The 72089-nt window shown below is 35.2% G+C and overlaps 2 long non-coding RNA genes across 2 annotated transcripts; one reads left to right on the top strand and one right to left on the bottom strand.

Moving 5' to 3' along the window:
• Positions 1–3333: 3333 nt before the first annotated feature.
• LOC143144484 (uncharacterized) lies at positions 3334–5918 on the bottom strand. Its single transcript, XR_012991433.1, has 2 exons — positions 5475–5918; positions 3334–4505 (listed from the first exon to the last, which is right to left on the bottom strand). It is a non-coding gene; the product is annotated as an uncharacterized LOC143144484 (long non-coding RNA).
• A 9857-nt stretch (positions 5919–15775) lies between these two features.
• LOC143144900 (uncharacterized) lies at positions 15776–38700 on the top strand. The gene is made up of 2 exons (XR_012991555.1): positions 15776–15922; positions 38636–38700. It is a non-coding gene; the product is annotated as an uncharacterized LOC143144900 (long non-coding RNA).
• Positions 38701–72089: the final 33389 nt, after the last annotated feature.

Raw genomic sequence — 72089 nt, 5'->3', positions numbered from 1 at the left:
AAATTGATATATAAAATAAGACTAATTAATTTGTATTTGAAAAATAATATACCAGTCTTTATCGCTTTTATTATTTCAGATGATTTAAAATGTTAAATAATAATACCTATAGACAATGCTCGAACCTATTCCATCACCTATTAAGCATTACCTACTCTCTGCATTTTATCAACAAGCATGGATTTAAATCCAAAGTTATTTAACATTTTGAATTTATTCTGCTCAATTTACTTGAAACGTATGCCGCGTTAAACGAAAAAGTAACTCTATTTAAGACAAAGATCCTTAAATATATCAATTAAGTATCGTCGATAGTCGGTAGTCAAGATTGCACTTTACTTCGATCAGTACCGAATTAAGTACATAGTTCATCGAAGTAACAATTGCGTTGAATTTAGAAAACTAATTTCGTCTCGCGAAAAGTCTAACGGTACTTAAATACAAAGAATCAAACTTCTTCGCTTAAACTTCTTTCCGTATAGCTGTATATTTTCAACATGTATACGCGCGTGTGTCGTTTGATAATTATTTGTGTCGTTGTATAGAACCGTTGAATTGCGCGTAGGCACGCGTAATTAGCTTACACGGCGAGTATAATTTTCATTTGCATTGTACTCTCAGACAGTGCAAGACAAGTCCGTTAAGCCGAAACTCGCGAACGATGAAATTTGTGTAACTTTCCGCAACGTTACGTAAAACTTTCCAGCGAGCGTAATACAACGCGAGCGAAAAAATGTAATCTGTTTGGGTGAATAAATCAGCACGGGTGAGGAACCGAAGAAACGTAAGGGAACCTGAACAGCTATCTCGCTCTATAATGTTTCAATCTCGGGAGTTCACCAAACGGTAACAATTGATCCCGCTTCTAGGCCATTTGCTACGCGCACGATCATCGTAAAGCCTTGGGAAAGAAGCAGCGCAGTGGAACGATGCGCGTTCAAAAACATGTCCACTTTCACGGAACACGAAAACGGGCTCGAAAACTACTCGGAGATCGGTGTACCGCGCAGTAAGTAGCGGCCATGATCCGGGTGTATGCGCATGGCGTTGTAAGTTCGCTTGCAAACGACCGAATTATTCAAATGTTCGCGGTTGCAAGTGGTTCTGCGTTACCGTGACGACGACAACTGCCGCGTTTGCGGAGTCATCCGCGGATGGCTTGCCGCAACTTTCGAGTATCCCACGGCGATAAATTGGCGCCGATATCGCGGCCAATTTCCTGAATACGTTTAAGATGTAACTGCGCTAGCGACGCACTCTTTACTCGACAGTTTCCGAAACTCCTTTCGTACACTATCTTTACGATACTCGCTAATTCACGGTGAAACTTCGATCTTAGAGAGGAGCAGAAGATGCAAGAAAATGTGGACACATACGCATTGCTGACGAATGGAGTGAAGCGATTTTAATAACGAAATAGAGAAGTGGTCCGATAGTGATGAGTTGCTCGATATGTTTTGTCGTTTGGTAAGAAATAGAGCTATTAGGATCGGCGTTTTATTTTTCTAAAGACGGTACTACTGTTCGACGAACATGTGTGAAGTTTTGGGTAGATCCGTTGACTCGTTCGTGTATTTACAGTTGCTCAAAGTTGAAGTGTCCATAGTATTTTTTCACAATAGAAAAAACGACAAAACTTATTGAATAACCTAGTATTTACGTTTGAAATTGGTACTCTATCAAACCGTTCTAAAGAATGTCTCTAAACCTAAAACAAAAATTACTCAAATATTGATTATTTGAACATTCAAATATTATTATTATTTTTTTATTAGTTGTAAACACAGTGACTAGAGAAAGATACTGTTCGTAATTGAAAACTGTGAACACATTGGTTTTTCTTCACCGAAATATAAAAGTTGTACGCAAAATCGTTAATCAAATGGAAATCGAATTTAAAAATGAACGATACGATTAAAAAACTTGGTTCATAATCTACGTCACACAGTTCAATTGCATACCATGAATACAAATCACAAGTCTGTGGTTATACGAGCATTTAATTCAATTTTTTATTCGTCAACGTTTCGACGTGTTAGGCTTTATAGGTATTCTCGTGCATAAAAAATTATTACATTGAAATATAATGAATAGGAACCCTTTCAAATTTTGTAAGTAAGACAAAAGTCTTGCACAGTGTCTTACAATGTTCACTTCTGTGTATGGAAGTATTAAGAGACAGAAAATATCCGGAAATACTTTCTTGCAAGCGGAAAAGTGATTACGCGACGTTACACTTAAAATTAACATCCTACATTTTACAAATATATACAGTTGAATAAGAATCTGAACAGAAAATAAAACGGAACAAATAAAATATATACCTCCGAGCAGGCCAAATGTTTACGTTACACAATCGATTAACATTTAAAAGTAAACGTAGACAATTCGATGGCAGAGATTAGATCAATATCGTTGCGCAATATTACTTATTTCGCGCTCAATATATCGGTAGAAATTTCTAATGAGAATATTCACGCATTTTCCAACTTTTACGCGGAAGATATTAAGTTGTTCAATAAGCTTTGTCGTTTAATAAAACGGTATAGTACTAAGTTGTTCAATAAATTTTGTCGTTCGATAAAACTTATCGAACTGTACTACATTCAACAGTACCGTTCAATAAATTTTAACGAACGACAAAACTTATCGAACAACCTATCATATTGGTCTAATTTCAAAGTGAAAGATTGCGCAAATAAATGCAAGGGGTTAGAAAAAATGACGAAGAAGAGTCGAATATTAGGAATTAGGAGAATAGCAGTGATTTACCGAGACATGTCGTACGCCACATTACCCTGCAACCCTTACAACACGAGCCACCTAGCCACCTAGCCCCCAGCGGAAAGTTAAGGGAGAAACCGACACTTACGGCCGCCCACATCGCAATAAACGAGCCAATTAATATTACTTCCCTCTTGTACTTGCTACTGCCCTTGACGCCTTGCCGGATCATCCCTGCACATGGATGAATAATTGGAGGAACGCCTAGACGAAGGATTGTGGTTACCCGTCATTACCAGCTGTGCAAACTCAGAAATGATTGCTAGAAATTTATCAAAATCGAATGAACTCGTAAGTATTTCTACAACTACGAATTCGACTTTTCATTAACGCGTACAAATTACTTCAACGAAAGATAAATATTGAAAAAATTCTCGACAAATGTTGACAGATCCAGTAATCGAATTTCTTGCAGTCTGCTTATAATTTCTGCGACAAGTTGGCTCGTTTTTTGCACGAATCTAAAAGTAAAACTACAGCTAAAAGAAACTGTCGTAATGCCGAAATTTAAATCAAGAGAATTCAAATTTTCAAATTTGAATTTAACTGTTCTCTAAAGGAACAAAGTTTATTCGTTTCGTTTCGTTACAAATCATAGTTCTTTCTGTTTATTTACGTAATTAACATTTCAAGAGTCGAAAAAGTTTGCGTGAAAGTTGATATTAAAATTCCTTAACGATTGAACCAAAGATTGTTTCTCTAATTAAAAAAGACCATCATTTTCGCAATTCTTCAAAACTCTCCCCTCAAATGGACAGAAATGATTAACGAGCAAATCCACCCTCTTCCATTTTCACGCTGTTAATTCTCTTCCTCGATATTTACGAACTATGCTTTTAATATATGAGCATTCGGTTTATAGATCGCTAGAGTTACGATCTCGGGTGTCGTTTCACATATGGAAGTTCAAATACAGTGATAGATATTTCTGAGATATATCGAAACGTAATCTGTAGTTCGTTACTCTTCAACTTGAACAAAAACGTTGCTCGTATTTTCGGCTAAATTGTTGCAACGCACGAGAAAAGCCATTTTCGTACCGTTAAATTTACATCATATTTTTGATAACGTCGAGCAACGGAATATCTAAACGTTAATTACATCGATACTAAAATTCGCGTCAATTAAGCGGAACAAAAGTTTGTATCGCTTCGTGATACAAACTAGCTTTAAATCCGATAGGAAAATTGTTTCTTGACGCAGCGAATGGAAACGATAGCTTTGGAGAAAAAAAAACAAAGGTTTCCATTTGAAAAACGAGAATATCGTTGCACGAATTTGCATGTATCGATCGAAAAATGTAATTATACCGACATTTGTCAAATTCTGTATTACGCGGTGGTGAAACTAGTAGATACGGTGATGTTAGCAACCTCCATCACTTGCGGCATTGTTTTAATGCTCTGCGTGATCCTGTGCCGGCCTGCGTGATGAGGCTTCCTAATAACCAGTCGCTCACACGTCTGGTTTTACCTCTCTCATCCTCCCGGAGCCCTCCGACGTCACCCCATACTGCCGACATCACCAACATCAACCGACCCCTTCTCGCGAGCTGCGAAACTGTGGCATGTCGGCTTCGCATCAATCTTGTTAAATTACCCGCCCGGCCAGAAGTCGTTCTCTCGCTTGTGGATTGATAAATTGCCCGATCCCGTCTTCTCCAGACACGTAACGCTCGACGTCGCGACTTCGAACATAGGGAAATGGCGGAGCTTGCAGCCCTGAAATGCACCAAAGAAAGTCAAATTAACGTGTGTGGCACTCGGCTTTCTAACGCCGCGCATCTCCTAAACGATTTACGTCTCGAGTTTCGAAAGGAAGCCAAACGATATCGAAGAGTTCAATTACACGTTTCGAAATACATTTTCATTAATTATAATTACAAATTCCACACCTGGGGATACAATTGAACGGGCACCGACGATTCTTAGAAAACAGTAACTTCTACACGATTTAAAGATCCTACGTAGCTCTTAGATATCTTAATTCGTGATAATAAAATAATATGGAACCTTTCTTTGGTAATATCCATCGAAAGGTGTATGTTGTTAGAATGGTTGTTTATTCGATCAACGTTTCAGTTACTAAGTTGTTAAGTGATCCTTTTCAGAAAAGTATGCAACCCTTAATGGTAGATGCAAAATACGATAATGGAAATTGCAAGTGAGGAAAAGCGATGGGAAAATTGATAATTCTCATTGTTAACCTTAATACGAAGTCGATAGAGGGAAATTGATAAATTAAATATAGCAATGCGTAATCGATTATCGCATCGATCTATAAGGAAGGACGCATTGTACATTAGGTTATTCTACTTATTAACCTACTTAGAGGTTAATCCGAGGTAAATTATGTGACGGGAAGAAAAATAGAAAAAGTAGAAAACAAAATTATTTCCATAATCCTTGACTTTTAATATCGGTTAAAAAACATTCAATCCAATTTTCAATTCCCTTAAAACTTTCTCCGATTAGTTTCACCAATAACGAATACATCGTTGAAAATATCGAGAAGTAAAATTTCCAAGAATACGAGGTGCTCCGAGAATTAGAAGTTAAACAATGTCAAATGGACGGAATCGTTTCGAAAGTACCAAGAAAACCGGATTTTCGAAAAGTTCTTCATAACGAACGGCAGATCGTGCAAAGAATTCGCTATTACTTTGATTCTTCTCCGTTATGCCATCTTACCTTGCCTTGAGAGTAATCTACCTATCCCCATTCGGACCTGTCCTATCGCTTTCAACCCGGTGCGATGAAGATAACTATCAGCTCGTTACATCTTTCGGGCAGCGCAGTGAGCGTGTTGTAACTACGACCGAGTACCACCTAGTCGGATCACGGGATGAGATAGAAAGAAAGCCAACTAAGCCAATGCTGATAGCGTCTCTAAGCTTGCGGGCCTGGCTACCCAGTGCGCGCCAGTGGCTAATGGCTAGTCCGCGGCTTTAGCGCGACAACGCGACCATGTTGAGTTGGACCAACGTAATCCTTACATATGACCAGATTCCGTAGGATTAGGAAGGCGCGAACCCATTGCGCTTGTTCCGTCTCTCTGTTGACTATCCTCTCAATATTTAGTATAAGCTGCTACTTTTATAAAACGATGCGTGGAATATTCACTTTGCTGCTCCAACAACGTGGAATCTTCCATTTACACGGGACCCGAACAGCTTCGAAATCTTTCGTCTTTTAGAAATTCAGCAACATTCACTTTCAGATATTCGTATTTTTCATCGAATATTTCGATTCAACGTACTACGTCTAAAGTATCGAGCATCGTCAACGTCGATCTTAAGTGTTGTCTCGAAGATCGAGCGAGTACCGAATAAAATGACGTTAAGTAGAATAATTAGAATAACGTTAACTAACCGTTCTATTTATAATGGTTTACAGTTACGAAGTTTCAAGTAAAATATTTTCCGTAAGATGGACGATAAACAACGATCAAAATACTTGGTGCGTCGAACGAAAAAAGACTTACTTTTATAGTTTTAGAGAACGGTACTCCGCCAGCTGTTAAAACACAAATGAGTTTCAGTAGACTGGTTAATGAATCGGTTAGATTGTCTTAGAGATGAATTCAACATTGGATGTTCCATTGAAGAACTCGACTGCATGCGCCGCCACCAGAAGGCGCTTAGAAGAGTAGTCGACGTATCATCGTTACGAGTGCTCATTATTCAAACTTACCGCGTTCCATTTATCTCAGTTTTACATCGCGGGAAGATGTGAGCTGCGTGACGATGTCGGCGGCTCAAGATCTCTCGACATGCATTATTCACAGTTTCATATTGAAATTGCACGAGGCACCGCTGCCCGTGCAAGAAAATGGAAATGCACTTTATCTATCGCCTCCTTGACAACCCGTCAAAGATGTACATATACTATGAAGAGCATTCTTGCACCAAACTCTTCGTATAAAGTATCTGTATCCTGGACGGTCATTGTCGAGTCGGTTTAAGAAAGCGCAGTTCCAAGAAACGTAGAATACATTATTTGATTACAATACGAACAATCCGATACTTAAAACAAAATAAAACTACGTATAATAAATTAAAGATATCAACACTTGTTCGAAACGAGACAAACTCTCTTTCGTTTTGATCGCGTACAGTATTGCTTCGATAAACGTTTACACGAGTAAGTATCGTCGTTGATTGTTCTTAAACGAAGGTTGAGCCGAATTTTGATCGATTACGGTTAATTACGGGAGATATCGATCTTGTCTCGAAAAGTGTAACAGCAAGTAACGCGCGCCTACTTATAATGGAACGTAAGCTTTCGGTACACGTAACATCCGAGTTGATGCAACTTTTCGCTAATGCGCACATTTTATGTGCATTCTTCTACACTGATCTGTACGTTTAATCGACATTTATCAAGGCAGGAATCGTCAAGTATCTAGGTTACTGATTACAGAGATCGAGAGACGATAATTTCCCTGGACACGTGACGCGTCCCGTTTCTGCAACGCAGGGCAATTTAATAGATAAAACAGTGCAATCGTGCAAATCCTTCCAAGTGTATGGTATTAAAATAATTAGCGAGTGGAAGAAACGTAATGACATTAAATCGACAGTATTTCGTCGATACACGTTACGGAACATAAAATTCGTTCGCGCAACGAAGACGCGCGAGGCTATTATGCCCTTGCAGAATCTTTCTCACAGTGTCGGCTTGACGCGCGATTGAGTAATATTATTGACCATTCTCCAGGTAGAATGACGTATACCCATTAACTGGTCTAGTGTCTCCTACTGACGTAATGCCAAGGTGCGTCCCCATACCTGTTTCGAATAATGCACGCGGCGAACAATGACGTGTGGTGATGTATGTGGGTTACGGGTCGAGCAGCTGTTGCTCTCGACAACTGGTTCCTCACACTCCTGTGGGCGCTCACAATGTCACAATGACGTGTGAGCACTTGTGACAGCATCGTGTGGGTACTACATACTACATCGAAGTTTGTATTACAAGCGCTTGGCTGCACGCAAGGGTGGCGCGACTCTTGACGCTCCAAGTACAACGCACACCGTACGCGCATTTCCAAAATGCTACCACCCGGCAATCGTATCAATTTTCTACCCCGTTTCGTACATCGTTGCAATTTTAACGCGTAGAGAATACTTAATTGCAATATCGTTCGAGTAGCCGTTTCACGTTCAGGAACAATTGAACGCGATGCGAATTATCCGTAAAATCTCAGTTCGTGGACTCGGGTCTTCGAATTGTTATGCAAAAGACGTTGCGTCGGGTTAATTTCATTATGCATCTCCAAGTTTATAATCCGAAATCTATATTAACCTTGGCGTACAGTCCACCTTGATTACTACGTGCAGCAAGCAGTTCAATTTAGGAAGATACGTCACGTAGACCTATCTACGTCAATTTTAGCGCAGTATGCTTTGTAAAGCCTCGGCAGCTTTGCCCTTCTCGACACCATGCACAAGGCTGCTGCAGGGCTGTATTTGCTGGCTATCGAGTCTGGATCACGTCACGTCGTGTCGGATCGCGTTACGCTCTCGACACTGATCGGAGATTAGCACCGCTAACCCCTCCACCCAACAATCCCGTACTTTTCCCCTCTCCCTTTGCTCTGGCGACCGTACGGCATCCCTCCGATTGCATTCAAATCACGCACAAAGAGCTCAACTTGAGAGCTTCTCCCGTAACCGCACACTAGAGCCGCGCCTATCTGACAGCCGTATCTAACGGATTTTTAACGACCTTTTGTTAGCCAAAAAATGTATATAAGCCCCCGATAGTCGAGTACTGTCCCGCGAAGGAGACAGCGCGCGGAAACGATGATCAGATATCGCACGGTCGGAACGTACCTTTTCGAATATCCCTCTTTAAATCGTTGCCCTTTCAAAGAAAACCTGACCCTCTTTTGTTTGTCTCGCTGTGAAAGCAGATTTTAAAATAAGAGCACCGGACACAGAAATTATGACTCGGGGGAACGCGCTCTCGAGGAACATCCATAACTTTACCAGCCACGATCGGTGCTGTACGCGAGTACGTCAATGTCTTGAAATGAATTCCTCCGTGTTTCTTCGAGTAAAATAATTCGTAATGCAACCTCCGACAAGCAGGTTCTAAACTAGATTATTTTTGTACGCTTTCAAACGAACATAACCTCGAACCTCTTGGCAAAATTTTGCTTTTACAGAATTCCGTGACGCCGGGATACCGACATTCAAGGGCCGCTGAGAGGCCCGTACTCCTTCAATATACCAGATAATAAATGATTTCTGCGCCGTACCTTCTCGTTAGCTCCTCGTTACGAAGTTCCCCGTTCAAGCGCAGTTCGTTTAACGTCACGTTGAGTTCTCAAGATGGCGCTCCGAGCACAGGAGAACGATTTTGCTAGAGTCGTTAACACGATTCGGAGCCACGCCTCCTTCGACGAGGTTGCCTCCTTTTCCGTTCAAACACGTCGTGCTCCACAAAGAACTGAAAGGCACTCGAGACGAAACCAGTCGTGCTCGAAAGATCCAAAAAGCAAGAGATAATCACCCCATTATCAAGACTTTAACGAGGCTTCGCTTATTACCGAGTGTCGTTTACCTGCCGACTTGTTGGGCAATATTCGATGTTGACGAGCCAGGCCCCAATGAAAACTGTAAAATTCGTTTTCTGTCGCTTTTATCGCTTTCTTATAGACCTATTTCTTCCTGGATTTTTTACTCGAACACCACTCGTTCACAGTTTTTTTTCTTTCAATTTTACATACTTATTTGCACACATTTCAAAGAAACATAGTTACATTGGTTTCCATAACAGAATTTTCCTCGATGAAAAAATGTACGTCTCTAGTATCAGTAATTATATTAACTCTATCGATTCGAAATTAAAAAATGGCACATTTTTCCAGTACGATTACAATTGATATCACGGAGAAACAAATATTGAAAATTGTTGAAACGACGCGGCGTCAGTTTAAAACAAAATAGCAAAATTTTATATAAAAAAATGACACGCTTTTAAAATTGTACTTTTCGTGGGTTAAAATTTCACGAAGACTGGTTCGTTGATGGTGAATTTTTTAAGAATAAGTAGTTTAGTGACTTTCAGTGACTAGTATAATTACATCGGAACTTTTGTTAATGCGTATACAAGTACTAAGTATTAAATTGAGTCATCGTTGTGTTGAACCATTAAGACAAGTACAGTAATGCCCGCTTAAATTTCAATAGAGAGTTGTTTCGCCTAAATTCCAATTACCCATTCTCATCGTTTCCCCACTACTCTTAAGTGTCTTAAGCTAAGCGTAATCGGATCCTATGAATAAAGACAATGAATAGACGTAGCAGCAGTAAAGAAGAAAGAAATGATGTACGGATCAGTGATGATCAAGTGCAAGCACTTCAAAAAAATGTCGTACACATTAAGATGAATTTTAATTTCTACATGTTTTATTTTACTTTTACAATATCTGCGTCAACAGATTATTAAGGTTCTCTCGATCAAAATGAATATAAACATGGCACAAATTGAAGAAATTTTACTACTATTTCGTTATTTTTGCTATCTGGGATATTTAAATTCATTATGAATATAGTTCATTCGATTTACGTCGTGTTTGGACTCATTTTAATCGGGTAAACCTCACCAATCAATTGATATAGTTACCATAAAGATGAAGTTAAGGAATGAAAAATTTTCATTTCATAATTAGATGATTTATCGTAGTGCGTGCATCGAAAAAAAAATTAAATTTCCTTTCTTCTTAATATCAAATGGCTCCAAATGGCGTTCAGATTTTTAATTGTGTTAACAATCAACATTAACAGTGAAAGAATTTCACAAAATAGAAAACCTTCAATGCTTTATCGACCCTTCATGATTTAAGAAGTAAAATTTGTAAGTTTACATTGAGTTTCTACTCCGAATTCCAGTCTAAAACACGAGTTGGCTCAATTCACTTAAAAAAAAAGAAAATGTCTCGATAATTCATTTTATCCGTTGTTAAAAAGATTCTCAACAAAATAGTTGTAAGAAGATTCTTAACGACTAGAAATTTAGTTATTTTCTGTAGAGATTTGCTTACGTTTATTATCTTAATCGGTTTGCATTTAGTCGCAAAGTTTTTTGTATTATACAAATGTATGAACTCACCAAACATCGTATTCAAATTTCATTAAGTCTTTTGAATCCTCATACATATTTCACGAATATTGATAAAAAATTATGGCAACTAATAAGAACTTGTAATTTAATATCAAGGGTTTTGAAAAAAAGTTTAGACGAGCACTAATAAGTCATCGATACCGACTAAACTGAATTTTCAGTCAATCTTTTAACTTATATCAGACACCATTCTGGGTGTCACGTAATAAAAAACGAGTTTGAATTTCGATAGAAACGGGTCAAGTCGGAGTATAGATATAGATAGGTTGGTAGGCAAGCATAGTAAGATGATAGAATGGGCCTATGCATTCGTCCGGTAAATAGCGTGATTGATCGATATTATATTCATAACAGGCAACGACTTGCCATCAATCATAGCCCGTCGCACATAACTGCGGTTCTCTGTAATATACCTGCCTAGTTGGTATAATACATTACGCTTCTAGTCCGTATTCAGTACACCGTGCGCACTAAAATTATTTGATTGTGAATATTGCAAAAGTTACTACCTTGGTGATATTAATAATAATAAGAATTCATAATTACAAAGTCGTAAAAAGTACGTTATGTATGAGGGTCATAAATATATATATCGTAACGCTGGTAGGCTACTAATAATTCCATCGTGCAGGGGACTTTTTGCGTTTAGCAAGTATGCGTATGTAAGAAGAATCCAACTCAATTAACCCAAACCAAGGAATGCAATTCACAGGTTAAGTTACCGAAGAACATGCCACTCCTGAGATAAAAGTTACATACGTATGCAATTAAAGTATTCATAATATATATTGACTGCATATTATATGCAACATAAATGTTATGTTCTACACTATATGAAGCTGTTCAGTATACATAACATATCTATACATATATAAGTAAACATTATATGTTACGATATATATTATATATAAGATTGTATTTTAGTATATTTGATCAGTATTGCGCAAAAAATTTTGAAAATTTCCTGAAAAGCAAAGTAATTTTCAAAGGAAATTTTAAATAATTATACAAGAAAACTCTTGTATTTGACACCTACACGATATAATTTAAAAAAAAAACTATTTTTAGTACTCACAATGGGTGTTTATGAAATATGAGAGAAAAATTGATATGCATCTAGGGAAGATCTAGTGAAGATGTAACCTTCTTTTTTAATTCCTTTTTCCAATTTAAATAATGTAATTAATTTTGAAACGACAAAATTTTATCCGCAACCGTGTATTTGCCCATACTCTAACATTGTTTCCAACTATCAACTAGCAGTGGGTTCAAGAAATTAATACATTAAACATAAATCACTGTACGATAGAAAGAAGAAACTGTAACAACACTTGATTTATCAATACTTTCTTAAATGTATTAATCCACGTATGAATACATACATACCTAAAAATGTAAGTACAGTAAGAGGAACAAGTAAAGATTGCAATAGCTCCTCTAATGTATATTACATTTAACATGTAGCACGATATTTTGAAGTAGATCAAAATATCTTATTTCCTACCATAAATCATTTTTACATTGACACCTATAATCGCAACAAATGAATTGCACGCATGCATTACAAATGAAAATCACGCAGAAACTCAAAACATCGAATTTTTAGACTTAAGTTTTGTTTGCGTTAAAACTGAATTCTACCTTGAAACGTAAACATCATCATCGTATAGGTAGAATGTACGAGAAATGTCGCCATGTTTACGATTCGTGAAGCAAGATTAATAGAAAACAATGGTAGAATAAGAAAGTGTCAAAGGTCAAGATGATTGTCTTTCAATTATGTGTTAGTGGGCTCACACATGGTCCCACGTATTGATATTGTAGCCCGATGGGTTGACGCGTGACTATGAGTTCAGTGCTGACAACGGTAGCCTTCCTTCCTTGCCACTCAAAGCCTCTCAGGTAATACGATCCCGGCAGCCTAAATAAACAGGTTAGAATAAATAAGAGCTATTCTAAACGTCAGTTCAGTGTTTGCCTAGCTGTCAGGGAAGTGAAGGGCACTCTCAGTCTCGAATGGATATCGAATCGGCCGTTTACAGTCCTCTTCCTGTGCATGTACCATCGTTCATCGGTGGCATTTCAGTAATATTTTTATCAATGGATCACCGTCATTCATGAATGTTAGAAAGGTAAACATGTTGGTCCAAGTTCTCTCGTGTTCGACTTTTATGATTGTAAGTTTCATTTCGATAGAAATTAATTTTTTATCAGGAAAAAAAAAGCATTCGTATATAACAGATTGATCAATGCATCAGGTCTAGGTTAGATTTTATAAAGTCAGCTGCTGCTAAAAGTTGGACTCAAGAATCTCTCTATGATCTCGTTGTACCATAGTAACGTTACATAGTAATTACGTCAAACAGTGTAAAGATAGTATTGTATAAAGAAATCCACGAATAAGCTTGAAAATGTATTATCTAAATTATAATAATCCATTTATGAAAAATTCTATGATAATACGCACAGTTCCAACATATGGACACAATGGAACTATCAGATTTGTAGATCTTAACCAATGGTACTCGAGTCGTATAGAGATGACTTTAAAACCGATGAAAAATTGATTGCTGTCAGAGCAGACTGACTCCTTGGTAAAATTAATTTCAAGAGACTAACTTTAACTATCTTGCACAAGAATTGCACTAAGGTTTTAACTATCTGACTATTGTACAAATGATTAATATTAAAGACAAGATTACGCTAATTCGGCTAAAGTATGAAACCTTTGAAATGTAGCATCAGGTTCAGAAAGTACATCGCATCTTCTTTTCTGTTAGAAATAAATTTTTGATGATTACTCATAGTTGTTTCAACTAACGAACTGCGTTGATCCAAATGTAATACATTGAAAATACGTGAATATTTTTAATTCAATTCGAATCTCAAGTTTTTTTCGCTCTATAAATGAATGTTACTTCGAGACGTTAAACGTTGAAGTTGTATGAGTTGTATGACCTTACGTTTAAGTTTGGTGGTGGAAAACAGTTTGAAAAATATACTGACCCGAAATAAACGTATAATCGTGCAGAAACGATCGAACGGAGAGAGCTCGATTAGCTACGATGTTCCATTCGTTGAAATTATAAACGTACATAGTTTGCAAAGCAAAATAGGAAACTATTGTAATAACAAACATTTGTGCAAACGCAGTTTCTTCGTGTCGGATAATCCTTTATTATGTTTTTCAGCGTAATTTTCGCGGCCAATGCACACTAAATTAAAGTTATCACGCGTTTCAAAGCACAGTAAAAAAAACCGTACAATATAGAAATACTAAAGCTGAAGAAGAAAAAAATACATACTTATTAATACAAGTATAATTTGTACAATCCAATGTGAAGAAGAATTGGAAAATATAGAAAAAACGGAGTAACTATGGAAATGAATGGAGCACCAGCGGAGGAAGCAAATAAAATTGAAAGTTGACGTCTGTCTGCGTGATCCTCTCACTCGTAGTCTTTCCGTAGTCTGTCAGCATGACACCGAGCGACGCCTTCTTTATTATACATTCAATTATTAGGCGCTGCGCATGACAAGCACTATTGCATATTTATATCTACCATCCGAGACGAGTTCAGCCGGATAAGGGGGTTTCTGACAACCCGTCACGAACATACGTTAACATTCTTAATAACGCACTCCTCTATATGCATACATATCCAAACGTATATATATATATATAGAATTTATACACAGATACACAGGCCAAGAGAGTGCCACATACGCGGGGATATAAAACACACGTATCCATAGTGGCAGAATACGCGCAGAAACCATACCACTGCAGTATAATTTCAATACACGAGGAAGCTATCAGCCTTTATAACCTGTTTATTACGATAATACCGTAAATTTGCATCGCGTGTTCCCCATAATCGCTTGCCGTGGCGGATGTCATATTACGTTAACTACAGTAGTTAAATAGGCATCCCGGGAATAGGCCCAAACTGGTATACCGTGGAATTTGTGTTCGTCCTATATTTACGTATGTATGTATACGAATATCGATTTCAGGACGGTTTAATGAATTTTTGAGCATCTTCTTTGCGCCAGTCATTCCAATGACAATGCATATTAAATAGCTGACCGTGAAGATACATTATCGGACTCTTTATTATACCACTATCTTTACAATACCCTGGGCAATGGGTATACAGGAGTTTCTGTATTCCTCTGACGGTTGAACGTCATAAACGGATAGTTATCCGGTGCAACGTACACGTATATTTTCATAAACAATTAATAGTAACTACGCTACGTGAAACCTGTGGATGCAAACTGTTTTGCAATATATATATATATATATATATATATATATATATATATATATATTTCGCGCGTTTAATTGCAAACCATTTTGTAAAATATATTTTGCACACGTAATTGCAAACTGTTTTGCGGAATAAAATGTTACGCGTGTAACGCAAACTGTTTTGCAAAATAACATAATATTTACGTTATTCGTATTCGCAGCAGAAAAATCCGAGCCAAGGTAGTAGCTTTTTCGTCAACAAAATGCTGAACTCCGATCGTATATCAGACACCGCCCACGGCGACCGTAGCTCCATAAAAAGAACAAAAACTTTCTTATTTTCCCTGGCCATGGCCGCCTGCTTTGATATACGATACGTTTGTACCGTGTCGGCCAAAGCCTTCGAAAGCCGACCATCTACCGTAACAGCATTTTTATGCTAAACTGAACGGTGCAACTGACAAGAATTGACAGAGTTCGAAAAACAGCTGACAGTTCGCCATGGGACCACTCCTCTATCCGACAGCGGTAAATTTTGAACTGTCTCCCGGTCACTTTTTTCCCCTCCCTTGCAAAATAAATGTTCATTCACTTCCACCATTACATGCGTGACTTTTGTTATTGTGCATGTGCTAATACGACGCTCGGACGAAAAGCGCGCAGATTTCGCGACTCGTTCGTTATCGAAGCCAGCAGGAATATTGCTGTAAATGAACCACGTACACGAAGACTACGTTCGTTTATAAAAATGGTCAGTATAATATTCTACTGCTCAATATCACGCTGCTCAAAGTGTACTGCTCCGAGAACGGCTTAATCGACTTTCTTTCACGTTCAGTAATACGTTCGATACTTTAAATTTAATTCTTTGATTTGGAAGTGGTGCTGTGAGTGTAATAAGTATTCTTGCAGTGATTAATTTCGTTGGAAAGATCGTATGATAATAGGTTTTACAATAAATATTATAGAACGACAAAACTTATTTACAACCTAGGACCATACTGTTCAATAAGTTTTATCGAACGACAGAACTTATTGAACAACCTAGTATGTTTATTTAAAAAGAAATTACGAAATCAATAGTTTGTAAATATATATTGTTTCGAGTTCATAGAAAAAATACAAAAATTGATCTGTCTCTGAACTAATAAGTAGATTTACATATGTATTAAAAATAATGGAATCTTGGAATAATAATGCAATACTGTTCTGATATTAAACTCTATTTTTTCAAATAGAGATCAAGAAACTTGATGGTTTGTTTGAATATTTAAAAATCATAAACAATGGTAAATTTTAGGAGAGAGAAGAATATTCGGATATTAAGGTGTTTAGTTACAGAGGGATCTACTGTACTTGAAATTTTTTGATTAAAACAGAATATCTATTAAATAGTAGAGTGCTCTTTTGATTTTATGATTCTTTTAGGCATTGATCTAACAAGATCAATCTTCTAGAAAATATTTCTTTAGATAAACTGTGATGTCTTCAAATTCTACCTTTTAGATGATATCATAAGTGATTAACATTTGAAGATAGCAGATGTATTTTGAAGCTTCAATTTTAACTATTCTAGTGTGTTGTGTATGAGATACATTCTTGCATTATAGACAATGTACTTAGGATCGTCCGATTCTTCGTGCACTAGAAATAAGATTGGTTTTTAAAATATCAATCAATACATCAGCCAACTGCTGCACTTATGCAGCTTAAAACAGATACAAAATTATAATATATTTTACAGTGCATTTTTTGGTTAGACATTGCACAATATTCATTAAAAGTAGAGATATTACGTTTTTTATTATCTATAAAAATTATCCAATTATAATACTCCACTGGTATGTTTATATAATTTTTCGCAAATATTTACAATTCTTCGACAATTTTTACTGCACTTATTTTTGTATCTTTCGTCCGTTGTATTCAAATATTTATCATTTATCTCTTATGCTGTTGACCATGGTTTGTCTGTAATTGGAAAAATTTCAGGTGTCTGCATTATAAATTGGTATTAATTACCCTTTTTTCTATGATAGTTTCTTCAAGTATCTTCCTTTTTATTATACACGTGTACAATAAAATGGTTTTTGCAGAAACATTTATTAGTAAACGCAATTATATAAAGTTTTATTTAATTAATGAGATAAGTCACGGTTAAGTGGCCACAGTATCAGAACTGCTTGCGAGCACTTGTTCGAAAAAAATCGTATCTGTGTTCCAAGAACCGATTTCTTTAGACCGTGTTGGGTTACTAACGTTCACGTATAAACATTGATAGTGAACGAAATAGAGCACCAGTACACCGGGAGTCATTCACTAATGGAAATGAACATTGTTCTAATAGGTTGCTCAATAAGTTTTGTCGTTCGATAAGAAATAGAGCTATTAGCTTCGTCGTTTTATTTTTCTAAAGATGGTACTACTGTTTGATGAACATGTGTGAAGTTTCACGTAGATCTATCGACTGATTCGTATATTTACAGTATATTTACAAAGTTCAAGTATCATAGTATTTTTTTACAATGGGAAAAACAATAAAATCTATCGAACAACCTAGTATTCTTCGCTCTGTATGAAATGTCTGATATTGTAAACGCACGAAATTTGTTATAATTTGATAGCTAAAAATTGCTTCGAGATGAAATTTATTATATATCTATCAATTTGATGCTTTAAACTACTACAAATGTTATGACAATGAACATAGTATATGTTTGGTGAATCGTTTTAATACAATATGACAAACCAAAATCAAATTCAAATATGTAGTCTGCAAATTTAAACAGGGATACAACGCAGTGACGGTTCGTTGGTAATATTAATACAGCTTTTCAAAAATATGACTGACTCGAAGAAATAATCGATGAAATATAATACAAAAGCATAGATGTATTCTTTTCACGATGGTAAAAATGATATAGGTAGATCATAGTTTAGTTAGTAAGCATTATTTTAAGTAAAACTACAACCGTTGAAAATTTCATTAAGAATTCGATCGTTTCATCTGCAACAATATCTTCGTAATAATATTATAATCCATTGATAAGGATTAACGAGGTTTTACCAGGTAAAAATGAATCCAAACACGATCTAATAATAATTCGTGTACTGTAGGTCTCATTTTTCTTTTACCGATTGTCTAATGTATTAAACTTACTGTTCGAAGCAAGCTAATCAAAACAATAGACTAGAAAATTAATCAGGTGATCATAATTTTCAAAATTGCACCAATAAGTTTAATCGTCCAAAAATATTAGTTTACATAAAATGCACCGACATGAATCCAGTTTTACTAACGCCAGTTCCCTTCGAGTTATCTGAACAAGAAATCATTGGTAGAAAGGAAAATCGGTGAATATTTATTATCCAAACGTATCTGTTATCTGAGTTGATTTGTTTCTCGACGTGTTCGGATGCATGGAGTTCTACTGTATTTCGAGTAACAGTGAGGGGAGTATTGTAAAACTGTTTGATTCCTGATACGAAAACTCTACCTTTCCCGGTTACGTGAAAATGAGTGTATCAGGTAATAAGTTAATCGGCTCGTTGTAGTATAAACATTTTGCAGGTATAAACACCAATCTATAGAAAGTGTTTCATTGTGACAGAACATCAATTGTGACACATCATACCGATTAACCATGTACAAGTATTTAGATTTGGCACAAAAAGATTCGTAGATGACTCAGCACGATCGACAAAGGCTAATTTCAGTTAATCACGCTATTACATGTCAGCGAACAATTTACCACGCCTAAAAGGCAACACAAGAAAGATGTAATCGCGATGTTAGCGCCGATATGTTCGCCAACTGTTAAAACAATCTTACACCGCAAAGAAGCTTATGTTCGCTGCGTAACACGTTGATAACCATGTAACATAACCTTATTTAATCTTACTAAGGCAATTGGTCCTGGTTGCGAACGTGAAAAAATCAAATTTGGAATATTCTTTAATAGTAAGGTTCTATATTCATACGACGAACTTTTTTTTGTTATTTTATATTCAACGTTATACGAAAGACTATAGAGTGCTGTACCGATAATTTGTCACTTTTTATAATCTCGTGGGCTTATTTATGACTTAATTCTTAACCTTAACAATAAGATAAAGTTAATTGACACTAGTTTTTATTCAATATTGATAACTGTATACATACTTAGTATACGATATAAAAGTAAATGTAATTAGAACAAATACTATAAAGTTTTACTTTTTTATTTTATATGTGGTTTAATTTTTAGACATAAAATCTTTGTTTGTATACTTACAGATATTAATAATAAAAACATAATTATTGTAATTTTATAATAATTGAAAATAATATCTGTATCATTCAAGAGAATAGTTAACATTAATAGTTTTACTGTAGAATCTACTGATTTATTCTAACATATCGTTAAACATTCTTTTATACAGCAACAAATTTTTTTTTTTAAATGAAAGGCGTGTACCACCTATTTTTTAGCAAATACGACGAATGCTTTTAATATTAAAGTTCAATAATTGAAATGAAGTTCGTAAATAATTGTTCATATTATGAATTCATTCCTACAAATAACGAATATGTACCAGAGAAATAAAAAAAACTATAAAAGATGACTATTATTATCCATTGACCAATTTTGCTCAACATTGAATTAGATCTTGAAATGAGCATATAAAATTTATATATAAAGTTTCATTGACATTCTAGACAACTCTGCACATTTACACAAAATTTTTGTTTTCAATAGTAAAAATTTAATCATGTTCTTCCGTTGAAAAAATGTTTTCGAAATTTTTCTCTACAATACTTTTCTTCCTTGTACATCAGAAAGTAATAAAGAATATGATAAATATAATTTTCTAAAATATCCACGAAATTCATATTATTTTGTGCATTTTTGCATGCCTGAAAATATAAATTCTTTCCTATAACCTGAATACTTAAAAAATTTATAACAAAGACATTTTTAATGGTAGTATATGCAGTAGTATAGCATTCTCTATGTTATATACTCTTGTTAATTTTACGTCCCCCTCGCCACTTTCTCATTGATAAATTACCTCATTTTGTTTCTATAATTACCACTACACGTTTCCGCTTTGATGTCCATTATTATGCGTGAACGTACTGTGGCGACCAGCTATTTAAGACCACTTCATAGTTTAGGATACAAGCGTGACTAACATTTCATACATTTGATGTTCCGCATGCTAAACTTATGAGTCATTTGCATTAAGTATTATTTAATGTATTACCGATAGAATGGGTACCAATCATTTATTTACCAATGAAAAGTATTTTTTTGACATTGTTGTCCTTAAATTTATACACTATTAACGTCACATACAAATTGTGTATTCTGTAACATGAATAGGTTGTAATTATGTTTTGAGTGATAACAGAACAAATTTAGATAATTGAAATCTCTAAGTTCTCAACTTACACAGTGTTGTGACAAAATTGTCCTGAATTTGGTAACAATAAAATATAAAAGGAGCAATCAATAAGTCACCGACGACATTAATGTAAAATATGTAACCGAATAAAACGAAATTGCATTGTGAAATGAATGTAAATCAGCACTCAATTAATTCTGTGACTTCTCTATATAACATAATAATTTTAAACACAAATTATTGCGATCAATAGACTTCATTTGTAAGTCTAACAAATCAACCATATTAAGTAATAAAGAGAAATATGCATTTTAGTTATTTTTAGTTATAAAGGAAGTTGTCTTAATCAAAGAAAACAAAAATTAAGAAGTTCTTAGACAAATGGAGCATAAGTGCAAAATAACATACTGGAGCATAACTACAAAACGACTAATTATACGATCAATTTGTAATGGCATCCATAAAAATATTAATATTGACGCAAAAGCAATTATAAAAATCTTTGATTGCAGTTCGCTGAAGAGAATACCAATTATAAGAATTCTATTTGACATACATAAAACAATCTGCTGAATTGAAAATGAATTATCTTATGTCAGATGGATAAACTTCAAAAAAAAAAAAAAAAATGGGGGAACAAATTTATTCACGTCATGTCCATCCCACTTTCATGTTTGAAAGAAGTTACATCATGATTTAATGCTCTATGTCTAGTGAACGTGTCCACACATACAAGAAATTATGGAGAAAATATCTGCAAGCTATTACGTAATTATTCCAGAAAGCAGTTTATGAAAGACTCTGCAAAAATGAAACAAAACAAGTTGCAGGTGCAATTTTCTCAAACGATAATGATCTTAAACGTCAAACAATAAATATAAAATGACAGTTAATAGATCAGGGACTTCTGTCCTCAATTGTATTTAATTTAAACACCATTAAATATTTCAGATAGCCGTGTAAAATTGAGAATTAATGTTAAGACAGCTTAAGGAAATACTGAAAAAGATCAATGTAAAAATATTCCGTATACTATGTAAAAATGTATTTAATATTGTAGTTATAATAATAAAAACATAAATGGGATATATCAAATATTAAGATCTCATTTCTTTGAACTCTTTTATTTGATCAAATTATAGTGTAATATTTTGTAAAATGCAATTTGTAATATTTATTTAATCGCTTGGTATATTTTTTTATATTATTTAAATTCTTATGGCTACATATTATTGTATAGCTACAGTAAGATACTGGTTAACACCTAGCATAATTTCTTAGAATTTCGAATGCAAAGTTACTTGAATCTTACCAAAATTGAAAAACTCGCAAATGGGACAGTATTGAACTTTTATTTAACGGTAATATTTTTTTTTTTTTACCATTTTACCAATTATTCGCAGAAATCTGCTATAATAGAATAAATTTAACCGGAGTCACGGTATATTGTGAAAAAATGTTTTATGCATAATCCACTCTTGTATTAAATTTACAATAATTGTACTTATTTAAGAAGACACACAAACCTGAAAATATTGAAAAATTGCAATTTCGGTGGTTTACGTGTTTCTAAACTATATAATTTTAAGAAAATTGTCTGAAAGTTTAAAACTAATTGGATGATTTTGCTCTATAACTCTTCTGCTTCCTAAGAGTCTCATAATTACCCTAAACTGACATGACAACCATGTTGTTTGTTAGTTTCTTCTTTCAAAGCACGATACATTTAGAAACCATTATAAGAATTATCACGAGTGAATTAATTTTTTCGAACTAAGCAAGTTAAAATCTTGTTTTTAGAAATAATAAAGATTCAGCGAAGAAGATGGAAAACGTGATTTGGAAAAATGTTATTACTACCAACCTAGATACGTAATGCAGTTAGTGCAAAAACCAATGGTGGTACGAACCTACTATACAAGTACGATTATGGGGCATTAGGTAATTTCTGAATGTTTTAAAATATATTCGACCAGTTCTCTAAGAACTACATATAGCAGTACTCTTACCGTAGAATTGATAACATTCATTGCCAAACACGTTTTCGATGGAAGCATATCGTCTTTATTGAAGATTATACATGATATGGACATTCCCGCGGGGCAACATGCTCACGGAGTTTCGTCAGACGATGACCACCAGCCGAGATTTGAGCACAGCATGCGACAAAGGACACAAGAATAACTCTGCAGACAAGAAAGTATCAAAATTCTGAAGGCTGTGGAATCTACGGACAGCTTGCTTTACGATCCCGTAGTGATTGACTCGATGTAAATTAAAAAAGTAATTTATGTATTTTCTCGAAATTATTATTGTTAAATATCGTGACGAAAATATCTCAGAAACGACTAGACCGTTTATTCAAACTGTTGCATACTTATTGTACACGAAAAAGAACAATATGTGTTCTATGACTTTCATTCACACATTACAACTGTCACCGCAAAGAGCTGAATTCGAAACACACTTCACGGCGATTCAACGCTCTTTAGGTCAATTTTAAATATTTTCCATCAAAAGTTTTACTAAATCGTATTTAAAGTTTGCCGTTTAGAACAATGTGAACCACAAAAAGATACATCGAATTTCCTCAAAAAATCCCAAAGGAACTACTTTTCAACTACTCGAGATACATGCCGCCTTGAGAAACGTTCGATTGATTGTACATAAAATAAATTGCAATATGTTTAAAGAAAACTGGACCAATCATCCTAACATGCATCCCAGCTTTTACAATCACTGCCTACAACGGAGTGGAACAGTAACCGAAGCTGTCGTGAGTTCTTATAAAGTATTTACCGAAAGAAATTACTATAGTTACCGTCGATGAAAAGAAGAATATTATTTCAAAGAGCTTGTAATTGCACAGTGATACCCTAACGTTGAAAAATAATATAATCGGTAAAACGTTGGAACGAGGCTGAACGAACCTTAGGCATGCTGGGAGCATCAAATGGATTTCGTGAGTGAGTGTTTTTTCGTTTATCCTGAGGGTTTGCACCTTTTGAAGTCGGATACCGTGCCGTCGCTGTCGTCACTGCCGAACTAAGGTCGGCCTTCATTGTCCGCTGCTATGCAGACAGGACAGGGGGACGCACGAATATCAATGTAAAGTGAGACGGGTCTTGAACTGGGAGCAATCTCGACAGTGCATCGGCCAGCGGATGACAGGTATCGACCTGGATCAACATCGTTTTCCTGTAAAGTGCCACCAGCCCTGTCCCGTCCTCTCTCTCGCTCTCTCGCTCTCGTTGGTCTCCTTCTCCCTCCCCCCTCACCCCTCTCTTTCTCCCTCTCTCTCCCAGCCCTCTATAGTGTTCCTTCCTGTCTGTTCACCGCACGTCTCTTCCTAGTCTATAACCCAGGGCGTGTGTGTACACGCTTCCACGGACAGAGAGAGAATTATTATCCGGCCACTCTACTCCGCTACCTACCGTGTTTCTTGATTACTATCGGCGCAGCTGCGCCCACAATTTGTGTTTCCCGTCAACCGTGCGTAAGAGAGCCGTCCGTCAACGTCGTGCCCATAACGACGCCAGCACCCTCCGCTAAGACGCCGCTGATAGTTTGATATAGACACGTATCCATCATAACTTCTGTTGGATCCTTTTGCGTACGGATTTACCGTTCCGATCTAGCACATCCCTCTTGAAAACACGTCTTTACATTACTTCAACGAGATTGGATATTCACCTGTACACGTTGAACGTTTACCAAGACGCTAGAATTCGCATTGTACGAACTAATTGGAGAACATGTTCAAGACGTTGCGACGAGAAATCTTTTTTGGATTGGTCTCCACCATCGAGAAACAAATATTCCGAAGTAGGATATACTAGGTTGTTTCATAAGTTTTGTCGTTTCTTCCATTGTAAAAGAATACTGTGACACTTCAACTATGAACAACTGTAAATATACGAATCAGTCGACGGATCTACGTGAAACCTCACGTATGTGAATCAAACGGTAGTACCATCTTTAGAAAAATAAAACGACGAACCTAATAGAGCCGTTTCTTATCGAACGACGAAACTTATCGAGGAAACTATTACTGAACAATTTTCAACGGGAATGGTCGGTTTTGTCTGCTAGTTGAGGTACCAACGAGACTTTTTCTCGTATATGTTTATTCAATAATTATTTTATCAAATTAAGAAAGATTGATTTTCTATGTACTGTTTTTTACTTTCATATATCGTAAATGAAAACTTATTGGGCAGGTATTAAACTAATCACTTTTGAACACTCCTACCTGGAGTGTCAAAATTTCCCAGATTCTTTTGGATCGGTACGAAGAAAAGAAGAAAGTTCATTAAACCATAGTTTAACGAAAGCAGTACTGTAAGGATTCACGTTTAGTATGTGATTGAGAGCTCGATTGAAAGTCAAAACTCGAACGTTGGCAGACAAATTTCTCGATACAGTTATTTTGAAATTTAACAGGAGCTATGTTTGTTGACTTTCTTCGTAAACGATCTAAAGTCAATGTTATTTATTACTGCGAACTTTTAGAAGTCAAGGCGTGACATACCTATGAAAACGACATCATGTTTTCCATGTTCCATAGAACGTCAGTGCTTCGCAATATCACGAGACTCCTCGCTATTGCATTAATGTTTAAATAGAGTACATTTATAGTAAACTAAAGGGAAGAAGATTAATTTTTTCTCAGTCTCCTATAATTATAACGGTTACAAGAAGCATAAATTTAATCAATTTCGCTTACTATTGCTTTGACAATTTTACGTTCAAAATGTTCGAACATTAAACATTATGTTAAAACATGTTTAAAATATTAAATATTTAAAAAGCATTGCCTTTGATGCAACATTTAAACAAGAAAATATTTGTGATAGTGGATAGTGGATTGTTAGCTACTGAAAACAATCACATTTTATACCAATATTAAGTATGTGGAATTCTTTTCCATAATACACATTGCGTATCTTAAATATTCAAAACCGGGAAATTTGTTGTAAATATAAACACATTTGATTCTCCAACAAGGTAATATTTGCTTCGATTATATCCCGTCTACGCTTAATGGTTGTTTCATCAATCGAAAACAATAACATGTTTCTTCGCGCTTGCAAATTTCCAGTTTGCATAAATAATCAACACTAAACACCTAAGTGTTAAAAATTATTTACTCTTCTATCGATTGATTGCATAATACGCATGTCGTTAAGAATTTCGTTGGATAAATTGTGCAAGATTATTTTAACACGCGGTAATAATTTATAGTGTTTCGTATGTAACTTGGGTTAAATTCATTTACTTTTCATCTGGAAGTACATTTATACAAGTATAAAGGAAGTATATATATTTATAGACAAAATAAAAGTCACAATTTTTCTATTCTTGAAGATAAGCAACTGTGATTGCAAAATTTCAATCGTCACATCTAATTAAATGAACATTACCGTTATATCGACTACGCGAAAGTAATTACCTAGATTAGCAGAATACGCAATGATACTTGACTGGTACACTTCGCAAACGTTACCTTCGTTCAACTAATCCAATTCGACTTGGGAGCTTGAGCCGCCTCTCTACACCAACGCGTCAAGACCTGTTAATCTGCCGAGGTATGCCTAATTCTGTCTGACGCGCTCTTTCATTTGCCCTTGCTCGCATTCAATTCCACTGTGTCTACATTGTTCCTCGCCAGGTATTGTAAAATTATAAAATTAGAATCTTACACTATTCTCATAAACAATCCTTGGAACAGATTAATTATTTGGTCATTGAACGCTCTTATGGAAATAATAAGTAACATTTGTGTATTTGTTATGTAACGTTTAGATTTATACGGGTCTACAATTATTTGAAAATACAATATATGAACATAAATTTCATGAATAATTTTACGGGTGTTAGTTACCGCGTTACTTTAGTTTCTGTACTCAAAATTATTCAGGAAGTATTTCTCAGAAGGCTACATATAAAATTGTTTATTAATACAATAGAATCAATATCTTTTATGCCTGCATGTGTCAACGCGTTAAAAAACTTATACGAACAACCATCGTTGGGTCTTCCTAGACCAAATTTACGATTGTAATATTTTTAATTTTGAATATTCTGTATTCATATGTAATTTAAGATACACAATTATTTTATTTTATTTTATTTTAAATTTCAACACAATTTGTACGTCCTGTTTCTTTTATCACTGAAGAATATGGTTTGCACACGAATTGTTTACATTTGTACGTATTTTAAAATAAGGTACACTATAAATAAACGTACAAATATACAAGAAATACCAGTATCTTTAATGTTGTGGAAAATTAAGGGACAACATTTTTCCCCGGTCCATTTAGAAAATTTTAAATTGCTTGCCCAAATAGTTTTAAATAATTGTAGACGCGTGTAAATCTAACCGTTACATGACAAATACACAAATGTTATTCATTATTTCCCTAAGCGCATTCAATGGTCAAACAATTATTCTGTTCTAACGATTGTTTTATGAGAACAGTGAAAAATTTCAATTTTATAATTTTACAATCCTTTATATACTTTTTAACGCATTGTACATAAGTTTCAATTAACAACATAAAGAAACTAATTGATAACTTTACAATTATACGAAATAAATATTTTAAAAGCAATTTTCTGTGAAAGATCCAAGAGGTAAAGAGCATGCATGGATAAAACTTTTCAGTACTCTGTGTGTAATGAAAATGTTCAATGTTGGAATACACAATAACGGAAGTAATTTGACACCTTATTATACGGTGTACAATTCATTCAATATACTCCGTGTCTTTTTTCTTACATTTCATGTATTATTCAGCGCTCTACAACCAAAAACCTATGTACTAGAGTTCGCCTCATTTCCATGAATATTATTTCCGTTGAGAAGAAGGAACTGTCAGCCTACGCAAACGTGCTGTACTCATTGAAATACTTATTTTAAACATTACAGTAGATATCAAACTACGGATTAATCCAAAGACATTTGGGTGCATCTACATACATATGTACTCGCATTCCGACGGACTGGGGGACATAAAATTCGTAACTGGTTCCGTTAGTGGGGGGGGGGGGGGGGGGGGCAAGTTGCAGCAGTAGCGTGTAGGGATTAGAATGTAAATTAGCTTCGAGTCCCGTCATAATGCGACCTAATCTCGTTATGTTTACGAAATATGATGCTGATGGAACGCTTGTCAGTCACTTTTGGTAGTAGGAGGCGGCACCCATTGGTTAGGGAGCGACAGCTGAATACGGACCAGGGGAGATATCGTTATTTATGCTGTAAGTGTCCCCGGAACTCTCCATCGTGTTCACACAAAAGCCCAGTTCCGTGAATCATGGCAAGCTATTCTAATCCAGAATATTAATAAAGCATCGTCACGAAGATTTCTCGATAATGGTCTATCGGTATTAAAAAAGTCAATTCCAGGTCTCGTGTCGTGAGGTGAGAGTGTATATACTATATTCTAACAATAATTCACAGGAAATATCACATTTGAACGGAGTGAGGATTAAAATTTAAAACGGACCACCCAAATACCTTTCGTATTTTTAGAAAGGGAACAAACGTAACGTGTAAGGATAGTTTGTTAGAAAATCACAGTCTATGTATAATTTCAGTTAACATTAGCTCAGTTTCTATGAATAGTTTAAACATTTTTAATTTAGACTTACGATAATTACAGTAATACGCGTGCGACATCGCTTTAAAGTTACAGCCTGTCAGTTTTTGTTTTTGTATAACATTTGTGGAAACAATTCCATTGCAAGTTATTCCAGATAAAATTGATCAGTTACTTGGACAATACTATACAAGTGTTGAACTTCACATGCATCAAGATTGCATTCGTAAAGTTTCTACAGTATTTATTTTTGTATAATTATTGGTTACTAGTTTTTCAATTTAAGAAGAATCAAAGTCAAAACAAATCAAAATATGTAACGCTGTATTCTTTTAACCCTTTGCAATTTTTTAGGTTAAACACTACGAAATGCACGTCGAATTTTACACAATTTCCCTTAAATTCTAGAAACTCTGAATCTTACTTGTATAAAATTATGAGTTTTTGAATCTTTAAGATTCCCAGAATATTTTATAACGAAACAGCTACAGTGAGTGAGAAATAGTGAAAACGAGTGATACCGAGACTGGGTTGTGTCAGAAAATGGTGGCGATAACTTTGTGACAACCTGGCAGGGAATACTGTACTACAAAAACCGTTCTTTTTATAATCATTGATATTAGTCATATATTCACAACCATGCGTTAATAATTTGTTTCAAGTTAGGTCGAAGTAACTAATTATAATTTTAATTTTTGTTCAATTTTCGAACTATTATCGTGATACATTAATAAGCGCATTAACCACTGCATTATACTTAGTTTATCGAGGATCAAATATCAGGTATAAATTTTTACACAATCTTATTTATAGCTTTGTCATTTATATCATCCACTAATTTTTCAAAATTTTTGAAATTTGTATTTCATTATATCTTTGTCGTATTACAATTAATCCTTTAAGCTTTTACTATTTCTATCAAATTTTCATAAAAATGTTGTTTTTAATCTTCCATGGAATTTGGTATTCAGCTGAGGAATTAATTTTCAAAATGCAACAGTATGTATACATAATAATGAATAATTTGTTCATTCGATTGACAATTTTCTATTTTAAACTTGATACATAGCGGAGTTAACTGACAGAACATTGTTATTTCATAGTGATTCTTCATAGATGTGATCGTCACATCTATGTATGTAGATGCATTTGTCGCGTTTAGGTTAGAGATGATGGAGCGTTCCGAGCTACTTGAAATGCGGTCGTTGGTATAGTGATTCTGCGCATCTATGTCACGCTGCTCTATACGTGTCATCAAGCACTTCGCCAACGCAAAAACTACTTAGTACTTAGTTTAGATACAGAAGTGCGTATTCAACCCGTTGTCTATACACAATCGATCTAAACATTGAAAATACCTACTATCGTTATTAAAAATTATTACATTTCGAAATTATTTAGACTCTTCGGTAAACGTGATTTATTAATTTAATAGAACACTCAGAGTACGTTTCCAGTCGATATTTTGTAGCAAGTGTCCATGTAGAATGTCCATCATGTTCACCCAATAATCGGTGAAACCAAATAATTTTAAAGAGATACTAATTTGTTCGTAAAGTGTTTAATTTAGCGTTAGTAGACTGAATGGCCGTTTGTTTCGCCACTACGTTAAGTAATTTGCCGCTATATACATACGTAACTAAAATGTGACCGAAACAGCAGCTGAAACTAGCTTTAGCAGGTGCTAGTAATGCTCATATCGCGCGAATGGCGCGAAAGACGCATCTGATAGAAGGTTAAATAGCGACAGCGCTGTAACACACAGCACTGTCCAAGCAGCCAACTATTTCTAGCCAACGAATGGAGTCACCACGCCGCGACAACTTGACATGTTGGTACAGAGGCCACATGATGATCATACCAGCATTAACAAATAGCGTACTACCCACAGGGTACCGACCATATACTCCACCACTACACGTGTAGCTGTGAAGGGAAGTTCATCATGGACAGGTGGTCACGAATCATGGTCGCCCTGTCCGCTATGTCGGTTTCTCTCACACGCTCCATCAACCAATTAAAGTGTATGGGAAGGTGGACGAGCATTAGCCACTTCGTCTGGAAAACGAATATTTCAGAAGAATGCGGCATCATCTTAGAGATGACGTCATCGAAGGATGAACAACAGGGTTTCGTGTAGAAATAGCTTTTACACGTGAAATTATTTTACATTATTACAAGTATTCTTACATTGTAATAAATATAATGTAGTAAATGAATTTATAGAGGGAATTTAAAGGAAGAGCATAATAAGAAGAGGAAGAGTAAACGTTTGACATGTCGTACTTTGAATATTGAATATGTCTTTTAACAAGGACAATTAAAATGAATTATTTAGGGAGGAATAAACATTGATTTAAACAAAAAAAGCTTCTATCAAACATTTGGAATGTTACTTTGCAATGAAAGACAATATTGCTGTCTATTTGATGAAACTAAAAGGGTACTTTTTATTGTGAAATCTATTTGAAAAATATAACAATTTATAAAACAAATACACAATTGGCATAAGTAACATAGAAAGGAATTATTTGCGATTATGAAAATTTCAAATTCCTGGTTCATCTAATGTAATAAAATGATACAAGAAAATGAAAAAGAATAAGTACGAAAATTGGTGAAACATTAGGAAATGACTAAACAAAATGTTTATTAATTGTATTGTACTTATTATTTCGGTATTTTACTATTTCTTGGTCCGTATTGTTTGTTTTCAAAGCTTACTATGTGCCGTGCAAGAAGATACAAACTTTATAGGTTGTGGTAAAACTATCGCATCGATGAAAATAGAAGGTCCTCGTGGAAACACAACGAAAAAGAAAAATACGTAAACGTGCCGCTTAGAAAAACTCGTAACGAGAAAATACAAACTGCCCATACAACAAAAAACAATGTTCTTATAAACAAGTTGACCGATAAAACTCATAAAATCATTTATAAAAATATTTACAGCGCGGAGGAGTTTATTAATTATTATTTGAAATATTTATCTCTACACACGAAGAATTAAATATTCAAAAACAAGAAAGAATCGTTGCGCGTTTGATGCGAATTAAATTTCGAATGCGATTGCACTACAAAAATGATAAACGATTCCTATTTTACGCGTAGCAGATATTTCTGTGAATCATTAAAGCTGAAATATCTGATATAAATAGCACGAATGTCGTTCATAAAATGTTACACGGTTTTCGTAAGTGTGTACAATGAACGTATTTGCAGAAAAATGATATCCAAGCTATTCTAGTATTCGGGCAAAAGTCCCACTCCGGGCAGAATATAATTCCTCTTTATTGGATATAGTATGTCGTTTCCTTAGTGGATAAGAGCATGGAGATAAAGCCAAAATTCTTTTGATATCGAGATACATCGCGGAGAAAAAGAAAGGTGAGGGACAAAGGGGTATGTCCTTCGTGAAACGCTTCCTCACCCTTGTCTCGAACTACCGAGCAAGCTGTATTAGCCGACGGCATCTTGATATCATCCGAGGAACTTGCCAACTCCTTTATACAGACATTTATTTCCTGGCGTATCTGTTACGGCCAAGTGGCAGTCTCGCAGATTGTACTACTTTGCTTTGCCCCCAACCTACGTTCCCTGCTCCAACCGCTCCATTTCTCCTTCCAAAGAACTTGAACGACCGAAGGAAAACATAATCGTGAGTCATCCGTTACTGCTGCGTGGTCTAGTAATTACTTTATACATAAAACTTTATACATAATTAATGTGTTTTCTCGTCTTCTTTAAGCGGTGTTCTCTTCTCCAAATGTAGTTACTCACGATATAGTTCAGAAATCATAATACAATAATTGCTATACTGGAAGCAACGACTATAGTACCCTTCTTCAAGCGGTGTTCTCTTCTCCAAAAGTAGTTATTCACGATATAGTTCAGAAATCATAATACAATAATTGCTATACTGGGAGCAACGACTATAGTACCCTTCTTCAAGCGGTGTTCTCTTCTCCAAAAGTAGTTACTCACGATATAGTTCAGAAATCATAATACAATAATTGCTATACTGGGAGCAACGACTATAGTACCCTTCTTCAAGCGGTGTTCTCTTCTCCAAATGTAGTTACTCACGATATAGTTCAGAAATCATAATACAATAATTGCTATACTGGGAGCAACGACTATAGTACCCTTCTTCAAGCGGTGTTCTCTTCTCCAAAAGTAGTTATTCACGATATAGTTCAGAAATCATAATACAATAATTGCTATACTGGGAGCAACGACTATAGTACCCTTCTTCAAGCGGTGTTCTCTTCTCCAAAAGTAGTTACTCACGATATAGTTCAGAAATCATAATACAATAATTGCTATACTGGGAGCAACGACTATAGTACCCTTCTTCAAGCGGTGTTCTCTTCTCCAAATGTAGTTACTCACGATATAGTTCAGAAATCATAATACAATAATTGCTATACTGGAAGCAACGACTATAGTACCCTTCTTCAAGCGGTGTTCTCTTCTCCAAAAGTAGTTATTCACGATATAGTTCAGAAATCATAATACAATAATTGCTATACTGGGAGCAACGACTATAGTACCCTTCTTCAAGCGGTGTTCTCTTCTCCAAAAGTAGTTACTCACGATATAGTTCAGAAATCATAATACAATAATTGCTATACTGGGAGCAACGACTATAGTACCCTTCTTCAAGCGGTGTTCTCTTCTCCAAAAGTAGTTATTCACGATATAGTTCAGAAATCATAATACAATAATTGCTATACTGGGAGCAACGACTATAGTACCCTTCTTCAAGCGGTGTTCTCTTCTCCAAAAGTAGTTACTCACGATATAGTTCAGAAATCATAATACAATAATTGCTATACTGGGAGCAACGACTATAGTACCCTTCTTCAAGCGGTGTTCTCTTCTCCAAAAGTAGTTATTCACGATATAGTTCAGAAATCATAATACAATAATTGCTATACTGGGAGCAACGACTATAGTACCCTTCTTCAAGCGGTGTTCTCTTCTCCAAAAGTAGTTATTCACGATATAGTTCAGAAATCATAATACAATAATTGCTATACTGGGAGCAACGACTATAGTACCCTTCTTCAAGCGGTGTTCTCTTCTCCAAAAGTAGTTATTCACGATATAGTTCAGAAATCATAATACAATAATTGCTATACTGGGAGCAACGACTATAGTACCCTTCTTTAAGCGGTGTTCTCTTCTCCAAAAGTAGTTACTCACGATACAGTTCAGAAATCATAATACAATAATTGCTATACTGGGAGCAACGACTATAGTACCCTTATTTAAGCGGTGTTCTCTTCTCCAAAAGTAGTTATTCACGATATAGTTCAGAAATCATAATACAATAATTGCTATACTGGGAGCAACGACTATTGTACCCGTTGCCCGAAGATTTATCCACAACGCAGTGGTGGTATGTGACGATTTTAGGTACTACTCCAATGAGTAGAGTAAAATTGTTAGAGAACACGTATGATCGAGTTTTAGAGTAACTAAAAATATTTGTACACATAGACACGAATATACGTACGCTGGATGGTTTAATAACATGGAAGACACGTTCTGTGGTGTGACAAACTACCTTAGACAAGATTTATAACTCGTATAGAATTTGAAGATACATGGTTTAAAAACAAGGCAATTCGACCAATCCTTTGCAAAAGCAACTGATGGTATCGATACTATAAAATCAATACATAAAAATACACATAAAAGTAATGTTACAACTTTCCCATCATATGTTGATCAAATAACTATTATTGCCTGATTTCTATACGTACAGATGTGTGTTATGTAAATTTTTCTTTTTCGAATAAAAGGATTAGTTGAAGCTATAATTCACTATATACGAATTCTTGATATAACTTCGACAAAGTTGTTAGAAAAGGACATAAATTGTTATTTGTATGTTTTTATTTTTGTAAAACATAAAATGTTTTATATTTGAAAATTTAATAATAACATATTACATGTGCATTAGAATATATGTTTCCGAAGAAAGACAAAAATCGAACCAACTGATATTTTAAGTAATAGAAATAGAGATAAACAAATTTCTATTATGTAGAAATGTGGGTTTATCGAAGAGGTAGTCTGCCCGAATTATAATTTGATTTTTAAGTGGTATAAAACGTCGAAATGTGACGCTGCACTTTTTCTCAAATCGATTCTACGAGTTTGACCATAAGGGGTATAGAAACGTGTTACATTATAGGTACTACCTGCCTCGACTGTTCCATGAAAAACATCAGCTATAGCTCCGGCACACAATAAAAGTCATCAAGGACCTGTAGAATACATTTACAATTTCCAGGATAGAAATTTACGACCTGTCCAACCAGTCCGCCCAGCAATCATCGACAAGAGTACCGTCTTCTCAGCGCGTTTTGATCGTTTTCGGTCTTTGGCCACTGACAAAGACCGAGACGAAATTATATTCAGTGACTGTAGAAAGTACTCTTACGACAACCAATTTGAAATAAAACTTTATATAACTACGATTATTGATCAATTTTCGTGAAACAATTTATTAAGATATTTAGAGTAATATCTACAAAATGATTACCTACTAGGATACAAGAAATTTCGATATTTTTCTCCGTATGATGTTCATATTTCGCATTTGTTTTAATTTTGCAAAAGCTTGTTCACTTATATGTAAACACAAATGTATACGATTAAAGAGCTACATATGAAAACGGAAGTAGTCTAGGTGATATTGTATCCTTAGTCACGTTTAAGCAGTTATTACTTTATTGTGAACTAAAAATGGAATATTTAACAGTTGTAGAAAATATTGAAATGATTTTTATTTATGTATTCCAGAAGATGTCCATCGTATCGTTCATTTTATTGTGTTGTTAAATAGTTTTTTTAAGGTGGTAGTGTATAACTGAGAAGATAGACGCGACCAAAAACAGTTTTACAATCAACAATTTGAGTATTCATTCAATTTCTCGCAATTCTAAAATATCTCGAACGAGTGTTCAGCGAATTTTAAAGTGTCATAAGTTTCATTCATACGCAGTATCCTTATACCAAAAACTGCACGAAAATTATGTTTAAAGTCAAATGAGATCTTGTGAATGAACACGAAGTCAAATACAAATTAAGGGAGATTTCTTTCTCCAATTTTCTGACTGGCGAGGTCACTTAATTTAACAATATTAGATTATTTTTTATAGAGTTACCTTAAACAAAAGTTATATCTACCTACCGCTCTGAAACATCTGAAAGAATAAATAAAAAATGCACAAAGAATTAGACAACCCTAAACACATTGCTTATAATTAAAAAATATGGATCTTACACAACACACCAGGACATTTAATAATTCATCTACGATCACCGGACGTTCTGTAATATTATTATTTGTCTGGTATTTTTTGCTACGAATTCGTAGGAAAATTCTACATACTTATTGCAATGCCTAGAAAATTTACGCCAATCGTAAAGTCAAAAGAAATAAGTGTATTAAATATTGTTTTATCTAAGAATTTAAAATATTTACATTTTTGTTTGTAAATCAAGAAACTATACGGATACTTAATATGTGTCTATTTTTACAAGGTATTACATTTTTGTTATTATTTTATGTACCAGCAAAAAGTACCAGCTAAATAATAATATTACAGAATAATGTTTATGAAATTCAGTAAATAATTTTTGTTACTTAATTTAATCGTACAACTCGATACATATGCGTTTCATACATACAGCATAATCAAACACCGACAAAAAAAATAATGGTAACAATTTTTACAAAATATTCTAAAGTGGAGATTTTATTTTCTTCAAGTAATAATTTCACTGTTGAACATTCTTAACTTTGTAACAAACCTGCATCTGAATTGATTAAACAGTAGACAAAGTAATAATTGCATTACAAAATAAAGATTGCACAAAAACTTCTAGAATTGTTATCACTTTGTCACGGAGTGTATATATTTTTCCATTCCGTAGAAAGTGTAATGTCGCGAACAATATTGCTCGCCCTTAAAGAAATTTGGTTCCTATTCTTTGGGTGACAAAGTCGGAAAGGGAATTAGTAATGTTATTCAGCTGGCAAAGCACAAAGGGCTGCGAAGAAGGAAGTAAATCTTATTGTACCGATATACAAGGTTCATTAGTCATCACCTTTGTGCGAATGAATACGAAGATTAGTTGATAGGCGTTTGTATAGGCGGATTGGTGAGGCCCCTTGGCACGACTGAGCACCTGGAGAATCCTTTTCGATGGTATTTACGCGGAATTTGCGAGGAGAGTAAGCGAAAAAGTGAAAACCCTGGAAAGGATCTCGGGACACCCTGTTGCGGTCTGTTAATGAGAATTTCCATGGGACGTTCGTCTTCCATTCCAAACACGTTGATACGTTTCTACCCCTAATGGTACAAGACACACAACCAGCCAAGCATCTGCCACACAGTTTCTGCTTCCTGGTTTTCTAAACGAACCATTTAAATTGTAATATTCCCCACCACCTGCGTCGATTATTCACTTCTCTTTTGCATATATTTATGATTTTGTTACAATTTCTAGATCGGTTTGCACGAATCGCTCTTTTGTTACACTTAACGTGTTCCAAGCAATAAATCACTTGCTCGAATTGTACTCGCTTTCTGTTATCTTCATGGGCGTTACGGTTGTGTAAAAAATTGTACAAAAAATTCAACAATCGTAATGTTATGAACGTATAAGGTAATAATTAACGTTACTTTTTAAAACAACTTGCTGATTGATTTCTTGGAAAATCCAATTCGGTTTAAATTTATTGAAATAGAAATATCGAAGAGTATATTGTAATTTAAATGTTTTCTCAAATGTAAGTAACTGTCATAAGAACGATGAATGTATCACTTTGTTTGAACTCTGAATTTTAAAAACTGAACTGTTCAATCTTCGAAGACTACTTATGTTATACAAACTGAATATTTAATAAAAATTTCTCAATATTCAATATACAAAGGACCCGCGACTCGAAGCCATCTAATTATCTCTTTGACTATGCGAAATAATGTCTCATAAATAATTTCAATGGTTTTAACATCTTATATAGAAAATTTTCTTTTCAGTATTATTTTTGTATTATAATTAAGAAAAATTTCGAACAAATTTTTGTATGAAAGAATACTTTTTAAAACTCCCTAACCATATCTTGACTATTAAAAAGAAAACAATTTTATTGATTACGTTTTTGTAATAAGTTCATAGTCAATAACAGTTACCTGTTGTAGTTTTCTATTTTTTCTGATACGCACATATCCGTTATTTGCAAAGTTGTTCTAAATGTTATAAATATATCGTAAAGAGAAGTCAAATTTACATAAAATAGTAGAATCAATTTTTTTCTCTAATAAAGACAAATTTAAATAAAATCATATTCATAGCGTATTTAAATCACGTTCTTTCTTCGTCGTAAAGTATCGTGACGTATTTATCACTTATAAATTTCCGAATTTTCAAGGTTACAACTGTTCTTCTTTTTGCATCTAATTATATATGATTCTGTTTTACGTTATACTTGAAATTAATATGTATTCAACCATTATAATAGCATAGTCTTAAAATAACCTATACCTCTGAGTTTATAAATCAAACACGAAATATCTAATATCTTCTTTCAACTTTCCAGTTTCTATGAGAATGTGAGCTAATTTGCGAATTGCAACAAATGTATTTATTATCGCACTACAAGTATCACCATGATGGACTCTTATCTATCATAACAACTTATCCTTTTCTGGTTATGATAGATCCAAATGCCATGATTCGTTCCCCTACCTTTTCACATTTTTATAAATAACACTGATCTTTGGGTGACTGTTGTGCAAACATGGAGCTACTGGAGAGTTGCATTCCCAAATATCTAAAGCGCCACTTGACCAATACTAATTGTAAGAGCTGCAAGATTCAGAGTACTATAATACTTGACCAATACTAATTGTAAGAACTGCAAGATACAGAGTACTACTTGACCAATACTAATTGTAAGAGCTGTAAGATACAGAGTACTACTTGACCAATACTAATTGTAAGAGCTGCAAGATTCAGAGTACTATAATACTTGACCAATACTAATTGTAAGAGCTGCAAGATTTAGAGTACTACTTGACCAATACTAATTGTAAGAGCTGCAAGATACAGAGTACTACTTGTGCCAATACAAATTGTAAGAGCTGCAAGATTCAGAGTACTATTTCACCAATATTAATTGTAAGAGCTGCAAGATACAGAATACTATTTGACCAATACTAATTGTATGAGCTGCAAGATACAGAGTACGTATTTCCTAGTCCTCTAAATCTACGATGAAGTTGAATCATCACGATGGTAGTGGTAGCCCTATATCGCAGGATAAAGTTAAGGTTTGCTGTATAAGTTGCAGCTCGTACCAATAGCGCATTGTTCTATGGAAACAGTCAACGTTCAGAAAATATGTATATATAGAATTTGCGATCCAGTACAACAATTCTTGCTTTCAGGTGACAAAATTGGGTCCGCTGGTTCGCTGGTGAGATCTGACAAAATCAGCAAGCGGAGTAGCGATTCTTATCTCGAGTGGAGGCCGAACGTCGCGTGTACCACCCGACAAGGAAAATAAATGGGATACATCGAGAGAGAGCGAGATAAAGTAGCAACAAGCGAATCTCGCATTACGAACGTTCAGTCACACTAACGCAAAATACAAATTCTTATATTTCTGTATTATCGATAGCGGGACTTTTCCGTTGAAAATTAATCGAAACACGACCTTGTTTCAATTACGTGTCATTACGCGTGAAACGAAGTACTTTTGAAGTTCAAATAAATACACACTTTTCTGAATAAATTTGTGTTTAGACACATTTTCATCGGAAAAATCTCGTCAATCCATTGGTAATACAGGCAGAAAGACGCGATGATAAATATGATAGCTTTTATTTTTAGTAATAGACGTAATGGTGGAAACAACTCCAGTTTCGTCTATGTAGGCAGCAGTACTGTACATGCGAACAAGTATCGACGAACTTGAATATTATATAAAAAAGTGACATTCGAATGAAAATTTTCCTCGCAAAATATTCTTCCATTAAAATCATTCAAATTATACATAGAACATTTTTTTCGTATTATTGCTATTGAAGTAAATAATCAAGTGGCATTTGTCGAGTGGGACTGGATACCAATTTTGCATTCGTGATATTTGTTTTATTTACCAACACAAGATTTTCTGTTTATTTCGAGGATCAGAATATTGCACAAAAAACTGAAATGGTGAACAATTTTTTACAAATACTATTTCTATTTTGTATCAAAGATCCCTTTCAATGTTTTATGCTTAATATCGCGATAATATTTCCACGAATATTGACTAACCTATTCAACTTCTTGGTTCATAAAAATCGTGCTCCCTTGTCACCGGATTAAATTATGAGAAAGTCGAGCGGCTTTCCTAAAGTAGCCGAACGTATCTCGTGACACGATCAATGTGTGCGACGTGTAAAAGGTGAAAGAAACATGTACCACTGTCGTTTTATATCATTCAACTTGTTCAACCTACACGAGAACGTAAAATAAATTGACGCAACTCACCGTAGAACACAAGACGGCGATGTGTAACGCGATCGTATCATAAACCGTGAGGTGTCGAGCGATCAACTTTACGCCAATACATACGTCCCTCCACCAATAAGAGGGCTCGTGCATATAAGATTACGCAATGAAATACCTACGCGTATATTAGCGTAGTAATAATTACCTTTTGAATATTAACGAACTTTATTCACCAATTTTAATATTGCGTTTGTATAAGCAATCATACAATACTAGGTTGTTCGATAAGCTTTGTCGTTGGATAAAAATAGAAAATATAGAAAACCAATACAGAGTATAGCTAACCCATCACGGTAAACGTGTTAATAATATAATTAGAGCCTATTGATGGGTAAAACTGAAGGAAATACGAATTTGTACTGATTGAACAACTAATTACATTCCACGTGTACTCTCCAATATCTTCGTGGTTTTCTAAGAGTACATGAAAATGTTACCCACAAAAGTTGTAGGGTTTGAGTAAGTACATAATATGATATGAAAATTTTTGTTTGTAGGTGTAGGTTTAGAGGAGATATAAAGATCAATTTTGTTTTTTTTTTAAATAAAATATCAAACTTTTTATAACTGGATGTGATGAAATGATATATTTTGAGTATAAAAGTACTAAACTATATTTGTTCTAAAATTTACCGTTTCTAAGATATTTGACTTTGTTCATAAAGCATGTTCGAAATGTTGGCCATGTGTACTTACACACAGTTATGTTAATACATATTTCATCGTCATAGCAATAATCCGTTGTTTTATATTTTTTGAAGTTGTTGGTGCATCTCGATACACAATATTTTTCAATGTTTCAACCTAATAATGGTTTTTCATAATAATTACTATTTGTTGTTTGTTTACATTTGAAGTACCGAGCATATCTTCGAATATGTTTCATAATGAAAGTAATAAGACGAACAAACTCAAATAACTCAGAAGCGGTAAGTTTTAGGATAAATGTACTCTAGTATTTTTATACTCAGAATTTGTCATTTTATCGAAATTAAACTATTCAAGTAGTACCGAATCTAAATTACTCTCTTTCTTATTTATTGAACACGATTATTGAACACTGTACGGAACATACATTCATATCTCGTATCGTATATGATGCCAAGAGAACATCTCCGTAATTTTTTTTTTATTTTCATGTACAGAGTTTAACTGAAAAGTCTGCTTCCCTACTTTCTCCTGTATTCTATATAAATATAGAAAACCAATACGGAGTATAGCTAACCCATCATGGTAAACGTGTTAATAATATAATTATAGACTATTGATAGGTAAAACTGAAGGAAATACGAATTTGTACTGATTGAAGAATTTTTTGCCCAAAAATAAATCTATATTTTAAGAAAAGAAAAGAAAAATCAATCAGAACACTGTCTTGAGCTTACAAACTTCGAAAACATTTTTTGTAATATCATAATATACAAAACTCGATGGTCCAGAAAAATTAATGTAACGAAGTGTTATAAAAGTACAAAGGCTGGATAATATAGATGAAATACGTAGCGATGAATTATGTGCTAAATTTATTTGCTTACGTTTGTATATTAACAAGATGATTCCTGCGTTACGAGACATACTTTGTAACATTTTTATGCATAACAGTAATATAATTTTGTGATTTTCATAGTAATTACTTACATTTGAAACGAATAAAACATCGATCTAAGTGTGGAACACCTGCACAAAGAATGTTTCTGGTATTAATATTTATATTGTTCGAGATACTCTAGACATTTTCGCTTTCCTACTTTCCTCTGTTGCTTTCATATAATACGTAATCCTTCTAAAAACTAATCGGCACAAAAGTTACAAACCAATGCTTATTTATGTTATAGTTACAATAGGTAAGTTTTGTCGTTCGATGAAACTTATTGAACAGTATAGTATACTATCGCCATGAATTTATTAGATTTGTAACATCGCCGATAAACGTGGTTTTGCGTAGCGCAGATGGCTCGTGCTGCTGACACTACGTAATATGAGATCGTCTAGACACGAGACAGTTGTTTCAAAAATGCTTTTATAAAATATGGATCGTCAGGATACTATATAACAGTGGTTATTTGCTCCCCCAAATCGATCTTTTTCTAAATTCACTGGATAAGAAAGTTTCACAGAAGGTATCGATTTCTGATCCCCTTTGTCTCGAAAAAGCATTATGATAAATGGAGAAGACATGTTGAACATAATACTTAATCCGTCATAACTTTTAATCCATTTAAGCTTTCAAGCGCACTTTAAATCTGAGAACCGTAGAAAATATAATTTTATTTCTGACATAGAATTACGTACTTAGTACGATTGTTTAACTTGTTCTTAATCGTTTTGCGATTTTCTGTACTCGAAAAATTTTAAAATATCTTAATTTTTAAAAGAAGATATTTTTCTATAGGAAATATAGTAATCCTTCGATAAAACGTAAGCTGTTGAGATTGTTAACAATGAATTGGTCAGGTTCTTCTAATAAAAAGAAAACCGAACTAGGCTATATTTGTACTATTTTTAGTTATATGTTATACGAATTATTTTTGAAAAACTTTCAACTATGCATAATTAAAAATATGGTCATGTTTGGTCTCATTTTCATCAAGAGAATCTCGACAATTAATTGGCAATACTCTCGTAAAATTATGTTGAGAAATGTATTGGTTTTTAACTTGCATTAGTGGCTCTGAAGGAATTATTATTTTCTTTTCAATTACATTCATTTCACTTAGAATAAGAGCCTGAATCTAGCAAGTCATTAACAGTATTTGTTGTTAAATCGTAATATCCACATTCTAATAAAAGAAACGAAAAACTTTTGTATACACTGAGATGCAACGATATATTATTCTATAATAAATTATTCTATTTCGAATGAGAATACGTATAGACAGATTCAAAAGACTTTAAATAACAGAATGCAGCGATAGATACTGGATCGACTTTTATAATAGATAATTACGTGCTTCGAGAATAATATAAACATTCATTATGTTTATTACATTCATGAAGTTCTTAAAAGTAAAGTACTTTTTTCCACAAATACAGGAAACGGTTATAATTGCGATCACTTTTGGATAGAAAAGTTACTTTTGTTAGAGGAGGCTATTCCTTTCAAAATATGATGGAAAATATGGTTTACACATGATGGAACTTTAGCTCATTTTAGTTGTAGCTTCCAATAATCTCCTAAATAACAAATATCCAGGTCGGTAGAGGATCAATTTCATGAACCACAGGTTCTCTAGACCTTAAACAGCTTAACTTGTTTGTATTGGGAAATCTTGAGCAACTTGTCGACCAATTTGCCAAAGTTGTTACAATGGAAAAGCTCCGAAATTTTAATGTTGTTAAGAGACTGAAATTACTGAAGATGTAATTTCATAATAATTTGTGAAACAAACAACACACTTCGCATGTTTACATACATTTTTTTATCCACTCAACGAGTAGAATATGCTTATAAAGTTTGAACGTTTATTTTGGAATTACCAAATATACAAATGTTAACATATTATTACAGAGGAGCATATTTATTTTTATTCTGACGGTAAAAGATCGAGATTAAAATAATATTTTATTGCGACCATATCATAATGTATTAAAGTTTTGAAGTGCATAATATTTTATAGAGCATTCTAATACTTCAACAATCCTTTTCAAATATTGAGCTAGCAAAATTGATCTTTTTCAACTGTTGACTTTAACGTTTCCAAATACTTTCATAATATTCTATGAATATTATAGTTTATGTATTGGTAAAAAGGATTAAAGTTTACGTTTAAAATTCACAATACATTTTATTAACAAATCGCTCAACTTTTAGATGTCAGTAGGTATTATTCTGTGTTCAAAAAATTAACATCGTTTAACCAAACGTTCGATTACATGCTCACCGTTTAACAGAATATTCAATTAACCGAACATGTGCCATTATTAATTCAGATAATGGCGAACTACTTTAACAATTGATAATCAGAAATATCTTGCACTAATGGCAGTAGTTTTAAATTAGTTTCATAATCTTTTATCTTTATAAAAATAAATCATTTCAATACTACGTTAGTTTTTGAATAGTTCTTCATGATCCTAAAGCATCTAATGGTTTCTATTTTGTAATACTCCTATATAAATTAATTTCAATGACGTTTATCGTATTGCACTTACAATCCTAATTACATTTTGTAACCACAAAAATGATTATATAGCGACACAACGATTAAAATTATTGTACAGACAAGAAAGTTGCTAATTTAATAAGAAAAACTTAGAAACTTATTTAAATAATATTTATAAAAAGAATGTATAATACACGAATATTGATTTTTATTTCTTATATAATAATTAACATAAACACACAAATAATGATCAACTTTTTAATATTTGTTTTATAGTATCCTGTATAAAATCATTATATACGATAGAAAAATAAAATGTCTACTTCTCGTAGAAAAAAGCAATAAGTAAACAACTCTTGTTACTTCCTGTCAAATGTACCAAAGATTAACGTTTCATGCTTAGATATTTTATTAACTTTCATATAATTAAATATTAAGTGTTAATATACAAACAGTCACTTATATTTATTTATTTTCGAGTTTTACAATATTTACTTTTCAAGTCATCTTTATATTATATTAACTGTGATATAAAAGTGAATCATTTTTCAAGTATATTTTAAGGAACAATAATGACTTATCATTACTCAAGTAATGACTTATTTTTACTACAATAAGATTTAAAAAAACTGTGATGACAACCGTTGAAAGATTAGTGTAAAATGTTTAAAATTTCATAAAAGAGAACATAATCTACGTTTAACCGGAGGTAAGCTTAAAAAAAAGAAAATTCGGCGTATTATTATTACTAAATTATATATTCCTTACTCCTAAAATAGTTAACTATATTAGTATAATTACACGTATTAATAAACTTATTAAACAATTGCGCAACAAAACGAATGTGAAAGTATGAGAATAAAATTTTAGTCGCTTTAAAATTTCAGTACCGTGTTGCGAAAATATCGGAAGAATAGAAGAAATACGAAATGGGAGTAGTATATTTCATATTTTCATAAAACTGACATCAAATAATAGTAAGTCGGTAGGATAGGGTAGAGCAACATGATATTCCATCACATTTCGTTTCCTATATGTGATAGAGAAAGCCGTAACGACGAGTCTAAGAATGAAACCGAAGACTTCTTGACACCAAAAACCGCTGGGTATTCGATTCTGTTAAGAGGTGAATATACACATTGACAGTAAAAATTTTCATTCGAACACGTAAACCGAAAAAGACCTGCGTGAAAGGAAACGTACAAATAATGTTATCTTCCTTCTTTTGAAACGTATCGTCGTACAGTTCCACTGGCATACGAAACTTTTGTTTATATGTATGCAGCTTTAAAATAAAACCTTTTCTACGTCAAAAGACATACATATTATTTATATCGATATTAGATTAAAAGACACAGATGAATATTTTAAAATTATCACCGAATTTTACGAGAAAACAAAACTTTTAGTTAAAATTTTCTTGAAGGCAGTTTTAAGTATAGTTCCTATTATCAAATTCTTATTCCTCGCTAAAAAATGTTGCAATTGTCAACAAAGACGATAATCAAACGGTTCAAATCTGTGTAATTTTTTTTGCAAATTTTTTGGCACCAGGAGCCTTTCATTATCGTGATGAAAAATCACCTTTCGATTCAACGATCCAATCTATATTACAGCTATTGTCTCTTAATTTGTCCATCGGTTTGAAAAATATGTCTGAATTAATTGTTGTATTCTTTGGTCATAACTCAAAATATAAAATTCTCCGATAATCCCACCAAACGCGCAGAAAAACCTTGGGAAAATACAGTTCTGATTTTGCTTGTCACTGTGGTTCTCCTTTTTGGATCGAGCATCTTTTTCACCGTGGATTATAGCACAGAATTCATTTTTCATTTCCAGTCACCAAATATTTCAGAAATCATTCACTTTTTTTGTATGCAGATAAAGTTCTTTTTTAAATGGTCGTGCATCGTTGACTTTGGAATATTTAAAATGTCAGACGTTTCTACGATGGATAAATTTTATGTTTCCTCTACTGAAGTATGAATTTTGTCTTCATTCATCTCTGGTTACAGTCACGTGCAAATTTGTCGATAATGACGGTTGTAATTGTCGCTTTAATTCAATATGAAGGAATAAGTTGATAAATTGGGCAACAGTTAAACGATTCTTTGTTTAAGAATTACAGTCCGGAAAAGCATCGTGAAACAAACTGTCTACTTCGTTTGCTGCTTCTGTAATTGTTTATTTGAATTTTTCTCCGCAATTTTGGAATTTAGTAAAACTTAGACTTGTGTAACGCTGTCATGGAATCGATAAAATGAAATTGTTGCGACTCGTCGAAATTGGTCAAAAATAAATGCGCAGTACCGTTCAAATAATTAATTAATGCCGCCACTTGGGATTCAACATTCCAATTAATGAATTTCGCGATTTCAGCGAACTGCGCTTCAAATTCGTCCCAATTTACGCCATTACATCGTGCCAATTTAACTGCATAACCCAAATTACTACTTATTAAAATATGAGTCGTATTCGAGAGAAAAAAAGTTCACATTCTGAACGAACGAAGAACATTATTATCAGCATACACGCAATTTATTTTCTGTTCTAAGGAAGAAAATCTTGCTTCACATCAGTGATTTAAATCATCAACGGTAGAAATAATTATGTTATTTAAACTACTTCCTTTGGTGCAGTTTTTCAACAAAAATTTTAGTTATTCCTGATATTTCTTAAGGTTTTCTAGTAATTCCTTAATCCTATACAGCCCTGTTATTGACGTTATATGTATTTCTATCTCTGATTGTCGGATTTTGTAAATTTTCCGATGCACGCTCTGTGGTATTCATACTCAAAACGATCCCACTTCTGACATCAATTGTAAACAAACGACGCGTGTTACTTCGTTCACGCCACGACACTATCAGATATATAAATTAACGAACAAGGAATAGAACATCATATCTCTTTGAAATCTCGAGAGAATTGCCATCGAACAGCTCGTTAGTTCACTTGTCGACAACTAACATCTGCACACCTTCAATTATTAACATACACAGTGGAACATCGGTAGAATATAGTAAAACATTATAACTCGTACAAGCAGCAAACATTACTAGTTCATAAAGTAATATAGCTAGTTGATATAAATTACACAATAATTAATGAAAACAGGATACAAATTACACATTGCGTAAAGTAATATCGACAGATGTTAATCATTGTCGTGGATTGAAAAGGAACAGCACGGTAGTTACTTTATGAATTGGAATTATTATAAACACTCCATTATCAACTTTTTATTAAAAGTTGATTTAGTTTGAGAAAGTGGAATTTTTTTAAAGAAATGAGTGCAACTATTATCCGTCCACGAGAAGAAGGCACACCGTGTTTACATCCATAGTCTGTTGAATACTACATCATTGGCGTAGCTTTCTAATCAAATGTTAGCTACTAAGAAACAGAATGATTTCGTTCTTATTTAAATACTATCTCTAATTGAATAATTTACTTCTAATGAAAAAATAAATACAATTCAATATGAGTAATAATCACCAATATTCTGAAAATCACAGCGAAAAGAAAAAATTTGTATTTATTAAAAATAGTATAAATCTGCTATACTCATTTCTTAGCTAGATAAATTCTATATAATTAGAATTTACAAAAAAACCAGTACCAAAATTAAAGCAAGCATAACTTTACATTTTCTCACATTACAAATCATAAAAGTTATACTGGTTTTAATACTAACATGACTCGTTTTTGTGTAAATTGTAATTTTATAGAGTTTATATTGATATAAATACGTATAAATAGATTAATATTATTTTTAATAAATACAAAATAGTTCTTTTCGCTATAAATAATTCTGAAAATATTATTATGTATATTAAATTGTATTCATTTTTTCATTACGAGCAACTTATCGAATCAGCGATAGTACTTGAGCAAGTTATTCTGTTTATAAATACTTGACGCTTTATTGAGAGCCTACGCCAATGCACTTTACTACGAATTCGTTCTCACTCGGATTTGGGATCGCCATCTTCGTTCTTCGTCACCATTTTCGACCAATGGTGATCCTTGCTTGGAATTGTATGAACGACTACGGATTATGGGCGGAGCAAAGATATAAACAAGTTGTACCTTCTTCTCGTGGACGAATAATACCATTACAATCAAAGGTACAAAAAAATGTCACCTGTATGAAATAAACACGTCCAACGAGAAATTATATTCTATCTATAAGAAAATTATACTCTATATTATACGTGTCTGTAAAATGCTTGCATAAGCAAAATATTTACAAAGACGAAATTAAGTTGATAACGTTTTACATTAATAAGTAGACGAAAAATATAATTTACGATTGCAAACATCCATACACCACACCACACTACAGATGTACCGAAAATACATATACAGATAAAAAGTATTGTTGCAAGTAGAGTAAGTAGAATATGTTGGTAACACACAACGATAAATTAGAAGTTAATTATTTTCCATCGTAGTTGACCTTCAACGATCTTAGATGACCTTCTCCATAGACCATTGTATGTAATGCATCATGCCACTATTTATCTTAAAACGTTCCATTAGAAAGTAATTAAACAAACACATTGTATCATTAAAAAAAAACAAACAAAATTGAGCTATAAGTGCACCACCTTAAAACGTTATCAGCTTAATTTCAAATACAAATAATTTAGAGAATACATATGCAGAATATTAATAAATATATATACTAACCTCTCACAAAAAATAAAATGTTTTTAGAAAGTGAATAAGACGCGTATTGTTCTCTTCACTACAGGTATCATATCTCGCATTAGATAAGACACTGGATTTAAACCAACAAAGTTGTAAAATAGCACTACAGAGTAGCGATAATAATTATACGTTACATACTTCGTAAATTTCTAAATGCAGAAATTTATCCGGGTACAGCTCGATGAATTATGATCTACATCAAGTAGATATTATTTATAGAACGCATAAGCTTCATCGGGGTTCTAATTCGTCCACATGTAGATAAATATGTGTTTGCATCTGTGCTTGCTCGAGATTTTCCTGAAATAATAATATTAGCAAGACCATTTATAATGATATTATTTAATTTTTTCTTTATTACTTTTCTCTGAATGTTTACGCACATATCTATGAAAATTTATAGTATTAATGGGGAAAATATGTCTTCTGTCAAGCAAATTTGGCCATTCTTTTCATTCTAATCGACCGATTAAGCTTCAGAAGTTCAAATTGGATTATTCTTTCCATATTTCACCAAACAGAAAAGAAAACTTTTCGTGACTGTAGCCCTGGTTTCGCGTATAACATAAACAATTCGTCCAGCACTTATCAAACAAATACTAATGCATTCGATTAAGATGCAATGATTCACTTTCCTTACTATTTATTCAGAAATTTGCAAAACCATCTGACAAGGAGATTTGAAACGATCAGAAGATGTCTGACCGAGGTTTTCGCATCGAAATTGATGAATGATTATAACAAAAATATTGAAAAATTAGTAGATAAATGGAAAGCCACCATAGAAAGTGAAAAGAACAATACTGATGATCAACGATTGTAAATAAATTATTTTATGTCACCCTTTTCGAAAAGAAAAAAGTACTCGCGTTACGTGTGGAACGGCTTGATAAACACAATGTATTTTTATTCACCGAAACTGTAAATTACAATTTAGAGACGATACGCTTCAAGAAATGAGAAAATAAGTTTTGTCGTTTTTCCATTGTAAAAAAATACTATGATACTTCAACATTGAACAACGGTAAATACACGAACGAGTCGACAAATCTACATGAAACTTCACACATGTTCGTCAAAAATGTACCATCTTTGGAAAAATAAAACAACGAACCTAATAACTCCATTTCTTATCGAACGACAAAACCTATTGAACAACCTATTATTCGTTACCTCTTAAAATGATGTCACCCGTAGATCTAATTTCGTCGATAAGAAAGTCTAATTTCATCATCGAAAACTAAATCCCACGAGATTCCATGATCTATGTCAAGGTTCTGTTCAGCCCTTGCCCCCGATATAGATACTAAAAATTCTCTCATCACGATAGAAAACAGGACTGGGTTGTTTACCCTCGTAATATACATGAAGATATGTTAGCGTTAACAAATTTATCTTTTCCAGCCAGTATTCAAGTTCTTTAAAAATCCACGCAAACCAGAGCCACGCCAACAACGACCTCAAAAATAACAATGTTTCTCTCAACCGTAGCATAAATCTAGTCTAGTGTCTCTAATCCTTTTGACGACTGCCTCTTTGTAACATCAGACAGGGACTGACGAAACACAATTTCGAAGAACACTGACGTAATACCGACGAATACAGTGATCTCTTGCGTTATGTCACTGGCTCAGGACCGACTATAATAGATACACGAAATTTAATCGCTCTTATCTTTTCTCACACGAGGCTCGCTCGAGCTACGTTTACATCGTGAAAGAGAGTGCGAAACGGTAAGAGGAATCGAGTAAGACTAGCACGGTGTACGAAACAGCGAGAGTAAACGAGAAACTGATAGACCGAGTAGGGATACGGTTACCTTCGATCGTCGAGTGTCTCTTCTTTGCCCTTTGCCAGTTGGCTATCCCTCGACTAATTGAATATCGTTCGAATTGATCCTCGTTCGGTGTCCTTTTCATTCTAAGATCCTCGCGAATTCACTCGCGGTAATTTTTTAACGATAAAGTGGAAAATATCGAACTTTTACTCTCCTGCTTCGGTAATTCATTAGTAAGCCGGGACAGCATCGGTCGCGTGACGAAGATAACGCTTCGACTCCAAGCCAACAGTTCCAGGAAATGGTGGGGGTAACTTTACGACACAATGAAGGACAGAGAGAGAAATTGTGACACAAGGAAAGAAATTACCGTAGCGTGAATACCTATCCATGCAAACCCCATTGAAGAATGTTTCCACGGACGTGTGGTGTGAAGCAGCCTTTAACCAGTAGAACGTACAGGAATTGGTGTACGCGTCAGGACGCGACGACGTAGTTAACTGCTTCCAGGAAGGGATTCTCGCTCGGTCTCAAACGAACTCGGTGACCATATCGAAGCTCCATCTGTGGCTACTGTGCCACGCCGACCGACGTTTCGCCGATCGGCAATCTCTGCCGGATTATTATGCCTGTCCATCGGCTATGATCACCGCGAACACGCTGGTATGCCGGCCTCATTAGCTGCTTCGAGTCCGGCTTAAGCCAATGAATAATGGGTCTCGGCACGGTGCCGCTGTCATGCTTGCTCATATCTTTCTCGAAAGATTTATTGTCTTCCTTTATTGGCTGCGCGCTAAGCACGCTTCAGAATCCATGTTGCCAGGCCATGAATTTTGATCGAGATGTCGCTTTCATTTTCGGAATCTTGCGCTACGGTGTGCTTGCACTACGATCCGAAAACAGAACTACGAAAATTATATGGCTACCTCGAATAATTAATTGGTTGTTCTGTAAGTTTTGTCGTTCGATAGAACTTATTCAACAGTACTGTTCAATGTAGTACTGTTCTATCGAACGACAAAACTTATCGAACAACCTAGTATATCGTAAAATGACCGAAACTTTAGTCACCTTATTAGTTCGTTACAGATCTCGCGATTAGGAATAATGTTATCAATTTCGGAATCCTACGCTCCTACGATGTGCTTATCCCACGATCCGAAAACACACCTACAGAAATTAGTACACAGTATAAAACTCGAATAATTATATCGTGAAATGACCGAAACTTTAGTCACCTGATTAGTTCGTTACAGATCTCGCGATTAAGAATAATGTTATCAATTTCAGAATCCTACGCTTCTACGATGTGCTTATTCCACGATCCGAAAACACACCTACAGAAATTAGTACACAGTATAAAACTCGAATAATTATATCGTGAAATGACCGAAACTTTAGTCACCTGATTAGTTCGTTACAGATCTCGCGATTAAGAATAATGTTATCAATTTCAGAATCCTACGCTTCTACGATGTGCTTATTCCACGACACGAAAACACATCTGTGGAAATTAGTACACAGCACATATTATTGGCTGCCTCGAATAATTATATCGCAAACTGACCAAAACTTTACTTACCTGATTCGTTCGTTAAAGATTTTGCGATTAAAATAACGCGATCGTTAAATCACATACAAAGGGTTCTTTGTAGACAATAAACCGTTTACACTGAAATAGTTAAAAATTACCAACTCGCGCGTTGCTAAAAGTGGAGAAGCAATTTTTGTCATATTTGTATCGCTCGATTGTTCAATCGTTTTAAACGAACGAAAATATTTTCACGAGAGTTTTGTCAATTTGTTGCATCGCGATAAAAGGAATCGTGAAACGGTTTTATGGTGCCAACAAATTTATTACTGAACGTTATCGTAAAAAATCAAATTTCTGTTTGTTTGTGCGAAAAGATATAGTCGATAAAAGGAAAACGATTCAAACAATTGAATCGCGTGATCAATCGATGACATTTCTTGGCAAATTCTGACCATGAACTCTCTACGTGTGCTCTTACTTCTCAAGTTTGAGTTACACGAATCACGGTTAAAAATATTCAGTTCGACGGGAGTTAATAACTAAATGTTCGCACTACTAGTAAAGTAGAACCTCGATTATTCGAACGCCGGCTAACTGAATGTTTAATTACTTGAACAAGGTTGGCAGAAAAGAAAAACAAACGTTCCATTTATATGCGAATTTCCATGCCAGAGGAATCATTGCTTCGTCACACGAAATTCACATCAACGCAAAATTGCATTGAGTCACGCAGGTTGGGACAACTCAGTAGGTTGCTTCCCCTGTGAAAATACCTGTTCGCACCTTGTCTAAGTTTAATGTTCATAGAAAAGAATAATAATAAAAAAAATCGATTTTTGATTATTTCTGATTGCATTTCACTCGTTAATATATTCTGCATTCAGTTTTGTTCGACTATTCGTTTCCTAAACGGGAATGATAAAGCACAAACATCGGTTCAAAATTCATTCTCTAATGGAAATTTTAATTTATACATTTATCATAAATATACGGGACGAAAACTTTAGGTAAAAACTGTAAGATAAATAGTTTACCTTTAAAATGATACAGTTTTTATTTTGAATCTTTTTCTTTTTCCCTTTTTTATGCAAATTATACAATGTCTTTGCGAATTTGATTTTTCCTCTTCGGTGCAATTTTTCGAATAAAATGTCAATCTGTTAAACGAGATATTACATTTGTTTATATTGTTATTCCTCGGCTGGTATTTACGTTAAAATACTTGAGAAATATTCCTTCTATTAACGTAACTCGAAATTGCAATTGGTTTATAAATATTCCTGTATTATGGCGATAAATAGTGAAACTGTTCGATGCTAGAGCATTCGGTATTAAAATATGATATTTTATCTATTATTGTGTATATATTATACACGTATATTTGATCGAGTGATCGGATCAGTTCCTTTTATAAAATCGCTGTTCGTATAAACAAAGCCAAACGTAATGTATTGCATAGGTTTGTATGACATACGAAGGCGGTCGCTGAGAGCCTAATTATACGTATAATTAAGTAAAAACAAATTTAATTTTTACCTTTATACCGTGACTTTGACCTTTATGGGTAATATAAATCATGAAAAACAATACGTTCTATCCAATTTACTGAAATTAATAAATGAAAATATTATAAAAACGTTTCAAAAAGAATAATTCCGTTCGAGGTTACTATTTCAAAGCTGAAATCGCACACAGAATTTTTTCAACTGGTCGTTGAACGGTTACACACGTTCCAATCTGTCGTTCATCAAACCTGCAGTATGACAGATTTTATGGTAGCGCCGTACTGCGATCCAACGCAACCGCATGGTACGACAGGTTGTACAACACCACACGCGTTACAATTATCATTCAAACAGTCGTAACAACCATAGTGTATAACTTATCGTACGATAAATCGTTACGGCTGCGACCACTATTATTCTCTATTAACTCGTCACGATGTCGAGGTACACTAATCGAAAACACAGTTTCTTACATAGAGACCACACAGTGGTAACGCATCTGCTGTGAATCGTACGTTGCACAGTGTATAATATTCGAAAAAAAATAGAATAAACCCCCGCTGAGTTGGACGCGACTCTTTTCAACTACTACACAATTGGGAGTTACGTTGAACATGATTTCTATACTTCTTTCTAAGAAAAAATTCTTGAAAATGTAAGCAATATGCCCTCTGTTAGTACGATATCGATAAAACAACCGTTCTTCGAATGCTAGTTTGATAACGAAATGCAAGACACAATGGCTCGTGATTTCGTTTCGCAAATGGCTTTCCGTTATATACTTACTCCAACAATATTGTAACGAGATAGAACGATGACGAAAAATTCACAGGGATCGGAATTGGAAGGACTATAGAAATTTTCTAGATGCGATTTTAAACAGGCGAAGGATAAATGTTCGAGCTACAATAACCGGGAATGAAATAATAGGATCTAATTTCCTTCAAGATATTGAACACGAAAATTCGTACATGAATATTTTTCACGATCTAAAAATAAAAACTATCCGTCTCGTTGGCAATCACGTCTTAATCTGCTAGATGAAATGTGGCATTTCAACACGATAAAGCTACTCCGCATTTATCCGATGGAGTCAAAAATTTGTGGAACAAGCGACATAAATATTAGATTGGCTGTCACGGAGTAACAGCTCGGTTACCACAGTTACCAAACTTATCACTTCCATATTTTTATTTATGGAATTTAATTGAATTAACTATTTCTATCGAAGAATGCAAGAATGTTGGGGTCTCTACGTTGGAGAATGTTTCAACAACATACTCTTCAAATAATACAAGATGATTCAGTTTCCAGAACAGAGCTCTATATAAAACGTTACTAAATTTTTGTAAAAACTAAACGTTTTAGGTTACCTCCTTATAGAAACTTATCCTAACAAAGTTTATAGTCTTCGCGATATTTATAAACGCAAATAGACAGAATATGATCTAGAATGAGTTTTGCCACATTAAGTCTAAGCAAAGAGAGACAAAATATTTATCACAATGAAAATTTCGAATAACGAATAAAAGATAAACAATTCTCGCCGCGTTATTTGTATATTAAAAATTGTAATCTGAATTGTACAATTACATTACGTTTCGCGTTATGAATTTTAACGAATGAAAGCTTATTCCAGTAACTGCCAGTTCAATAAATATTTTAAATAAATAGTTACACCGAGCGTTTATTTGTCATCTTTATTCGAACAAAATTTTGCCAGTCTCTGAGTCCGACAATTAGTCCAAGTAGTTTTTCTTTAAAGCAATATTTGATTTGCAAAATTTTATTGCACGTGTTCGATTTATGTTTCCCTCCTTCTCGCTTGTATTGCCAATAACGGACACCGCGCTGTGTAAGGGTTCTTCTGGAACCGAAGTAATCTCATAACTGTTATGAGCTGAAAAGGTTCTGGTATCGGTTCTGGTTACGATCCTAATATCGGTTTTATTGCGTTGGAGTGCTTGGTTTTACAATTTAATATTTTAATACTCCAAGCACTATTATTTCAATGAGAAAGCATACTCGAACTAGGACTGGGACTATGAATTTTCTGGATTTTAAATGTTCGAGTACTTCAACGATGAAGAGATCTAAAGGATAAAGACTTTCAGCATTGCTTGCTGGGAATAGGAAAAATGTCTCCATCGATGTATCGTTTCTCAAAGGAACTACTTTGAAAGCGATCGCTTTGATTCTTAAAAATATAACATAAGACAGCTTTTATAAATATAGTCCTATTATTTTTCGAACAGACAACGTACATGTACGCATTTTATGCATGTCCTTTTATAGGTTCCGTATCGATTCCATCATTAAATGTATGTGGTATGACGTATGGTATTCGTATAGTATATATGTATTCTGTATGTTATGTGATGTGTTAAACTCAAATCATTTCCGTAAAAATTCAAGAGAAACCAATGTTACGATAACAACATGATCATTTACTTGATTTATCTTAATTGTTTCATCAAAAATCTATACAAACATCGCACGTATCGCACAACAGATAACATACATACACGCATAAATCATTCGGACAAAATAACACGTTTATTGTACATCATACACACTACTCGCACTACACATTATATAACATACATATCGTACACATCGTATTGTAATACATGTACCTATATGTGCAACTCATGTACACGATTCTTGCAAAAATCCATTCAATACAAATACCATCGACAACTTTATTTTGTACGGTATCGATACTCTATCTTCGCGATAGAGAAATGTAATAGATTATTATATTATTCATAAAACCGGTATAGAATTATTATAGAGCCAATATCAATTCTGTATTAAAATAGTACATTGTGCAATAAATATAAATATACCCTATCTGTTCATTCATTTACTAATTTAGTTTTTTTTAATAACCTAAAGACTTATGCTACTATAACTGTTGTTTACTACCGAAAATGACATTTTTGCATATTCTTGTACATTGCGACTATAAATGAATGTATTATTAAACGAACTACAAAATATTTTTAAAATGCGTACTTTAGAGAAGAATACAGCAATATATAAAATGTTTACAAAGTGATTTATTAACAATAATCACACATAGATCGAATTTTCATGATAGCTTAAATGGCCGACTACAAGCATATTTACCCTAACTCTTTTCAATTTTTATTCGAGTTGTTCAAAATACTATTCGACACTCCAACTTGTAAACATCTTGCGATTTGGTGGCGAGAAGGTGATTATATTCTTATCATATAGCATTTCGATATAAGTGCCATGTATCTTATAGGTTGTTCAGTGTCGACGGTATTACAAAACGTTATTAAAATTTCTCGTGCACACTGTTATGTATTTCATAGAAAATGTTCTATTCGTTGCATTCTTTGAAATATGAAAAATTTTGTGACAAGGCACCGTTACGTCACAACCACATTATACGATACATATTTGACGCTATTTAAACAGATAACAAAGCGATAAAATAAATATATGCAAAGAAATTATTATGTACAACAAAATTATAATAAATGTGCCCAGAGAGTGTAGCCCCTGGAACTTGAACTAGGACTAGAAATCGATCCGTATGTTTTTTTGATGTCGAAGATTCCACAATTGTACAGTGGAATTGTCAAAATACTTAAGTGCCATATGAGTGTTTTTTAATTACGAATTGAGAAGATTTTACTTAAATTGCTGTTACAAAAGAAGCTAGAAATATTTAGTAAGGGGGCAATCAATAATCTTGATTTCATTAAATTTATTCAAATCGGATGACGTAATATCAATCGTAATATCATTCTATACAAATGAAAAGAATGAAATGTACGCAATCGAATCATTTAATTAACAACGTTTCGGTTGTGTAACAAAACTGATCACACTCTTTAAAACGTATGTCCTGTTTCTTTGAAGTAACAACGATTATAAACTGTGACATATAAATTGTGCAACCAATTATATGTGTCACAGGGTACGATAAATTTGATCTATAATGCTGTATCTGCCTTGTTATCAAACGTCATTTTTTATTATACGAAATCATTCGAGAAACAATATTCCAGACCAATTATACTCTGCTTCAATTTTTCTGACATTATCAAAATTGAAGCCATGCTTTACACTGTGACTTTAATAATTTTACGAGTTCTGTGCCGTAACTTATAAATTTAAAAACATTAATTTTGCGATAATGTAGTTTTCATTTCGTTCGATATATAATTCATTATATTTTTTGTAATTAATCTCTGTATATTACACAATTTTCAATTTTGTATTTATTCCAAGCATTTTTTCCAATTGTTTTTACATTGAAAAATTATACTAGCAATACCAGAAAGCACCTAATAGTGGTCAAAATCCAGTTTGTTTGATTTTGGCACTGCCTCTGTATTGTTCAAAGCGCTGCATAGAAAAACATTATGAGATGGCACGAATATTTGTAATATTCTATCGTGTACCTGTAACGTGCTCGCTGCTTTCTTCGAGCAGACTGTTGCGTGTCATTGATTGTCAAGAGAAGCGAGTACGTATCATGATTTTCGGTCACGCTGGTATGTCGGCCTTATTAGCTGTTCGGAATCGGGTTTAAGCCAATGAATAATGGGCTTCGTCCCAATGCTGCCGTCGCGGCTGCTCGTATTTTTCTGCACAGACTTATTACGTTGACCCGCCAAGTCACGATTATTTATACTGCCGCTGCAAGAACAGCTTTCTTGCCTTTTGTCAGCGAAATAGGTAGCATACATCAAGACCAAGGGAGCCTTAGATTCTCGTAACGCATTACGTTTAAGGGAAACTGTACGCTGTTACAGACGATGAAGCCACGATCTTCCTCTTTTATTTTCTATGCTTGGCTCTGTTATTCTCTAAACAGAACAATTCTTCTGGACGGTGCATCGTCCATTCAATTCAATGTATCACCAAGCCGTCTTTCCAATACATTTAAAAGCAGTCAAATATTCTCGATTCCACCAGCTGCTTAAAAAATGCTGGTTAAAAAATGAGGGTTCGAGTTTCAATCGACCTATCGCATCTCCAAATATTGTATCGAACTTATTTAAACCGACGATCGTTGTTCAAAATTAATAAAAATTTTATCGTGTAACTTATACGAGTAAAACGTAATGTGTCACACTTCCTATGTGTTTTGTACACGAGTGTTCATCCACAATGGAATTCAGTGTTATTTATGAATCACCGTACGAAATATATCAGATGGGTCTCAACAGGCACATAATAGGCATGCACAGTATCGAATAGCAGGCTTTATGGAATAAAAGATGTGAATTTTTCTTAGGCATTGATAAACGCTCGTGTAACATCTGTGAATTGTGTGTTCGCCGGTAGCCTGTTACCATCTTTCTTTAATATTTCACAGAACAGAGTTCGAAACGTATAAATCGTAGCTCCGGTGTACTTGAAAATAAATACATTAGCAAATAAACGTTCCCACGGTATCTCTGGACAAAGGAATGTCGGTTTAGACTTTAGAGGGACAGATCGAAAACACTGTTAAATACGTTATCTTTGCGATACATTATTTCAGGTTGCGAACGAAACTTCCATTTTCCATTGATTCGATTGCTTCGATATCGATTTAAAACTCTGAACGATACTCCGGGCAATACTGTGCTCGCATTCGAATACACCGCGGCGTTTCGTTTGCAAGAGAAACTACGGAATAACATTGAACGTAATATTGATAATATTAAATAGCATCGGCAACAAGCGTTCTTCTATACGTTGCATAATGTATTACGCAATGCGATACATTATTTTAACGGCGTGTATGTCAACATTTGCCGTCTGGCAGGAGACTATTGATTTCATACTTTCAGCAGTCCTTCATCGTCCCAACAATTTAATGGCAGTCGTGAATAAGGCAAAGAGTCGCTTACCACTTCGATGAACGGACATAGCAGTCCCGAGAAATTACTTCTTTCACATTTCACTTCGTGCTCGTTCTTCTGGGTGATGTCCAAGATACCGCCCACGCTACGTCTATAAGAGCCGGCTGATATATCGCCTCGTTAATGTTTCGCTTCATCAGATGTTATGACTGAACATCCTTTACCCTGCCACTGGGTGGTCATTTCTGACTGCTCTTGTTGCGAAACCCACTGTTATAAATTATAAGGAACGTCGGTCTCGTATTCGTAAGTCGCGCGTTTCGTCTTTCAGGATGCATAAGTAGGCAGCATCCCTTCGTGGTATTGCGATCGAAGATTAATTTGCGTTCTCTTAACGACTTCATATCGATTTCGATCATTGTTCCGCGGGAAATAAATTGAACGACGGTTGTTTTATACTTTCCTCCCATGTATCGATACTTTTAATCTGTCTCCGGTGATACATCTAGAAAAACCGACGTCATGAAAAATTGATGCAATCGCAGTTTACGTTCCCGATCGAATTTCATTACCGATGATACATTAGAAGAAAAGTTTCTTATTCGATTTGTTCGTGGAGAATGTCACATACGTATCTATACGTGTATAGATTGTAATTTATTTTAAATACCGAAATAAGTATGGAAATCGCTAGAAAAATTACAAATAAATATTCATCGATAAATCTCCTTGCGACACAAAAGATGAAACATCGTTGCCGAATCGATCGATTTGACGGATTAATGTTTCTTTCGAAGAGAATAATTCGTCGTCGAGGAGATTAAGCAAGAAAAATTTAAGGCAATAAATACCTCGTTTCTGTAAATACTGTGTATCGATGATTTCGAGTGATGCATCGTAAATTTGAAATTTGCGGTCGAAGAAGAAAACGCTCAAAGTTTTATAGTCGATAAAGAATTTAAAGATAGAATTTACGCACGGAAAGTGACGAAAGTGTTTACGTTTCGAAGTTTATTTCGATATACGTTATCGGAGCGGTGAGCCGTCGAACAATAAATTTATTCGAGTAACATTGCAATAAAGAAGTTAATCGCGGTTGACAAGTTGAATTAATTATACATATTACCGAACCGACAAGTCTCTTACGCAGAGGTTTATACATTCCGTAGAATTGTTAAACGCGTTTTTCTCGAATAATATATGGAAACTACGATCGCGGGTTTTTAATTTATACTTCGATCAACATCGTATTTAAAGCGAACTAATGACTCGCTTGAATCGAAAAAATTTCAACGAAATACATATTCGAATCCAAACGAAACGGAAAATTATTGAATGAAAAATTTTCAAATTCTATAAATTGTTGTGATGTACGTTTCGCTTCTCGACGATACGCAACTCTAAAGAAAGATAAGACTTTGGATAGCCATTTGTTTAAAAATTCCACGCAAATATGAAAACATTTCGCGACAAATGTTATTCACCGGTCTCGAGCTATCATCCGTCGCATCCAATTTCCTATTCATTCTCTGAACTTGGAAGTCAATCTATGCGTATTACAAAGGATTCGTCGTAGACGACGTATTTGAGGGTGAATGCCTTTCCGCACGGTATACACACGTACACGTGACGTACACGAGAAAATATCTGTACACACGTACAACTCGTATGTGCTCGAAGAACAGCGTGGGCCACGATCTCTGTAACGGCGTCTCCGTTTAGATAATAACGCGCATTTTATCTCCCTCATAAAACCTAATTTATAGCCGTATGGAAGTCTATAGGCGTGTACGACCGTCGGGAATAGGAAGAGCTCTAACAGAGACAGTGCCGTAATTTTCGGGTAAGGACCTTTTCAACCCTTAATTTCTGAAAAATGATTTCGCGTGATTGAAATCTTTTCGCAAGATTTATTACATTTTCTCTTACAAAACAAAAAACAATTTGATGTTAACGTGGATAATAAAACAACGATCTGATTTTACTTTGAAGTGAAAGTGTTAACGTATCGATCACCAAAAACATACTTTTCAAATTGATAACTTTTCAAGTATAAGAGAAATGGAAGTACAATATTGTCTCTGGACTTGTTACGATCTCTGTCCCTCGAGTTGTCGCAAGGCTATTCATCGCTTTTTAACTGTATTTCGTTCGCTCGGATCGGTTCTGCGTCCGCGACAACCCGAGGGACACGTGTGCAATAAGTTCGTGCGATACGATTGAAAGAAAATTCCGTCGAGAACGCGTCGAACGTTCTGAGAAACGTGAAACGTTCTTCGATGTGTGCATTTTGTGCGTTGAGCTTGCAAAAATTTGCGATTCTCGGGAAACTTGTTCGCGGATTTCTTCGTTACGGCACTGAACGAAGACGTAAAGGGAGGTTGCATCAGCCAAGGTTGCTGAAAGTGAATAGGCCGGTAATATTATATCGGTGTTGAAACGTCTCCCTTCGGCATTTAGGCGACGAAAAATATGGGCAGTCACGTGTGTGTGCGCGCGCGCCTTCACGACGGCTGAATGCAGTTACCGAGGATAAACTGCATACGTGTTTACCGTATAATCTCCGACGAACGGCTATAAATCCATGATTTACTCTCATTACCGCGCCTTTGAGTGTTACGACTTGTGCTTGGCGTTATACAACCGTCCGGATAGTTTAATTTATTCATATTGGGTGCGCGCTTTCCTGCCGACCAATGTTCCACTTTACTGACCGAATAAAAGTTGCCCGACGACACACACGCGACAAGAATGAGACGTATCGTTACTCCATTCGAAACACCTTACTAATTGAACATCAAACTTTATAAATTCCCCGCTGTTGAAATACTGGTTTAATAGGAACGTGTGAAAATTATAAAGACAAACGGAAAGCTGCGCTCATTTGTACGGAAACGTGTAATTAACGAATCGATTTCAACGATAGGAATCGATATGCGGGCAATTAAATGCGACTGTTATTTCAAATTGTTTAGCCGAAGTATTGAAATCTTTAATCGGTGCGCTTAATTTAACCATTGAAAATGAACAAAAAAAAATGATAAATTGTAGTAATTTCAAAGAGAGTCCCCGGATGCATTTCAATCGGGATCGCGTTTCGAGTACTGGAAGAGAGTGAATCATTCGAACGTTTTCATTGGACGATTAAACCGGTCCGATTGAGAGTTTCGACATTTTACAGATAGAACCTCGTTATTATTTTTCGTTGTTAACTTTATCCGGGATAAATTATTTTCTTTTGAATAAAAACGAATTTACACCGATATCGACACGTGATATGGAGTAGTTATCAATTTCGTAGTAACACGACGGTGTGGTGTTACCGGGCAATTTGATAATGAATATTTGATATTTTATTCAAAATTTCAGTGGTTACCGCCACGTTACTATATTTAAAATAACGATTAGTCATGAAAGTTACAGCGTGTGCATATTTAATAATTGCATCGAAGTGAAAACTTGTTTACTATTTAAAGTTGTAGAAATATGATTACGAATATAGAGCATCGAAAAGGTGCTTAATTTATTAAGGATTAAAAACGTCTTTATCCTAAATTATTGTAACACTTGTATTAATCCCCGCTTATATGAAATTACATTAAGCTGCTCGGTTTCATATAAATGGGAAAAGTAGCGTTTCTATTCCACGAATCGGTCTTTTCATATCTCGAGTCGAAAATAAACTTCCAAGCGAAGAGAGAGCACGAGATTCGCCGAAAGTGAGCGAGATAAAATAACAGCGATCGAGTCACGGATTATCAGCACTAGGAATGCGTGCAGGACGAGTAATTCCCTAATAGATAATGATTTTCTTAGCAAAAATAAACCTAAACCCAAAGTGAGTTTTCTTCTAAATTATTCACGTAAATATACCTTAGCATTTACTCTGCGTAACCATTTTTTACGACGTCGAACAAAAATATTCGAGCATCGAAAAAATTACTTTCGGAAACCTCGTGTTTTACGTAGCAATCTGAAACAGAAGATATAGAAAGTAGATGCAATCTTGAATTAATCCCAGCAAATAAAATGCACAAGAAATTTGATTAAAAATGGAGAATTAAACAGCAATGAATCAAGAGCTAGAAAGTTGTATGACCGGAAAGTAAGTATATACTTAAACATGTTTTTCATTCGGTCGTGAGTGAGTTTCTTTGCATTGTCTGTGTTAAAAGTGTTTTTTTCATAGTTCTTCTAGTGTTTGGTCCCATTTGAATTTAATGCTTTGATAGTACATATCCGAAAATTCCTCCCATTTGTACTTTAACTTTACTTAAGTCAGATGTCTATTCTTCAAACAAATTCCCTTCAAATATCAATCGTGTTCGTTGGTAAATTATATTCGTCTATTTTTGTTTTTCTAATAACATTGACACCGTTGCTTAATTAAATGTTGCAATTGTTCGCATAAAAAGTTTTCTTTATGAGAAGAGTGACATTTCAAGTATTCTACTACTGCGATAAGTAAACACTACTAGTAGCGTACAATATTATAAAATTAATATCAGGCAAAGGGCTGACAATAAAATAGAACAAATGAATAAAAATTCTTTTGAAAAATTGAAAATGAAATCGGATATAATTGTTGGCAACACTTGTATGTATAATAAAGCAAGATAATTTCAGCAGTCATAGTCAAGCCTCTATATTTAAATAAAATAAATTAAATGAGAATGAATCACTAATAAAATTTAAAAAGACAAAACGTTTGATAATACAAGTACGTAATAATTTTCGACACTTCAAACTTATCTTCGTCATAAATATTATATTTTTTTTTTTTTGTACAAGTTACAAACTTTCATTTTCCTGCAATTCTATGAAAATTTTATTCTTATAATTATACCTTGAATTCGATGGCTCGCGTTAAATATATTTTTTTGAAAATGTATCATCGTTTTCTTGGAAAGATCGGGATTTTTCTGTTTGAAATTGAAAATTTGTGTTTCAAATCGGACATATTTGTTGAAAAAATGAATATAAATTATCGACTGATAATTCAAGAAAATTCGTTATCCCTGTTAAACAAAATACCGTATAATAACACAAAATAGAATAAAAGAGCATCGAACACGATTTGAAAGGAGCACAAAAATGATACCCTAAATTTACAATATTCTAAATTTAATGCATGAATGTACTCTATCTAATGACTTGATTCAATGTCTATAAATGCAAATTACGCTTTGCGAGATGCACGCACAATGGAAATAAATATCGACAAAATACGTCGACGCAGGAAACATAAGAGCACCGCATCGAGTCTCCGTTTGAAAGTTTCATTGAAATCTTACAACTGTTTATACGCACTGCGTATAAACTCCCATCAGTTGGTAGAAAGTGATGAATGCCGCAGAGCTGCGAACGTTCGTGGTCGCGTTCAAAAGACGTCCCCTGTCTCGTGTATGTCGCGAAATCAATGCAAATACAACGAATTTCATGCCATCACGTATCGAGAGTAACGAGAATACGCCACGGACACATTGGACGAGCAAAAGCGGGCAGGGAGAGAGGTTAGGATGAAACCAATGGTGGAAGGATTGCAGGAGAAGAGGGTATAAGGTAATATACATCACGTTCCCAGTTTATGGTCCGATACGCTCCTAGGAATTGGCACCCGTGCTGAGCTTTCCCGCAAATGCAAGGAACGCGGGGGTACGAGGCAACGAGATACGAGACGTTATGGCTCTTCCTGGCTCGTAACCTGTAGTCATAAAGCTACTGCACGCTAAAATATTGTCCGCCACCACGTCTCCACGCCTACGCGTCTATCCGTCGATCCATCTTAATGCTATTATCGTAATTTATTAGCGGCATTCCCGGAGAATGAATCGATCCTACGTACTCGCCCCGAAAACGGATCACGGATAATCCGAGACGATCGGCCGTAATGAGGCTATTAAACAAACGCGATACGAGCCGGCATTAGTTTATCCCTTTAAGAATACGATGTATGTAATAATCTCGATTAAAAACCGGCTACGTTAGAGATATACGAGAACAATTAATATCGATTGATTATCAACGGTTATCGCGTAACGGTACCAACCTGTCACGTTCTGCTAAAATTAAGCCATAATCGCTCCTGGCTGTAATTATATCGCGGTAATTATAACGATAGGAACTCGGCGATACCCGAATGCGGTTTAAGTATCCAAGTAACCGTAGGTGGAACAACTACGCGAACAATTGTACGAAAACGAATAATATCCGGATAAAAATAATATTCAAGAAATATGACACAAGTGGAAACGTTAACTTTCTTAGAAATAATTTAATGGTGTTTCTGAGCGTTTGATTCTCGTTTTACACCAAATCCGGTTTCGTACAGTCTCAAGGAACTTATGCTTTACGAAAGGATGTTAAAAGTAAACGCTAATCGGTAGCTCGTTCTTTGAGTCTGGTTTCACGGGAGAATTGAAACTATGGCTGCAATTTTCAAGCGTACTGAAAATATATATAATCGTTGATGCGTTTAAAATTACTAATGTTTGACGAAACCGTGTGCAAGTTCTTTAAACACCCGTTTCCATGCAAAACATTTGCTTTGGCAGCAGGCTGTTTCAAGTACCGTGCATTAAATACAGAGTAGAGCACATAATTTGCCCATCCTAAATATTTCTGTTGTTAACGGAGCGATTATGAATGTTGTAATCGTTGAAAACACGATTCAGAGAATCCTACAAAGTGACGATATGCATTAAATTATCCTTCTTTGTAAATTTTCAAGATCGCTTTTAATTTTCTTTATTTGTAACGCTAGATTTTCTTCACTCACCACTCAACATTATCTTGAAACGATCTTTGATTCAGAACAGACCTTATATTCGTTCAAATCTCTATTTGCTACTATACTGATTGAAATTGTCGAGCACCGAATGCATTTAGCTGGTCATTTAAATGAAATAACTTTGAATAATATTAATATTTAAAATTGTTCCCCTGTTTTATTATTGCTTGTTACTGTACTTTAACAATGTATCGCATAAAAGCTACGTAACACACCGAAATGTTCCTTTATTATTTTACGTAGTCCTGTCCAAGAGTGAAATCCCTGACGCGGCTTCAAGGTCTAAACGTGCCGTATTTTGTACGCGAAGCACGTACCAAAGTTGTAAAAAATAAAATTCAATTAACAATTAACAATTGCGATTATAATTACAAGTCTAATTGTCGATTCACTTGCGAAATAAATATTTCTCGTAATTGTTAATCGTTATCGATTACTACTACGACTGTGAGAATCAAATATAGAATCTACCAATTAGAATTGCAACTACAAATGCACCTATTACGTAAACATCATTACCTACAGTAATGTTTTGGGTATCGATAAAATGTATTGCTTGGATCAGAAGTAATCCCCACCACTGTTTGCGTTTCTTCGATTCGAGCAACCGATATTCCCAATAATATACACCTATGAAAATAAAACTCTGCTCTGCATATCGATAATTGGAGGTTCTGGTTTTGCAACATTATGACAAGCACTACTGTGTATGCACAACGTTCGTGTGTATAGTAACGGGGAACAGATTGGAGAAACGTTTGTAAGTTCTGGAGTTTACCGTGGACTTTCACCGATTTAGTACAACAAAAGACACGAACGCCATGACGTACGAATGCAGTTTAGTATTGTTATAAAGTGGACAGCTGTACGAATCTCTCTCATTCGTGCGGGTGTATTTCCCGAGTTTCAAATTTCTCGTTGCAACGGTGCAGCCCTAATGTTTATACCGAGCGTCACTTGCAATTGTAGATCGTTGTACGTAAATTATAGTTCAATATTCATTAAGAATACCACAACTAAATGGATCCACCTGTTCGTAATCGTCATGGGACAATATAGATTCTAACCAAGTTTTCGCAAAATTTTGCCGATATAATTTCTCTACTTAATTTGCAACGCATTTCCAAGAAGTCGTTTGTTCGAAACGTTGCGAAATCTAATTTGTTTTCCTAATTTATTCTCTGCATTTTAATCACATTTACGTCCAGTAACTGCGTCCGCGTTTGTGTAACGTTTGGATAATTATATAACAGTCAGATCTTTACTATATTTGGGATTATATTCTCAGCTTAGAATTGAAACTTACTTAAAATTCTCGTAGCCTCGTTTGTCAATCCTTTCCCAACTCCAGAAACTAATATACTCACCGAGATTTGAAATTTTCGTCCGTACTTCACAGTCGACCGAAGATTTTTGACATTTATTTCATCATTGGGATTTAGCCAGACACTTGTCCTCCCATCCGATGCAAATATATTAAATTTCGATTCGTCGGTAAAAATAACATCTTTCCAGAAGCCAAAATCCTCTTTTAAACATTGCACGGTAAATCTCAGTTTTCATTCCGTTGATTAATATGACGATTCGGTGATCGCAATCACTACGTTCTGGTGTATTTCTAACAACAGATTCGCTCATTTTCTTCCCTAAATATTATATTTGTCAACTTTACCGGTCATTAATTTCATTGTACTAATCTATGGACCGTGTTTAGTAATTTGAAAGTCCAGAATTCGCGTTCAACCATTTCTTATCCCATGGTTTAATTTCGTTGACACAATCGCTTTCTTCGTGTCGTTTAATCGTACACTGTACATTGGTGAGAACGCCCTTGAGTGGAATTTAGGCGATAAAAATTTACGAAAAACTTTATTTCTCTATTGGTCAGAATCTCGTATCGCCTGAAACAATTATTAATAGCATTGCCATCGTAAAAACGCAATCTATCAACGAAAAGAGGGATTTCTCTCGCATCGTTCTTTACAGCTCGTTGCGGTACTTTCGCTTCTTTAACAATTTCAATAATTTCACGACTCCGATCGTCGTTGGTCCGATTCTAATTTTCCTTGGCTCCCTTCCACGACTCTAGAATCTACGATTACAGAAACATTCGAGCGAGAAATAATACATGGCCTTTTCTTAAACGCAAGAAGATCGTTGCAGCCATAACCTAAAATTTTTATCGACTGTTAATTTCTGTACGTTCATTTCGAATGAATTATCGAGCGAACGACCAAAGCGTCCATTTCATCGACGACACTCATTCTTCAAAGAGAATATCTCCCAGCATCGATCCCCGAAGCAGTTTTCCTCCGAAATATTTATTTACCGTATACGAGGATAAATCCTTTCGTCGTACTGTACAGATTTGAAACGATACACACTATACGTGTAACGAGCATCGACGACAGTGCACGGGGCAACGATCTTCGAAAGGTTATTCGACACGGTAAAAAGAAAGGTTTATACTATTTCAGTTGGAGTTGAAAAAATATAATCGGAATAATGGGTTCCCGGTTGCACAAGGCGTGCATTACTGTGCGACTATGATCTAGGGAGGCGAGCGATCGCGATTGTGCACATGTTCACAGGCGCGCGCGCACACACACGTTCGCGCGTGCGCGCGCGCGATATTATTATCTCGTGATTCATAGCGCGCATTCATAAATGTTCCCGAGCCGTATAACGGCGCGGTACACAGCGGCATGTATCGATTAACGTCGCTTCCCGACGGGATTTACAGCCGGCGACTAAATTATTTAAAGTCTTCATTTGTAGCGCGACGGATGGACGGACACGAGTTGGCGACCACGGAGCCAGTTCTTCTTCGGGCGACCATGTACGCTCCTGGTACAATCGTCGACAAAAGTTCATTGCACCTTTGGTTAAAGCCTCGTTGGTACGTGTACGATTCTATACGCGGTGAAACGAAAGTTCCTTGGTCTTTTCGCGTCAGAAGGTGTAATACAGTTTCTACGAATAAACGATCGATGGCGAGGTAGTTTCAACTATCATCGATGATGCTCGCATTCTTTAAATTAAATTACCCAGGGACGTTGCTTCGAGCTCTTATAGCTTCTCGCTAACGTCAAACGGTGTTGAAATATTCATTTAGGCAAGGGACGTACAGAGTCACCTATATTGCATTATTTCCGTTTACATCGAAGGTGAAACCTTCATTTCGGTCGTAGTCTTTATCGTGAATATTCTCACCGGGTGTACTCGCGCTTGAAACTTGTTCGATAATCGTGTTAACAGCGAAAGATCGAGAACTTACGATCGGAGGATTTTTAAAATTTGTTTCCTTATAATTACGCGGGAAGTAATATTCGTTTTGGATCGACGTTATCATTGCAAAGAAAGAGGTTGAGAATTTACGAGCGAAAGTAAAGTAAATGGATTTCGAAGAATGCTCGCGCGATGAAATGTATAGACGAAAATCGATCGATTACCGAACATTGTTCTCGCGAGTGAGTAGAAGAGGCGATCGCCTTTGTAATTGTAGAAATATTCTTTCCACTCGCGTCCAAGTGTTTATTTCTTTGATTTGTCCACGATCGGTGAACTTTTGCGCGCGAGTATACGCGACAGAGATCGTCGGATTGTGCGGCGTGCCGCGGCTGCCACCGTCCGCGCCACGAACGTCCAAATGCTTCAGTAAAGAGGAAGGGAAGCAGAAAACCAGGAGAGAAGGCGATCGAACAAGAAAGAGATAAAGATGAAAAGTTAAATAGAAAGAGGCAACGAAAGAGGAGGAAGAGAGATAGTGTGTCCGGGCGCCCATGGAAGGCACGTCGTGCACAACGTCGGCGAACTCGTGTGTGTTCCGTGTTCCGAATGCACGGAACAAGCGCTGCTTGTCCGCGGTCACCTGAGTTATGATCGCTCTGTGCCCACCCTGGCTGCTCGGCTGGCTGCTTGGCTGCCTACCTCCACGCTTCCCTAACTGCCCTCTTCTTCTTCACCCTTCTACTTTCACAGCGGCCATCTTGACTCCGGGAACCGGTTAGCTTCTCCGACTTAGTTGGTGTATTCCATACGATGCGTTTCACGAACACACATAAGCTCCGGTTGAACAGTGTCCGGCGACATCGCTGATCGTAGCACTCTCGGAAGTCCCTTTGAGTCTACTCGACGTTAATGGCCCGTGTGGCGCGAGTTCCTTTGTACTGTTTAATAACGTCGTTATGTTACCACGTACGGCTGTTCGAGAGAATTGATTTTTAAATCTCTCCCCGTACCGGCGCGTTCCCGGCTCCTTCGGTTTTATCGACGATTCGAACACACCGAGGCGAACGTTGCGCCGATTTTCGATCTTTATCGTCGAATTTCAATTACAGAGATCGGTGGGAGGGTCGCGCGTTGGCGCAACGTGACGCGAGGTTGTCCATTTCCAAAGGGAAATGTCAACTGGTCGCGGGAGACGAAACCGTGGGCATTGTTTCGTATAAAACGCGCGCGAAGTAGGAGATAACACGCTTCGGTGTACACCTTCGTGCGCGTCTCGATGCTCGGATAAGATTTATCCTTCATTAGTACGCCATTTGCATTGAATAGACACGTTATGGGTTAACGGGTTGCTCGTTAATTGTTTGTTCCCGTTCCTTGTCTAACTGCTGACACCGATACTGCCACGGCCTGACGCTTTGACAAGGTACACGGTAGATATTACAGCGGTTTGTAGTATAGCATATCAGGCTGCGGGATGCGAAAAGGTGTAAGAGAGCCAACCGCAGCCCACGGCAACGAGGCGTGGTCGCCGCAATTACCTCGATAGAGTTACAAGACTCGTTTTATGCTCTCGCACAAATTTATTAGCCCCATTCGCGTCAGTTTAATTACGAACACGATCCGCCGTGATTCTTTCTCTTTTTCCTACCCTTCGTTTTTCTTTTTTAGTGAAAGCATGCAGACATTGCTACCACATTATGAGGATTGGGAACTTCATTTGGGCCCAGCGTCTACGTGCACACGTACACGTTCGCGGATACGCGCGTACGTTAAATTCTACCTACACAGATGCGTACTCGCGCGCGTTTGATATCAATCGCGTCCATTTTACACTCGGCGCATTCCTTGAAACTCAAGCGGTAATTAGTTTTACCGCTAAACGCTTAGCGGAACCCGAGAGGCTGCTAACTGCTTTCCGCCTACACAGGACTGCTCTTGCCCCCCCCCCCCCCTCCTCCCCCTACCCTCCGCCACTCCGGCTCTTTCTCGCTCTTCCCTTTCCCCCTCGAGTTGCTCGCTTTTTCTCCTTCCAACCCCCTGAAACTAGGTACCGCCAGCTATGCCGCTTCGACGCTAATTGTGAGCAATTAAGCGGGGTAAAGCCAAGGAATATTATGAAATTAATTATGTCGTGAGATTGAAGTCGGTGTTGGTGTGCAAGGTGTAGATAAGCATTTAAATTGACGCGTTCTTAAAGTATTACGGAGCGTAGCGTACCTTATATCGCGTTTACGATAAACGATCTTCTGTTGCCCCTTGGACTGTGCACAGTTACGGAACATTTTTTATACAAATGCGCAAATCGGCGATTTACAACCGTATATGTTAATACACGCTTTGTTCGTCGCCAATTCTGATGAATTTTTAACAGGTTCCTTTTTTTTCCTTTACCGACGAATGCAATTCTATCGCGTTTACCGAGCGCTGGCAAACCGCGAGAGAACGAGAGCTTTTGAAATTATTTCGACGATCGACGATTTTCGCAAATCGTTATTAGAACGAAGGTTACACCTTCGAAGAAACGTTTCAACGGTCGCGCGTTGTCTTCGTATTCGATGTATGCACGCTGGCTAAAGGAAGGGAGAAACAGAGAAGAATGTCGGTAAGCGTGGCGCTCGACGTCCAATCGCTGCCCCTCCGCAAAGGTGAAAGACAAATCGGCCCCGGTGGGTGCAAACGTCGTAATTATCGGAGGCGGTAATCTCTCGACGCGGAAGAGGAGAAAGAAGAGGCGCCCAGTGAAAACTGCGTGACAGAGTGGCTCGGCCTGTTCACCCATGGCGTCCTCCGAGTTGGTGTACCCCTTTTGCCCGGAGTGTCGGCCATACATTACCGCCGTTAGAACCCGCC

The sequence above is a fragment of the Ptiloglossa arizonensis genome, chromosome 3 (genome assembly GCF_051014685.1).
Source record: "Ptiloglossa arizonensis isolate GNS036 chromosome 3, iyPtiAriz1_principal, whole genome shotgun sequence".
Classification (NCBI taxonomy): Eukaryota; Metazoa; Arthropoda; class Insecta; order Hymenoptera; family Colletidae; genus Ptiloglossa; species Ptiloglossa arizonensis.
Note: the sequence above shows the minus strand (reverse complement) of the source record. Positions and strands in the feature narration are given on the sequence as shown.